At 39.4% G+C, this 72,089-nt stretch overlaps 2 pseudogenes; both read right to left on the bottom strand.

The window, feature by feature from the left end:
- Positions 1-18,659: 18,659 nt before the first annotated feature.
- On the bottom strand, positions 18,660-19,590 carry LOC142433506 (malate dehydrogenase, cytoplasmic pseudogene; annotated as a pseudogene).
- Positions 19,591-32,415: 12,825 nt separating this feature from the next.
- LOC142433505 (corepressor interacting with RBPJ 1-like) lies at positions 32,416-49,741 on the bottom strand (annotated as a pseudogene).
- Positions 49,742-72,089: the final 22,348 nt, after the last annotated feature.

The raw sequence follows: 72,089 nt of genomic DNA, 5'->3' as shown, positions 1-72,089 counted from the left end.
TCTCCAAGATCCATCTGTTTCTCCTCTTCTCTCTCTCTCTCTCTCTCTCTCTCTCTCTCTCTCTCTCTCTCTCTCTCTCTCTTTCTCCCCCTCCTCTTTCACACACACACACACACACACACACACAAACAAGTGAGTTAAATGAGGATGTGGTGAGAATCGCCACCCCTGCACCTTTCAAGTCTTTGCTGGCTACACTAATCTCCACAATTCCTCCAGAAATATCATATCATATCAATGTTGGTTAACTAGTTTTCTTAGCAAAGACAGTACTAATGGTTGCTACATAGACATACTTACCATACTAGCCCTTCATCCACATGTCAGGGAGCCAAGATGGGGCTTCTGTCACTTACTGAGTATGTCGACTCCGAATGTGCACTCTGGAACTGGGGAGATGACAAAGGGATATGCTCGGACTCTCAGCGTACTCCTCGTGAGACAGACCTGAGGTGAGATTTGATTAATAACGACTGACATATGCTCCCATTCTGTCTGGTGGGCCTTCAAAGCATTTTTGGTCCCCTGGGATTAATGTAACTTCAGAACCAGTGTCCAGAAATCCCTACAAAGTCTTATTATCCCCCTCCTCCCTAATGCACAGTCACTCTTTTGAAAAGGCACGGATCCCTTTAGGAAAGATAAGGAGAAAGCCTGATGGTTTAAACCTTTGGTAATGTAGTGGGGTCCTTCCTTAAAGGAAACCCACTTTCCCTGCATTTACCGGGTTGTAGGTCCGGAAATGGGCTCATCTAAGAATTTACTGATAGACAGTGACTATACTCTAGTGGTTTGAGTTAGATTGCTGTTCACCTGATTTATGAGAATTTTTCTGTTATGAGTCAGAATGGATTCAATGGTAGGAATTTTGGTTAGTGATTTTATAGGTCAAGTAAGCATTATTCCCATCTGTTTCATTCCTAGGCAAACCTTTCCCGCCAATAGGTCCATATGAGTTAGGCTATTCTGATTTCTACTTTGACTCGGTTGTCCAATATGGTAACCTCACCTATCTTATATCTGTAGCTGCAACTTGGCCATAATCCCACGGGGAGCAATCTGCCCCATTACAGGGAAATGCCTTAATTAACTTGGAGCCGTTTCCACTGTCAAGCTTGGCTGACATAAAGGAGCAACCACAGGAGACTTCAGATTTATAGGAGCTTCCTTCAGAATTTTTTTCTTACTGTTTTGGTAAAATGTGTGTCTTCAGGGCACTCCCTTTGTGCTTTCATTTGTCTATCCTGATAAACCCACTCTAACATGCCAATTTCCCTAAGCCTCTGGATGCCTCCTTTTATTGTATACCAAGGTAGGTCTGGCACTTCAACTTGACTTATTGTAGGTCTTCTCACAACCCATGCTTCAGCTCCTAACCACTCTGGCTGAATTATTGACTAAAGAATCTGCACTTAGTGGACCCATGCTGATAAACTCAGCGAGATCTAAGCTTATGTTCCTTGCATCATTATCCCACACCCTTAGGAGCCATTCCCAGGTTATTTCTCAGAGTTCTATCTGTAAAAAATTAGAAAATTATAGAAATATTTTAGGAGATCAGTGCACTTCTTCCTGGGTCACCATTTGATCATCACCTTTGAGGACTCACAGTGACGTAAATTTAGTTATAAGTCTAGAAGTAATAATGAAAGGGGAAGGCATTTCTTGGGAACATGAAGTACTATCTTGTAAGGCAGAGCCTCAGGGTATGCTCCAGATACACCCAGTTGTCATATCAGCTTGCATGTTGTTGCTAAGTGCCAGAGAGTTGGTTACAACCCATAGTGACACTAAGCACAACAGAGAGAAATGCTGTCTCATCCTGAGCCATCCTCACAATGGTTCTCATTCTTGAGCCCATTGTTGCAGCCACAGTGTCAATCCATCTCTTTGAGGGCCTTCCTCTTTTTTCTTGCCCCTCTCCTTTACCAAATATGATGTCCTTCCCCAATGACTGGTCTCTCCTAACAACATATCCAAGTATGTAAGATGACGTCTCACCATCGTTGCCTCTTAGGAGCACTTTGGCCATACTTCTTCCAAGACAGATTGGATTGTTCTTTTAACAGTCCATGGTACTTTCAATATTCTTCCCCAACACCTTAAAACTATTTTATTGTGGGATAATACAGTTGTCATATCATTGCATAGTTCAAACATATGAAGCAGTATTGTAAAATTGCTACCACAATCAGTTTCAAAACATTTTCTTCTTTATTGAACTCCTTGCTATCATCTCCCCTTTATCTCCCTCCCCCACTGTGCCTCTAGAAAACCTTATTCTACATGTTGTCTCTATAGGTTCATTTCTTCTGGGTTTCACATACGGTGTGGTAGTACATAATTTTGTGTCAACTTGAAGATATAGAAATGAAGGGGTGGAGTCTAGCCTGTCAATCAAGTCACAGCCCATGGTGCCTCTATGGGAGCTTGACCTCATAAGAAGGGTCCTGCCAGCCTCCCCCTCTGTCCCTCCTTCACTCCTTCACCTTCCTGCTGTTGAGTCATTCTGAGAGCTGCCAGAGACAATGCCATTGGATCCACACCACTCTGCACCCACTGGCCTGTGATTCTGCAGCACAACATGTGGCTGCATGAGTGGGAAGAGGGATTAATGGATAAATATTAGATTTATGGACTAGTATTGGATTTATGGGCTTGTTCTGAACTGGGCTGAGATTTTCCCTGATATGCAACTACTACTTGTTATAAATATCTTTCTTACACTAGATTTGTTTCTCCAGTCTACCCGGCCTAACACATACCAAAAGGAGGGGGGGAATATAACAAAAATTCAAGAGGTCTACCTACAATGACAAAATACATCAGAGATAAACCCCAATATGAAACACACACACACACACACACACACACACACACAGAACATGTTAAAAACCAGATCAGACCCAGCGTGTATCAGAGAAGGAATCAAGTGACAAGGTTGTAACCATTCAAGTCAGGTTTATCCTTTTGATCTTCTATAGTCATCTCTCTCTCTAATACTCCCTGTTGCTAACCAGTTTATCCCCATTCCTCCGTTATGGATACAGGGAAATCACCAGAGGCTTATTTTCTGTGTATATCTCACAATGTGTGTTGGGTTTCCACTGTCATCCGTAGCCTTCTGCAAAGGAGAATCTCACAATTTAGGCCCTGATACTATTCCCTTCTGCAGCTTTGGATTACATCATTTACAACCGTTGAGTCATAGATGTTCATGTACTTCTTTCAAGGTGGACTTAGTTGACATCTCACTTAGATTTTGGAAATAAGCCTTTACAATCCCAGACACTATTCTATCTGATAGCCGGACAGCGTCTAATTTCTTTACCACAATTTACTTTAACACCAATATATTCTGTGTTCCCTTCATGAGAGTGAGTATCAAACAGGACCATGATATAAGAACCAAGTGTCCTTAACTTGGAACTATGATTTAGGGCATGATAAAAATCCATTTTTGAATCTGTGTTTGTGTTTGTTGTTGTTTTTTTAAATCTACCTTTGACTACCCTTAGAGACCTTTTTGTTAATTTATGGTAGAGAGTCATATTGATCATCTCTCTGGGGCATAAAAATCTTCTGTTAATATTGTCATTGGTTAGGCCCTGGTATACTTTTTAAAACACTGTTAAGAGAGGGATATTGGATCATATCACTACATATCACAATAACTGAATTGTTCACTTGTACAGAATAAACCCTTGCGTGGCTGGACACTATTTACACAAACCATGGGAGTTGGTTGTCAGGCAAAAGTTACAACAATATTTACTGACAATGTCCATCACAGGTATGGAGGAATAATATATAGCTTAATACAACAAATAGGGCATTAGTATACTAAGTCAATGTTTGTCCACCTACCAACAGTTGAATACTCTGTATAGCTGTCTCCTGCTTTTCCAAACACCATGAGTTTTCAGTCTTAAATTCTCAGATTACAGGTGTGTTTGAGGAAGAGTCCAGTCTCCTAGAAGATTTTCCACATCGGATCCCTCTAGTGTGGCCTTTGGAGTGTGTTGTGCACCTTGTGGTTCCAGAATTCAACGCTATAGTGTTCTGTGGTATTTCACTACTGGTTCATGACCACTGATTGGGAATCTAAGCAAAACAAAATCTTTGATGAGTTCAATCTTTTCTCCATTCATCATGATGTCATCTATTGGTCCAGTTGTGAGGATTTTTATCTTTTTCATATTGAGTTGTAGTCCATAATGAAGTGCTTCAAGTCCTAGTTTTCAGAAAGCAGGGTTGTGCTATTTGCATATCCCAGGTTGTTAATAAGCCTTCTTCTTCCATTTCATTTTAGATGACTTCCATTTTTCCTAGATTCATACTTCACAAATCCAAGTTCAAATCATTATCAGATTTGTGCAGCTCTATCTCCTTATCTTGAGTCGTGTCCCATCAGCAAATGAACATACCCAAGGCTCCACTCTCAGAGGCTTTACATAATTCACATCACTGTGAGAAATCAGCTCCTCCTCAGGCACATTTTGAGTGTCCTGTGACTTGAGAGGCCCACCTTCTGTCACTATCGCATAATGTTCTGCTTCCATTCATTAGGCCTTCAGTATCGGACAATTTTTTGAAGGTGTGCAGAAGATTTTCAGCTGTTCCTCCAAAGTGGGGTGCAAAGTCCTCCTTCATTGTCTCTGCACAGCATTCCTAGCTGGGATAATCTCAAGTATGGGTTTTGGCACTATATTTTCACTGATAGTAGATTATTCTCTACAGATGGGAGGGTTGCTTGTAGTGGCTGAAATCTTTAATACCTGTAAACTTATTTTTAATGGTATCTATGTAGCTAGCATATATCACCTTGCTTTTTTCAAGTTCACTTTCAGAAGCCCCAGATACAAATACTAGGTCTTCTTTCTTAGATTCCCCTACCCCCATATGTAGCATTGTACAAAGCATATCAACAAATATTCACAAGCACCAACTGCACACAAGATGTGTAATGGTCCTCTAAAGTATCACTAATGCTACCTACCAACAAGTGCTTTGCTTCTTCTATAATTATATGTTCTTTGTCATCACTTAAACAGAAAAGGACCACTTTCATTTTCTTTTTTTAACCCTCCCCTTGTGTATATTTTCTTAATTTCATGTCATTAACTTGGGTGATTTCATCATTCACTGTAACTCCAGAAGCTATAGTGCTAGTGACTGTGGCTGCCTGAGTTACTCAGGGTCCATTTTTTGACTGACAAGAATGTAGAATTATGGTTGTAATTTAGGTGTGCATATTTTATCTTTTCCTTAATATGAATTATTTGAATTAAAACTTCATTCTTAACTTCAAAACATAGGAGGATTTTAAGGTTGGATTTATGGATTTTACTTTGGACATACTCTGTATAACACTACTCTGACATCTGTGGAGATTTTCTTTGGCTTCATAGATATAGTTTTTGTAGATAGTCAATGTGTGTTTTTAAGCTGCGTGCTCTGTAGCATGGATATAATGAACATGCATTAAGTTCCGCATGTTCAGGATAGCATTCAAATGTGCACACTTCCTGGTTTCCTTCTCTTCTTTTTCTGTCAATTACTAACAAGGTGTGTTAACATCTCCTCACAGCAAGTATGGATTTGTCTACTTATCCTATAGCTTTGCTATTGGGAGGAAGCTCAAGGTTTCAAACCTCTTCCCTCTCTGTTCTTATCCTGCTTGAAAAAAAGGGTTCAGATTATAGATATTGCTTAAAGAAGAGTGAGATAAAAATATTTTAATGAATCAAGTGAGTTTATTAAGGAGATACTTTGGTGAGAAATATCAAAGGGCCCACAGTTAAAATGAGGGACTCATATAATAAAGAGCTATGTGTTTATTCTGCCAATTGGCCGATTTTCTTTCAGATTTTCTCCTGTTGGCTGGCTTTCTGTAGTATATGGCCCCTTCCCAGGTTTGGGTACCCATATACTCCAGAGTTCATGCTGTCTCCTTTTCAACCCCCCTCCTCCCTCTCTTCATCCCCACCCCCCAGCCAAAAAAGCCAAGGGTCAATTTGGCCATTGTGGGGATAGTGTGAACATCCTGTCTCCCCCCGCACCCCCCCCCCGCCCCACAGACCCTTTCACTATTCGTCTCTTCCTTTGATAAGGAAATATATTTCATTGCCCTTTGGCTTCCTTTGTACTGGGAAGGTATGGCTAAAGTGTGTCTACCTTCTTTTTGTGTTAAAATTCCCTCCATTGTCAACCTTTCCCCTTTGCCTGCCCAGTTCTGTCTGGCTAATACTATGCTCACCCTCACACTGGCAAGGGACACCATCCAAATTCTTTTGGAAGGGCAGGGGCAAAAATCTCCTTCTGTGACTACTTCTTGTAGCACAGGGTTTAGAACTACTTTTTAAAATCGTTTCATTGATATATAATTTGCATATACAATATAATTGGTCAATCACATTAAGAAGGGTTGTGCAATCACCATAATCAAGTTCAGAACATTTCCCTCTTTCTTGTGCTCAGTGTTATTAGCTCCTCAATTTCCCCCCACCGCCAGTGCCATGCGCCTAGGCAATTATTAACCCACTTACTGTCTCTATAGATTTCCCTATCCTGGATTTCATATACAGAAAATCATAAAAAGGACAAAGAGCAAGGAAAGAAAAACAAAAATCAACCACAACGACCAACAAAACGGATAAAAACCTCAATAGAAAAGAAAGCAGAACATATTAAACTGAAACAACTTTAAAATGGGTCAAAAAGGAGATCAAATGACAAGGTGTTACGTTTTAGCCTAATTACATCTACCATAATAGACTTCACAATGCTCTATGTCTGATAGCAAGGATTTTCACATGCCTCAACTATGGTCATAGGGGATTCATGGGAGACTTAATCCATGTTAAGGTACCAGGGACCCTACATATCCAGATACCTTACAAATGGATTTGGGACTTCCACTTTCATCCATAACCTTATGCAAAGTGGGTGTTCGGAACTGAAATTTCGATATAGTTCCATTTGGATCGTTTTTTTGGTGTGTTTTTAATTTGCAATCCTTTGATCCCACATGCTTGTGTTCTTCCATGTAGATTTTGATGACGCTTAACTAGACCGCAGAAACTACTAGTTCTGATTGCTATGCGTCATCTTGTTCCTTCACCACTTTTCAATCGAACCCATCTCTTCACAGCACTTTTAGCTCTTACCTGGTAAGGGGTTGATGGGAGCAAATCTGCAGAGCAGAGTAGCAGAGTAGCAGCAGCCGTGATCTAAGGCTCTGAGCAGTAGGCTAGTGTATATTGTCTAGATGTGCACTTGTAGCAGCACAGCTTCCAGCCTAGAAGAGACAAATTGGACAAAGTGTGGTAGTTACATAATAATTTTTCAATTTGAGGATTAAGAGCATGGGATGGAGTCTAGCCTGCCAATCAGATCATAGCCAACGAGGCCTCTGTGTGGGTATGGCCTTCTCCTGAGGATTCTGGGAACTCCTGGATTTCCTCCTTGGGGGTGGGAGATACTCTATCTTAGGTCACTCTCTGAGAGATGCTCTACTGACAAGACACATGGCAATATGCTGATAGACCGCGTGACCTGGGAACTGGAGGCTTGGAACTGGAGGCGCCACGTGGAGATCCCTGCAAGTGCTGAGATGCTTCTACCGCCACTTGATTCATAAAACTTTACACCCGCTGACCTTATTGGTCAGATTGATATCTGACCTATGGGCTAATATTGGATTTATGAACTTGATCTCGACTGGGCTGGGCTAAATATTTTCAATATTCAATTGCTCTTGTATATAAAGCTCTTTTTATACACATATGAGTGTCTATGCATTTGTTTCTCTAGTCTACCCCGACTAACAAACAAGGGTATTAAAAACAGAATGTCCAAAAAGAAATAGAAGAATATTAGAGGCCAAGAGGCTCAGGAAGGATAATAATCAGGAGTCCTTTGATCAAAAATCAGACTAGAAACTCCAACCATTTGCTTCTTGAACCTGAAATGTTCTTGCTTGTCCCAGGAACTGATGGATATGTTCTTGAACTTGGCACATTTGGTTTACAACCATTCTTCCTTAAGTGTGGCACAAATTCCACCTTGGACTGCTGCCAACATTTCTAGGCCCTATCACTTCTGGAGAACAACTAGTACTAGGGAACTAATTTGAGCCTCCATTACAATTAATGAATAATGTTGAATTTTCCTAAATCAGAAGAAATGTTAACATGTATATTTTCTACAATGACAATTCCAATAATTCTTTCAGTGGTCCCCCAATTCCAAACACAGTACTGATCCCCAATAGAAAAGGGATCAGTGGCCCTTCTCTTTTGGACTTTCGATGTGTAATGCTTCAAAGAATGGACACGAGGCTTGTGGTATTAGCAATAGATATAATGCTGCAACACAGCACACAGTGCAGTCCTGTCCAGTTCTTTAGAGACCTCTGCTGACCAACACTGAGGTATGAAAATATTTGGGGAAGGGGTGAAGTACTTGATTCCTTAAGGAAGGCCTAAGAGAAGGGAGAGTTTCCTATTGGCCAAATGTATGTCTACTATAGTCTTACAAGATCAATATTGTAGGGTTCCCACTGGATACCTATCAGTGATGGCACGGGAATGGAGCCAAGGAGGAGCCTGGTCTTTAAGCACAGTGTTGTATAAGCCAGTCCTCCAACAGGATGGGTGGAGCACTTCTTTGACATGAACACGTAGAGATACTGATATCCACAGAGGCTTGAGTAATACATGATTCCTTTTGTCTAGACCCAAAGCAACAAGTGGGCCAGCCATACATTCACAGATCAGCCCGGAGCCTAACCATATCCAATATGAACTGTTATAGGAGGTTTTACCCAGAGGATTAATTGCTGATTGTAAAGGGGAAATAGAAGGAGATTTAGCTGATGTAGGCATGATACAAAATAGCAAGAAAAGAATCATTGTACAGGTTACATTCATATTGCCTTTTTAAGTACTCCACACAAATCCTCTCGTGGCTCACAAATGCAGTTATTTTCCTTTATCTCATTAGTTTCACATTGTGCCAGATGGTAAGCTGGTTATTCCCATGACTTTTGTGGCTGTGGGCGTGGAAAACAGTTACTGAATAAGGCCTTCTCCGCTATGGGAGAGTGGGGATGCTGGGCCTAATGGAATACAGAAAAGGGCATCTTTTAGGTTCCAGGAGAGAAACCTACTGAGTTGGAGAGGGCCTCCTTCCCAAAGTGGTATAGAGTTTTGGTACCACAGGGTAAATTGTCCTTATATCTTGAACCATCCTCTAGGCCCATTCTTTTCCTTAATTGGTTGGATAGGAATATTGTAAGGAGAGTTGTAAGTCGCTAGCAGTTCATAATGTAAAAATGTCTCCAGCTTTGTGGTGGGTGACATAAGGTGCCCTGTTGGTGAAATGGGTAGGATCTTTTAGTCTAATCATAAAGTTTTTAGCAAAAACATCCAACCTTGAATTTCAGTTGCTCATACCAGAATAATAAGCTGATTATCTTTACCTGTGTTAATTTCACCAAATTCTCTCTTGGTAAATAATGCCATAATGGGGATGGGCTCCTCAGTGTTCATAGAGTGAACTCAAGTTATGACTTTGTTCAGAATTTCTCACCCTAATAACAGAGTAGGACATTCAGGCATAACTAAAAAATGGGCTCATCAATGATTCATACGTCATAAAAAAACAGATACAGATAACACCTGTGGTGAAAGGCATCTTCCCCACACCCCCATAAATCTGGAACAGTGGTCCTCAACCTTCCCAATGCCATGACTCTTTAATACAGTTCCTCATGTTGTGGTGACCCCCAACCATAAAATTATTTTCATTGCTACTTCATAACTGTAATTTTGCTATGGTTATGAATCATAATGTAAATATCTGATATGGAGGATGTATTTTAATTGTGAAAAATTGAACATAATTAAAGCATAGTGATTAATCACAAAAACAATATATAATTGTATATTATGAAATATTCATTTCTAATGACAAATAAATGAAATTTTGTCTCAAAGCATGTTAACAGTCTTCATGCCGGGTACTTGTATATGGGCATATCTGTATGTGGGCAGACCCGTCTGAAGAAAGATAGAGGAGCAGTGTCTCTGTTCCTAAGACCATCGGAAATACGTTTTCCGATGGTCTTAGGAAACCCCTGTGAAAGTGTTGTTCGACCCCCAAAGGGGTCGTGATCCACAGGTTGAGAATGGCTGATCTAGAAGGACTATAAGGGGGTGGGGAAAGAAAAACAATGGCAATGGGGGTGTGTCGTCAGTGCACTAATCAACCCAAGGGGAGGGTATTGTTTATATCTCACAGAAAAGGGAGAGTGAGAGTAGATCTCATTCCAGTATACCAACCTTTGAGGGTGTTGTTCCAGCTCAGAGCAGCTTGTTCCCAGAGATGACTGCAGGACCAGCTGCAGCTCTAGAAGTGACATCCTCTCCCGAGATGACAGCACTGCAGAGGACAGGCCTGAAGTTACAGCTCACGGACAGTGGCCAGTCTAACCCACACACATGGAGGCAATCTACATGGGAGCGTCACAGACCAGTACAGTCTGACTGGGGGAGGGGTGAGGCAACACTTGACTCCCTATATGAACTGGTTTGAGATTACTCACAAGGGGGCTGCAATAAATGTCTAAAGGCATAACTGAGATTGGGGGGTGGTTCTACACCGCTTCATCCCTAACTGCAGGAATAGTAATGGGCACTCTCAGGATGCTCGTCTTTCAGGCACTAATGCTGAAGATTAAAGAGGTATATTGTTAGGTAAGCAGGACCAGGGATATGTAACCCTGAGAGAAATGGGGACAAGACTGATGGTTTATTTTTCTCTATGTCAGGATCCCTGTCAGGCTTCGATTATCTGTATGTTTTGGGGGGTTTGGTCATTTTTGTGCCTATCTATACAAGATAGGAAGGATAGGCAATCTTATGGAGACAGTGACTGGACCTACTGCTCCTGGTGGGCATGGGGTAGGGGTTGAGTGGTGAGCCAATAACTCCAGGTACAGGGGAATATTCAGGGTTCTAAACTTGATGGTAAGCAGTGTAGTTTTTCTGGTTGTGCTTGATTAATCAAGTTGCATCTGAAAGGAATTACTGAGAGGTTAACGATGGGTAAACATGATAGTGAACATGATGGGGCAGGAGAAAAAAATGAGGAAAGAAGGAAAAATATAAATGTATGTAAATATATAAATATATGTACATTTGGTTGTATATGTATAAATATATGCAAATACAATCTGGAAGTAGGTGGACTTTGGGCCTCTTCCTAAATCTTACCTCTGTACAAGACAGTTTGTTCTAATTATGTGCCACTCTATGATACTCACAGTCCTGACATGATCACTGAAGACAAAATGGATGCATATGCAAATTTTAAAAGCTGATGGCATCTGGCTATTAAAAGATATAGTGTCTGGGGTCTTAAAGGCTTGTAGTAAAATAAGCAGCCATTTAGCAGGGAAGCAAAAAACCCACAAGGAAGAAGCACACCAGTCTATGTGATGATGAAGTGTAAATGGGAAAAAATATCAGAAGTTCAAAAACAAGTGGACAAATCGGTTTAAAGGGCCATGGATGTACTAAGACCCACCTATAAGATAATTGGACAGTCCATCCCAGAAGGACCACATGGAAGGGATATTAAATCCATGGTGTGGTATAGCACTGATGAACCATATGATGACTGTATAAATCCACTCAATTGGATTGAACCACAGAATTATATGTGAATGGATATATTGGATGTGTAAGCTATGGTAAAATACTACTACTACTACTACTACCACCAGTACTACTGCTACTACTACTAAGGCTTCTGGGAGGGTATGCTTGGGGAGGTAGAGGATAAAGGAGAGAAGACTTTGTGCAGTTCAAGAAGAAATAAAATGTTTTGAAGATGACTGTGGTAACAATTGTACAACACTGTTTGATGTGATTGAACTATGAAATGTTATGATATCTGTAAGAGCTCACAATAAAATTATTAATAAAAATGAAATAAAAATGGCTAACAAACACATGAAAAATGATTTTGATCACTAGCCATCAGGGAGATGAAAATTAAAACCTCAATCAGATATCACTCTACACCCACAATGTTAGCTCCGTTTGAATTAAAAACATGCTAGTGAGAATGGAACTTAGCTACACTGTTGGTGGACTTGTCAATACATACAACCACTATGGAAAATGATATGTCTGTAGCTAAAGTAACTGGGAATTGTAATCCAATATGATCCAGCAATACCATTATTATGAATATTCCCTAAAGAAATAAGCCAGAAAACCAGTGGAAGTGTGCTCTCCCAGGTTCATAGCAGTACATTCACAATAGCGATAAACTGGAAGCAGTCCAGATGCCCAACAGTGGAAAAATGGATAAAGAAACTATGGTACATACACACAAGGGGATACTATCCATCCCTAAAAAAACATCAATGAAAGCATGATACACCGCATTTGATGGAAGTACCATTATTCTGAGTGAAGTTAGTCAATCATGAAAGGACGAATATTGAATGAGTCCCTTACTATAAGGAGAAACACCAAATAAGCAAATCTTAGAGATCAATTCCCCAAACAAAGGGTCAGAAAGCTAACTACCAGCCATGAACCATACATCACCCTACTTAGGCAAACTTTTTAATAATCTCCTTGGAAAAGGAGGCCTCACATTGACTGGGGTCACTCCTTCCAGAAAGGGAAAAAGGAAGAAGGTCATCCACATGATAGTCTACAACATTGAGAGAAGGCTGTGACAAATCAACAGGCCCTCCACAGAAATAAGAACCCCTTACTGGGAAATCAAGTTAAGACAAAAAGAGCATCTACATTTTCGAGGAGGCACTGAGATTTTTGTTGGTGAGTATGGTGGATAAATGGGTCTAGCGACTTCACATCTGTGAGGGATGCTGAACAATGGAGGTAGGGTACCTAAGGGAAGAATACACTTAATTTTATGTTGATGGGTGGGCACTATAAATATGTTATTACCCAACCCTCAGTGAATGATGCCATGAACTAAGTACCATGACCTTAGACACTGGCCTTACAGGCAACATAGCATTCCCCTAAGGGCTGCACTAGAAGGACTCAAGGTAGACACTCAACTAAATGAACTGAGCCTTACTTCAAAACTACCTGTGCCCTTGGACTAAGGGCTGAAAAATCTGATGGGAGAGGAAGTAGAGGGCGACCACCCCAAGACTGTGGTAATTGGATGGTCATTGGACGGGACCACAGGTTTAGTGGGGGGCGGGAGTCCAATGAAAAGGGACCCAGAACCACCATATATTTAATACCCCAATGCTCTCCTTGCACTTACACGACAGGTTTTAATCGGTTAGGCAAGGATCTGCACTTGTAGGAATTGATACAGGAAATTTTCTCCTAGTACCAATCCCTATGCTCAGTGTAAACAGAACTCAATCAATTAAGAAGGCAATCTGTTCAAAGCAACAATTCATGGATTACAGTTCACACTTGGAGTATAAAATCCTCATATCAACAGTTCCTTATATTCTATGACACTGGAAAAATGATTGATATTATCAGCGCAATTGTCTTCTACACCAGGGGAATGATTGACAATGATTTTCTTTTTTGTTTCTTTGTTTTTTTGTCTTTTGTTTGTTTGTTTTTGTTTTGTTATTATGGATCTTGTGAGTTTTTGTCATAAAATGGCACCAAAGAAAACCAGTCATTCATAACTCATGGATTCTGGGCTGCCACTTAACTCTAGCCCCAATCCATGAGCAAAAAGTTCTTATAATGTGGTCTTGCTTTATACTTACCTTCATGATATGATCACTGAAGATAAGGTTGCTACAGCAAAGTGTGGTGAAGAAAGAAGATGGTGTCTGGCTATCAATTGGAATCATGTCTGGGGTCTTAATGGCTTGTGTTCCTACAAGCAGCCATCTAACAGAGGTGTCAATTAAGTCCAAACGGAAAAAGCATACCAGCCTGTGTGATCCAAAGATGATGATAACAAAATCCAGATATGATGACGGGAAAGTATCAGACCTTAAATTGTGAGCACCTAATTTGTAAAAGACTAGGGAGAGCAGTGGGAGCCTAAAATCCATCTTCAGATTACCTAGTCAGCTTCAACCTCTGGTATATCCCCACTAACCATGGGAAAGGAACTCGAACAATTTTACTATCAGACAGAGATAATTATAAACTTGATTATGGTGGGTCGAACCATGATATATTACGATACATGGTCAGTTGACCACCCTTTTGACCCAACCTGAATTTGCAATAGTCTCAAGTATTTCTCTTTAGCTCCATAGCAGAAATTTACTTTCTGACCTTTTAAATATTGATGGCTGTCTTTTATTTCTTACTCTTTGTGTTTTTATCTTCATTTTTTTTCTTGCTGCTTTGGTTTTTTCCAGCTTTTTATTGTTTCTTTCAGGTTCCCCAGTTTGTGAAGCACAAAATTAGTCAATGCATAGACACAATAACTGATACAATGAATTATCAGGGATGTGGAGGGGGTGGGGGTGGGGAGGGGATTTGGGGAGCAAAAAATAAATATGGGAAGGGAGAGGGAGCATCAGAGCTGATTGTGATGATATATATACAACCCTTTTAAGAAGTTATTTAAGAGCAGCCAGTCCACAGAGAGGGCCACATGGCCAGCCCCACTATGATACATGACGTCCCTCACAGCACCGGAGACACAGTGTGGGAATTGCGCCCAACCTGATCCCACCACACCGAGGCAAAGCACTGGGGGAGTGCAGCAGAATAGCAAGGGAATGGAGCGGCAAGGTCCCCAGGGAATGCTGAAAGTGGACTTTGGGGCCAGGGCATGGTGCCCCCAACAGATTGGACTGGAAAACACTCCTAAAGGCCAACAGACAATCCTTGAATTAACTAAAAAAAAGAAAAAGAAGAAGTGATTTAATGTATGATATGTGAATACTCTGTCAAGAAGCCTACTTTAAAACAAAACAAAAAGAAACCAAACTTGACCAATGGTTACCATGAGTGAAGGAGAAAGAGCCGCTGCTTAGGAGACATTGAGTTTACGAGGGAGTATCCCATAAAAACCAGGAAAAAGCTCCACTAGGCAGAGCTTTCAGAGTACACATTTTTACCACTAGACAAGCATTGAGCAACTCACTCTGAGGTAGTGCACCCAGTGACATTTCCTGGGAAGGTTCTCTCTGGTCAGAGTGAATTTTTCATAAAAGCAGTTTTGCTTGAACCTCGGTTATTTTGTGTATGTGATGGCTGATTTAAGAGAACAGTGTGCGGCTGTGAAATTTTGTTTCCTGCTCAGGAAAAATGCCCCCCAAACTGTTGTGATGCTGAATACAGTTTACCAGGACAGCACTATGGGAAAAACTCAAGTGTACCAGTGGTTTTCTTGTTTCAAGAAAGGTAGAATGTCGATTGATGACAAGCCTTGCTCTGGACATCCATCAACTTCCCAAACAGACTACAATGTCGACAAAATTTGTGTACTTGCGCTCAAAGGCTGATGATGGAACATTAAAGAGATGGCGAAGTTATCTTGACTATGTTGGAGCTCACTTCCATGAATTTTAATGAAAGATTTGGGAATGAGAAGGGTTGCTGCTAAATTTGTGCTTCAGGTTCTGACTGACCAAGAAAAAGAGAGTTAGTTAGAAACATGCCATGCTTTGAAAGAACACCCCTAACGGACTCCGACTTTTTCCCAAGGCCATTACTGGTGATGAAACATGGGGCTATTATTATGACCCCGAAACCAAACATCATGAAACCAGTGAAAGACATCATCATCCCCTCACCCCAAAGTAGCTTGTCCAGTGAAATCAAAGATCAAGACAATGCTCATTTGTTTTAGTTTTTATTTATGTGAGGGGGAGTTTGTTCCACCAGGTCAGACTGTTAATCAAACTTTCTATTTAGAGGTTCTGAAAAGATGGCATAAGAGTGTATGACAAAAAAAAGGCCTGAGTTGTGGCAGATTGGGGAGTGGTTTTGCCACCATGACAATGCACCTGTTCCTGCACCCATCTCAATATGCCAGTTTTTGGAAAAACACAGCATCCCTCTCCTGCCCCATGAACCTTACTCACCTGACCTCACTCTGTGTGACTTCTTTTTGTTTCTGTGAATGAAGAGAGACACAAAGGACATAAATGTGGTGATTTAGATGAGGTGAAGAAAAAAATGAGGGAGGTGCTGTCAGCTATGCATACAGATGAGTGTGAAAAAATAATTCCAAAAATGGAATCACAGATTTGATAAATGTATTAAATGTAGTGGAAAATACTTTGAAGGTGGTAAGGTTGTTTTGTAAAAAATTTTAAATACATAGCCTTGAAAAATCCATTTTGTGGGGGTACTTCTCTTATGTTAAAATTGGTTGAATAATTTGGACAAGAGTATCAATAATGGTTGTACAACACAAAGAGTATCATAATTCAATGACACTGATTTATACATGTGGAAATTGTGGAATTCGAGAATATTTTGTTGTGTATATTTTTGTCACAATTAGAAAAGAAGATAATTACATGTATAACAATGTGTACAAGGAAGAAGAAAATTTTCTAAAATTGAATGTGGTGATAATTGTACCACTCTTCTGGATATGATTGGATTATTGAATTGTATGACATGTGGATAAATTTCTAATAGAACTGTTAAAAATTAATGGTTTTAGGCTCTCAATCATAGACCAAATCTAAGAACAAATAGTTCTTTATGACATGAACCTACTCGATATTTGCCCTTATGAATAGATCATTGAAGATACGAGTGCTATAGCTAAGTGTGGTGAAGAAATAAGACATTGCCTTGCTATCAGAAAAAGTAGCATCAAGATCACCGAGATGTGTGTTAAAACAAACTTTCATATTGGGTTTCCTTTTATCGTCCTTGGATCACACAGACGGGTTTGCTTCATCCACGTAGATTTAGCTGTCACCTTACTTAGATGGATGCTTGTTTTTTATTTTTCATAATTTTAGTCTTCTTTGTGTTAAATTATAATCTATACTGAAGGCTAATTAAATCTGCACGTTGAGAAAATCATCAGAGAAGCAGGACTATATGAAGAAGAATGAAGCATCAGGAGTAGAGGAAGGCTCATTAACAGCCTGTGAAATGCAGATAACACAGTCTGGCTTGCTCAAAGTGAGGAGGACTTAAAACACCTGCTGAGGAAGATCAAGGGCTTCAGCCTTTAGTACAGATTATAATTCAATTTTAAAAGACCAAACTCTTCACAACTGGACCAATAGAAACATCATGATAAATGGAGAATTTATTAACATTATCAAGGATTTTATCTTGTTTGGATACATAATCAATACTTAGGGAAGCAGCAATCCAGATACGAAATGATGAATTGAACTGGGGAAATCTGCTATGCAAGATCTCTTTAGAGTGTTAACAATCAGGGAAGTTACTTTGTGTTGCTTTATAGCTTTGTCTAAAATGTCCAGAAATATTGAATAGCAGTGGTGATAAAGGGCATTCCTCTCTTGTTTCCATTTGTACGAGGGATTCTTTCAGTTGTTCATTTAGGGTACTGTTACCCATTGGTTTTGTACATCTGCCATCAATTATGTTGAGAAAATTAGCCTTTATTCCATGTTGTTATTGAAATCAGGAATGGATGTTAGATTTTGTCGTTTTGCTTTTGGGGATCAATCAATATGATCATTTTCTTCCTTTCCTTTGTTTTATTGATGTGGTGGATTGCATTGATTGTTTTTTAAATGTTGAACCATTCTTGCATGCCTGGTATAAATCTCATTTATTCATGACATATTAGTTTGGTTTTTTTTGACATATTGTTGGATTCTATTGGAAAGCATTTTGCTGAGAATTTTTACATCTATTTTCATAAGGGACATTGACCTCTAATGTCCACATTGGTGATTTTTTTGGTCTGGTTTTAATGGAAGGGTTATCCTTGCTTCAGAAAACTAATTAAGGAGTTTTCTATCCTTTTCTATAATCTGTAGTTATTTGAGTAGAATTAGTATCAGTTCTCTGAATGTTTGGTAGATTTCATCAGTGAAGCTGTCTGATTCAGGACTTTCCCCCCTGCTTATTATTAATTGTATTTATTTGATTTATTATTTATTTATAGTAAATTATGTGAAAATTTACATAACAAATCATCAGTCTTATATTCAATGATCCATATACGTTTTGTCTCAACTCATATATTATAATTCCCTTAATGTACTATCACTTGTTCGACTTTCTCCTTGTGTTTCCAGTGTTTACTACTTTTTTTAAGCCTCTGTATTTGTCATTGAGTAATTGCTGGCCTTTTAATCATAAATGGTTCATTATTCTACCACAGGCATGAGTTCAATTCCAAACCTGAAGGGTGACAAAAGGCCATATTTTTGGTCGTTCCACCAATCTCTATCTGACTAGTAAGATTGGATTTTCCCCCATATTTATATATATTTTATTTAGAATGCAGCACTAAAACCATGATGATAAACTATTATAAATCTGTACCAAGAAGCATATAATTCCTAAAATGTGTTCACTTCCCCTACAAGTAATTTAAGTATAGCATTATTATTATTGGTCAAAAACAACATTTAGATTTTTCAAGTTTGGGATATTTAGTAATATGATGATAATTGTTTAATCAAATAGAGGCAAGAAATTAAAAAAAACACATTATTTTTCCTCGGGCAGTTCCTTTACAGTAACTTCTATTTTATCACATGAAGAATCATTAATAGGGAGATCCTCAACAATCTTACAGAACTTATTCTTTATTTACAACAGGAAATGAATACAGCAGATCATTGGGAACACCATAGGAGTTGCCATTGGAGATTATGCTGATGGACCCAAATTTTCCCTCTGGGTTTCCAGACCAGATATTTCCCTGATATGGTCACCAATGGCTTTCGCAGGTGGCATTTTACTGGACAGTTTTTGAGCCTTCTTGACAGTGGCGCCACACTACTGCACAGTTGAGACAGTCTCTTTCGAGCCAGCTGTAATTTTTCAGAGATTCATAAACACCACCTTCCTTTCCTTATAAGTTCACTTTGGCATGGTTGACATCTGGCTACTGAGCTGAGGAATTATTCCCTCCGACGACAGGGTTATTTATGTGTATATCAGTTACAGGACGTTCAAGAGCAATTTGAGCCATAGCTCAGTTATGAGTCAAGGTCAGATGAGTCAAGCAACTGAAGCTCTTCTTGAGGATGAATGGTGTTGACTTCATGGAAGCCAAGCAGTTGGCGTTGGCTAGGTTTCTTACAACAATTTATCAAAGGATGTTCTCTGGGATTTGAAGATTTTCACACTTGCTTTCTCAGCACGTCTTTTCTCTCCATGGCCTTCTTTCTTGGGAACCCACAAAAATAGCCACATCCAGGTCTTCGAAGGCACCCCTTTTCTTATCACTTACAATATCTCCCAGGATAAGTGCACTGTCTTGCAGCTCCATCAGGATGCCCTCCAGCACACCCATCATGAGGGTGATATCCAACAGCCTGTGAATCAGGGGTTGGTTTGTACCAAAATAATGCCATTTCCAGTGCTGTGGAGGCCTGGAATCTCCATATATCCATATTATCACTTGGCCCACCATCTACCTCTTTCAAGAGTTCAGATTCTATGGCAGAGATAGAATTTCCCAATGAACTTGACCAGCCTCACTCAGAATCTAGCATTTAGGAACTCATGTCCTGGTAAATCAGACACACAGCCTGAACTCTCGGTGATTCAAGAGTATTTTTTTCTTTCCTTTTGTTAAAAACACATTAAATTCTTTTTACCTATGAGAACTTAGAATTCAGTGTTACATTGAATCACCCTGTGGTTCCTCCTCCCCAAACTTGGGGATTTGCAGGTGCTGGAATGAAACTCCTCCTGACCGTCCCCTGGTTAGAATCCCCCTTTCACATCTGGTCTCCATTCTTACTGTCTATTTCCACTCTGGGAGCTCTGTGTGAAAGGTAGATAGAGTGATATGGTGAAGAATCCCCATACCACTTGACGACTTTCCAAAGGGCCCCCTCTCTCTTAGAACAGGTAAGTGATGTGCCACCAAATAAGGGATCTCTATTATAAACACATTAACTTTGATCTGGTGCACTCACCCCAATATTACATAAACAGAGCTGGTAACCATTCAGGAAGCAGAGAGAACACCAAATAGGTTACACATACACACACACACACACAATGAAGACTTATATTAGTCAAATTATCCAATATCAAGGAAAAGGAGAGACTCTTGGGAGCAGCTATTGGGAGAAAAACAAAAGTTGCCTACAGTGGTAAACTGATACAAATAAGCTCATATCTTTCCCAGAAACCATGCAGAAAAGAAAATGGAGCAATGTATACCAAACTTTGTAAGAAAAAAATTATTAACCATGAATCCTATATCCAGCAAAGTTACCCATCAAATATGGAGAAATGAAAGTATTCTCAAGCAAAGAAATGTTTAGGCAATTGTAAAAACAAAACCAACATTACAAAAATCATTAACTAGATCTCTATAACCAGAAAATCAACACTTGCAGCACCAAACATGAGACCACCACAGTGTGTACCACCATATAGCGATCAACACATTCAAAGCAGCACACAAAACAATACAGGCTTAGAGAGGAAACAAAGACATGAACAAATGGAATAAACTCCCCTCACAAAAAAGACAGAAAAAGGAAACACAAATTATACAATATGACACCAACTAATTAACATTTAGAATTAATAACACTGAATGTCAATGAACTAAATACATCAATAAAAAAAACACAAAGAGTAACAGACTGGACTCAGAAACAAGATCCATCAATTTGCTGCCTTCAAGAATGAACACATATGCACCTAAAAACAACAACAACAAAAAAACTCGACATACATCAACCAAATTCCCAAAGAGTTGAAAGGAGAAATCAATAGGTATGCAATAACAGTTGGAGACTTCAATAGACCAAGCTCAAGTAATGATAGGTCAACAAGAAAGAAACTCAATAAACAAATTAAAGAGTTGAACAACACAAATAGCTTGACTTATTAGATATTTACAGAGTTATCCAAGAAAAAAATCAAAAAATTTTTATCCAAAACATATGGCACATATTCTAAAATAGACCTCATACTAGATCATAAAGCAATCTTTAACAAATTCAAGCATACATAGATCATTCAAAACATCTTCTCAGACCACAGAGTCATAAAACTGGAAACCAGCAATAGCTTGCACAATGGATGCATGTGTGGATTGGGATAAGAATTGTACAAGCCCCCAGTAAAATGATTTAATTATTAAATAAATAAATAAAAATAAAGAATAAAAGCATAAGGAAAAACATATGGAGACGTAACAACATACTTCAAAAACACTGGGGCAGTAGCCCAAATAATAGATGAAATTAGGAGGTTCCTAGAAACAAACGAGAATGATAACCCAACATATCAAAACCTATGGGACACAGCAAAGGCAGTTATCAGAGGGCAGAAGATATAATTAATGCACACATAAAAAAGAGGAGAAAATAATTTTCAACACTTTAATTCAACATCTCCAACAATTAGAACAGAGTCAAGAGCATAATCCTTCCAACAACAGACCAAAAAAATCACAAAAATTACAGCAGAAATAAGTGAGGTGGAAAACAGAAAAAGGAATGGAAAAATCAGCAAAACAAGAAGCTGGTTCTTTGAAAGGATCAACAAAATTGACACACCCCTAGCAAACTTAACAAAGGAAGAGAAATAGTTAGTGAAAGGATCTAGAGAGATGAAACATCACAACAATCCAACTATCCAAATGAAATAAACAGAATAGTAACAGAATAATGAAAGACTGTATTCCAAAAATTTGATCATCTACAAAATATGGACAAACACCTAAAATAGATCCTCTACCCAAATTAGCACAGATGGATATTAAAAATTTGAACAGACACATAGCAAAAGAAAAAATAGACAATGACATAAAAAAATCCCAATTAACAAAAAGCCAAGACCAAATGGTATCACAAGAGAATTCTACCAAGCAGTCAGAGAAGAATTTTCGTCAATTCTACACAAACTATTCCAGAATATATAACGGGAGAGCAAACTAACAAACCCATTTTATGAATTCTCAACCCATGCACAAAAATGAACTCGAGGTGGATCAGAGACCTCAATGTAAAACTCAAAGCGATCGGGATCATCAGGAAATCTAAGAGTCCTTAGTGCAGGGCATAAACAGTGCTACCAGAGATAACAAAGAAGCACACACAGTGGGAGACAAAACAGATGACTGTGACCTATTACGCTGGACAGCGTAAGACATGGCAAAATAATAATAATTTATAAATTATCAAGGGTCCTTGAGGGAGAGGAGTGGGGATGGAGGGGAAAAATGAGAAGTGGATACCAAGGGTTCAAGTAGAAGGAAAATGTTTTGAGAGTGATGATAACAACAACTGTACAAATGTGCTTGACACAGTGGATGTATGTATGGTGATAAGAGTTGTACAAGCTCCCAATGAAATGATTTTTAAAAAAGAATAATATACAATCAACAGCTTTCATAAAACGAGTAAATAAGAGCCTACAGATTAGGAAAATACATTTATCAGTGACACAATGGCCAAAGACCTAATTCTGAAAATCTACAGAAGACTGCATGCCCACAACAAGAAAGTAATATATAACTCTCTTATATGATGGGCAAAGGATCTGAACAGACAATTTACAAAGGATGACACCGAATGGCAAAAATGCATATTAGGAAATGTTCTCATTCACTAGCTATTGTAAATACATACAACCACAGAGAGAAAGCCATACAGTGATTCCTAAAATGGCTTCCAATAGAAAGAAATACCATACAATTCAACAATGCCATTGCTGGATCTGGATATACACCCCAAAGAAATGAGAGTGATAACTAACAGGTGTATGCTTTCCCACATTCATTGCAGGACAGTTCTCAATAGCCAGAACTAGGAAACAACCCAAATCCCCATCAGTAGAAGAATGGATTTTAAAACTTTGGTATATATACACAATGGAACAGTATGCATCTTGTAAAAACAGTGATGAAACCATGAACTCTTCATGACTTGGAGGGATATGGAAATCACTATGCTGAGTGAAGTTAGTCAATCACAAAAGGACAAATATTGTATGAGTCTGCTCTTGTAGGGATGAGACCTGGATGGGAGCCGGCTCAGGCTTTCAGGCCATCGACTCTGCTAGCCTGGGCTGTCAGGCAGCTCAGTAGAGAATGTGACTGGTGCCCATGAGCCATTTATGTGTGTGTATCTTGAAGGTCACTTTGGTGTAGGGGTTTTCAGGTCTGCTAGGATCAAATTTTTCAGAGGGGGTGGGGGTGGAGAGGACTGCTTAGTCGCGTCTATAGAAATGTGTGACCGAATTCCCCGAGACAGATATTCCTCCTATAAGAATGATGAGATATAATGATGGGGAAATCTAGTCAGGAGAGGGGAAAGGGATCATGCACATTTGAGAGAAGATAAATGCATGTCTGTTGGTAGAAAGAGGGGGAAAACCAACTTGCTAGTGTGTGCAGGAGTAGGCCCCTAAGGTGGGAGTGTGCTGATACTATGCTCCCAATAAGCCACATTGGGTTGAGCTCCTGTATGTCTCCTCAGGACCCAGGCCATGTGCCATCGAACACTGGAACATTGAATTCGGAATCTTCAAGACACAAAACACTCGAAAGTCCATACCAGAGGGATATGATGTAAAAACCCTATTGGGTAAAGTAATTCTACCTCAAACACACCTGTAACCTGAGGACTATAGTAAATTAAAATGACAGATTGAACTTGAATGGTTGAAACCTTGTCACTTTTATCTCCCTTCTGATATACTTTGAATTTGATCTGGTTTTCGATATTTTCTGTTTCCCCCCAGCCCATGTTGGTCTTTATAGCTTGTTGGATTTTGTCTTTGTGGTTCGCCTTCTTGACTCTCTGTTATGTGATTTTCTATGTTTTTCAGTATATGAAACCCAGGTACGGGAAATCTATAGAGACAACTACAATAAGGGTTCCTGGGGGATACATGTGGGTGGTGTAGGGAGGGGGGCAGAGGTGGTAAGGGGACTGATATCAAGGAGTTCAAGAAGGACAAAAACGTTTTGAAACTGATTTTGTTAGGTTTCTGGGTGGTGTGTGTCAGTTCGTGCTTTTCAATACTGAAAGAATTCACGTGGCAGAGTTTTTTTGTAATCCAAGTAACATTTATAAAGATAAGGGAAGTTTCTGGTATTAGAGTCTCAGAAAATACACGCTATCTCTGGAAAGCAAGCAAGGCTGCGTGGCGGGGGCTGTGGGAAAGTTTGTGAAGCTCACGGAAGGGATATCAGAACAGGAGCATTGTAACCAGTGTGCAGAGCCAAGAGCAGGAAATCCCAAGAAAGCCAGAGAATGCGGGGCCTCAAAAAGTGCGCGCAGGCACGTATGCATCACACATCTGGGAGAGATTCCCACCCTCTGGTGGCAGAGTGCACCTGACGAAGCAGTGCTCCTGGCCTGCCCTTGGCCTGCTTTTATCCCTTCCTATCCCCACCAGCTGGGGAGGCCTAGTTGAGGGAATTGGCTGATCTTATTGGCGGAGTTTAGGTGCACCTGCGTGATGTCATATAGCTGATGTCTAGTCTGTGCCCCAGGTGGACCTCCCAACGGGGCCTAGGGGATTTGCGTCTGAGCATGCTCAGTTCTAGATTTTCCCATAGGTGTCTAATTAGTGTGCCTGATTTCTTTTCAAACTCTTCATTGTAGAATGGACAGCTAATTTTGTTTAGCATAGACATTAGGGGGAGACAATCCCCCTGTGTCCCTATCCAGCTACCTTTCAATTTGGTACCAATTGTAAAGCACTGCTTGATATGATTGAACTATGAAATGGTATGATGTGTTGATTTGCTCCTAATAAAATGGTTTGGCAAAAAATTAGGGTTTAAAATTATGGGGGGGATGGAACTGTCCTTTCTTAATTCAGCATTTGTACACATATCTTTAAGCATATATAATCTCCAAACAAAACAATAATGAAACTATACTTGAACCTAACGTGACACAACTAGAACATCTGCAAACCAAAACACAAAAATTCCATATCTTTTATTGAATAGTGAACAAAATGAAGTATGGGATGCTTAATAATTACAAGTTCTGTTAACAATCACCTACACTTGAATCTTATAATGTTATCAACATCTTCCCCAGCCTCTTAGTAAATTAGTCAACTAATCAGTAGGGATCCTCCATTGTTCGACATATTTGAGACTAAAGACACTCAGGAAAATTTAAAAGTTAACTATTTCATGTCTTTATCTCCCTTCATTTTGGATATTCAATTTCTAAATCGCCCATTCTTATTAACCCTGTGTACTGAGGAAACAAGCACGTTCTTTGATGTGAAGAATCTTTATTCCAGTTGGAACTTTGAATGTCTGCATCGACACGCGAGCAAAGTCAAGAGCAGTCGATCCATCAAGAATGCGACATTGCGTACCAGCTCACAGGATCAAACCTTTTACTGTTCATCCAGTTGGATTCCGTTCAACTCAGTACTAACCATTACAAGCTAGATCAATGGCTAAAATAACAAGCTTCTGAGTTCACACTCAAATCTCTCTATTTCAGCTTACCCCTTCATATATTTTCGCCAACTCAAGCCCCCTAGTGCTAGGTCACACTATGACCTCAGGTTTTACATAACTTTTCAATTTAATGCCATCCAGCCCTTCGTTGTTTCTCCTCTCTAATCCTTGTGGACCAGTTCGATGGTGTCAGTAGTCAGATTTATTTGCTTCACTTCCATTCAACAAGTGAATACATGTGTTCACCTAGTGAATAGACCAGGCTTCTCATAGGCTCCCTTGATCTTCCAGCACTAGACAGAGGCCTTCCTCACCCAATATGTAGGAGGCTAAGGAGGACAGTGGGAGCCTAAAATCCATCTGCAGAGCATCTAATCACATCAAGCCTCTGACAGATGCCCTCTTGCCACAGATGAGGGACTCAAACAGCTTTACCACCAGACAGAGATTATTGTAAACTTGGTTATGGTGGATCAGACTATGGTATAATATGATAGTCAATTGACCTCCCTGTTGACCCAACCTGAAGTTGCTTTAGGCTTCAATATTCCTGGCTTGTCCCATGACAGAAATTTCTTCTCTGGCTTTTTAATATTACTGGTCATCTTTTGCGTCTTACTCTTTATTTTTTATTATTATCATTATTATTTAATTTTTGTGTCCTGTGTTTTTATTGTTTCTGTTAAGTTTCCCAGTTTATGAAGCACAGAAGGAGTAGATGTGTAATATCATAATAGTTAATCGTTAATTGGCTGAATTTGGCTTCTGTAACTTTTTGCTTATGAATAACTTAGACCTCCCTGGTCGCAGTGATCAGTTTTGAAATCAACATTGGCTAAAAACACCTCAACCTGAACACAGCTAACTTTGGAAATTCTCCCGAAACTCCGCCTCCTTGAGTAAGTGATTGGGTCAGTGATTGATCATCCTCTCCCCACCCCACATGCTTATGGATATGTTAGGTTTCTGGGATGGTATACCTCGGTTTTTGCTTTATAACAGCTGGAAGAATTCATGTGGCAGAAGCACTTTTGTAATCCAAGTGACTTTTATAAGGAAATGGGAAGTTTCTGGTATTACAGTCTCAAAAATATACTATATCTCTGGAAAAGCACAAAAGGCTGCTTGGCAGGGGTGTGGGAAATTTCGCGACTGGAAATGGCCATTTCTGGGGACCGAGGAAAAACATGTGAAAGAAATGCTGGAACAGGGGCTTGGAACCAGCATATGGAGCCAAGAGCTGGGACCAAAGAGCAGGAAAATCCCCAGAGGCCAAGAGAGTGAGTGGGCCCCAAGGAGGCCCTGAGTGGACATGCTGGTTTGTGAGCTCCCCCTATGTGGGAGGTATCTCACCCTCTGCTTGCAGCGTGCACCTGAGCAAAAGAGAGAGGAAAAGGGATTGGACTTCCTGTGGCTGACTATAATTCCCATTGGCTAGGGAGGTGCGGTTGAGGGTATTGGCTGATCTTACTGTCTGATTTTAGGTGCACCTGTGTGATATCATATTGCGGGTGCATAATCTTGTTTGCAGCCCAGGCTAGATTTTCCCAAAGGTGTCTAATTAGTGTACCTGATTTCTTGAAACCTCTATTGTGGCATGGGCAGTTAATTTTCAGTTAGCATAGATATTCGGTGGAGACAACTCTTTTTATCCCTAATCTAGCAACCTGTCTTTTCCCACTGAAGGAGTATGGACCCAAATCTTTGAGGATAATGGGCAGAGACAGTCTCTGTCTACTTCCTGATGGACATGAAGTTGGGTTTTGTGTCTACACCCTTCCTGCTCTATTGTGAATGGTTGTTATCCACTTTGTGGCCCACGGTGAATGGGGTTTAGGTGGTCCAGGCCTTGGTGATGCTGAGTTTGGCAATCTTGGCTCAGTGTCATTGGTAATCTGATGTTCTTCTGGCAAAGACGAAGCAGGTGAACAGTTTAGGTAAGGCTATGGCAAGAGCTATGGGATGGCAATGCCCATGGAAGTGTGGGTTGGTTTCACACTGGAAGGTCCCAAAGGAAATCTCAGAAGTATTGACACTGGATTGACAGGCATAGGCTGCAAGCTTTCTTTATACACAGGAGTTGTGTAATAGCATTTACTAGCTTAGACTGTTGTGGATTTTAGGTGAGGTGTCTTGCTAAGCACGTATCCATCTCAGGGTGCTAAAGAAATACCAACAGCTGTCTAATGGCTCACATGTGTACTATCTTGCTTCATTTGATCTGCGTCTGAGGGGCCCAGTTGCAACAGCTTTCACAATTTTCCCCGTGAGTGGTGGATCCATGCACTCTGTCCTAGAACTTTAATGACAGTGAGGGTGGAAAGAATTACTGGGAAGGGACTTTTCCAAATTGACTGGAGCTAGGAATTGGGGGACCCATCTCTCCAGGTTTTATAAGAATTAGGTCTCCAGGAAGGCACAAAGTGTTGGTTAATTTTCTTTACTTGCCCTGAAGATTGTGGTCTCCAAGCACAGTCGGGACAATAAGTGTCAAACTGTTAGATCTCTCAGGAGATAGAGCTATACCTCAGTCCTTGGCCCCATGTGAGAAAGAATTCATGCCGAAGCCTGGTTCATGATCCAAGTGAATTTAATGAGAGTTAGAAGAAGTTTCAGGTTTACACGGCACCCATAGGACTCCTCCCGACCATGCAGCCTGGCGGAGGCTGCTCAGCATCACTCAAAGATTTCTCCTTCCCTGTGACTCTATGTTAGATCTCCAACGCGCTCCCCCCTCGACTCTAGACTCCTGCCTTTTCAAGGATTCCATGGGGAGGTGTGGTTGACGACCCCTGATCTACCCCATTGGCTGAATTGAATTCACCTGGCCCAGGTGGGCCAATCCAGGTTTAGCGCCCACCCATGCCCACCTGCGGGAAACCTGAGCCTCTGAGCATGTGCAGTGCCCCACTCTTTGTTCCCGTGCTTGGCTCACTGGGCATGCGTCAATTGACATCCCATCCCTGCGCTAATCTGCCTAACAAAACTACTTCTTGGAGTCTGAGGAAGGAGGTCAGGAGAGAGAAGACAGCACCAAGTAGGAGAAAATGTTTTTGGCCTACCTGCCAACATCCATACACAACCAGGGTCCAAGACCAGTGGCAGCAATCCTTTGTTGCGGGGGGCGGCTTCAGTCCAGATTGCAGTTGCAGACTTGCCAGCAGACCACTCGTCTCTTGGATGTTCCTCACGGTACAGAGTGCTGCCAGTGGCCCGTTTGTGTACAGTGATAGCATGGCCCCTGTGGAGGCCTGTTGCTGTTAGGGCTCTCCTTTGCCCGGTGGCCCCCATGCAAACCCACGCTGGACTTTGTGCCATGTGTAGGGGTCTTGGGAACCTGGGAGGGAGTAGATGGGTGATGATTACCTATGATAGCCAATACCTGTGCATAGCTAACATCTTTCCTTTTCTCCTTCTCCTGAGTACGAGCCTCTTGCTCCCTGTCCTTGCTGTAAAAGGTAGCACCTGCAACAGTTAAGCTCCTGCAGTCTGGCTTACATTTGAAACAAAGATCTTTACTGTTTCTCAAGAGGAAAAAATACCTGAACATAAGGGACTTCTGCCCACTTTCCTATCCCCTTTCAGGAAAGTTCTAGCTGTATTAGAGTTGGAAGAGGGTGCTATGCTTTGACCAGGTTTCTCATCACTTAGAACGTACTGGGGCCAGATGGATTTGCAGGAGAACATTAGTTTCTGCTTTATTAGCTAGCGTCTGCAGATCACATCTAGAACAAGAGACAGGACGTCTCACAAAAGCCAGGCTTTAGGGTACCACTGGCTAATGGTGACCCACCGGGACCTTGGAAGGGAATCACTCGCTAAAGGTGACCTACCAGGACCTTTGAAGGGGATCACCAGCTGAGGGTATAGACCAGCGGTTCTCAACCTGTGGGACGCGACCCCTTTGGGGAAGTCGAACAACCTTTTCACAGGGGTCGCTTAATTCATAACAGTGGCAAAATGACAGTGATGAAGTAGGAATGAAAACAATTTTATGGTTGGGGTGGGGGTGTCACCACAACATGAGGAACTGTATTAAAGGGTTACGACATTAGGAAGGTTGAGAACCACTGGTATAGACTGTCTCTGCCCAGTATCCCCCAATGATTTGAGCTCAGACTCTTTCAGTGGGAAATGACAGGTAGCAAGATTAGGGATAAAGGGGGCTGTCTTCCCGAATGCTTATGCTAAATAAAAATTAGCTGTCTATACCACAATAAAGGGGGTGGAGAGAAATCAGACACACTAATTAGACACCTGTGGGAAAATCCAGAACTGAGAGTGCTCAGACACAAGTCCCCCAGGCCCTGATGGAAGGTACACCTGGGCACACACACTAGACACCAGCAATGTAACATCACGCCGATGCGCCTAAACTCAGCCAATAAGATTGGCCAATACCCTCAACCACACCTCCCTAGCCAGTGGGAATAAAAGCAGGCACACATCTTTTTCACTCTTTTCTTTCCAGTGTGTTCTCCAAGCTGAGGATGGGAATCTCTCCGTGTATGTGCCGAGACCTGCATGCTCTTGGTCTTGGGAGACTTCCTGCTCTTGGTTCCACACATGTGTGGGCTTTTTGTGCTCTCCTGGAGTGGTCACCTTCAGTTGTGAGCTCCCGCACAGTCCCCCACACAGCCTATTCCAGAACTAGCGAGTATTTTTTGAGACTATCATATCTAAAACTTTCCCTTCCCTCGAAAAAGTCACTTGGATTTTAAAAAGTGCTTCTGCTGCATGAATTCCTTCTGCATTACCACCCCAGAACCCTAACAATTTTATACTTTATAAGCTGAATGGTATGCTGTGCTCGGGACTGGGAGACTTGAGCACTCTCCAACTCCTGGTCACCAGCTTTAAATAAAAGCTTCTCACTTGATGTATTCCATGTGGGCTTTGACTATCATAATGGTGCATAATACAAAGAGTATAATCAATGGCACTGAATGAATCATACATGTGGAGGTTGTTGAATTGGAGAATGTTTTGTTGTGTGTATTTTTACACTTTAAGAAAATAATTTTGCTAATAACTGAATACAAGGAAGAAAAAACATTCTAAAGTTTATTGTAGTAATGATTGCACAACTACTCTTGATACGATTAAGCTATTGAATTGTATGATATATGGATGAAGTGGCAATGAAATTGTTATCAAAAGGGGGAGGTGTTCTCTGATGGGCATAGACTTTTACAGTGTAGGTGTGTCCATGGAACATTTTTTGCTTTCATTTCAGTTCGAAAAGCCAAACCAGTCAATTGTTTTCTCTCTCTCCACTCAGCAAATCTTGGTGAGTTTACATGTCTTCTCAAATGCAATTATCCTGCTGCTCAAGGCTCTGGGTGGGTCTTAGATTTCTTTCTAAACCCCTTATTCTACAGTGGCTTAAAACAAAAACTTCACTCACTTTTCTAGTGTAAGACATGACAAAATAATAATAATTTATAAATTATCAAGGGTTCGTGAGGGAAGTGGGGCAGGGAAGGAGGGGAAAAATGAGGCGCTGATACCAAAGGCTCAAGTTGAAAGAAAATGTTTTGAGAATGAAAATGGCAACAAATGTACCAATGTTCTTGACACAATGGATGTATATATGGATTGTGATAAGAGCTGTATGAGCCCCCAATTAAATTGATGTTTTTAAAAATCAAACAGCTGAACATAAACAAATTATACAACTAAAAATAAATAGTAGGATTGTAGAATTAATGTCAGATAAAAATAAATCCATGGCAAAAAGGAAAGAAACAAAAAAACCAAATATTTATTTCTTTCTGGCAATTTCTAACTCCACTTTTAGTCAATCCAAAGGTAAAAACTGAAGGCAAACTAACTAACAAACTCTCTCTAATCACAATTCCTAATATTCATTTCTACCACACAATATACCTATAACACTAAAAAACTAAACCAAACTCACCACCATTCAGTTACTGCTTCCACATGGTGACCCTATAGGTCCTATAGTATAGGACAAGGTAACACTCTCCCTGTAAGTTTCCAAAACTGTAACTTTTCTTTTAATCACCATTCTTTTCTTGACATTTCAGAACAAGAAAAACATCATACAGTTCTCCAGTTTTTATCCGTTGTAGGGCACAAGAAACAATATCAACCGAGGGTTTGTCAACAGTCCTAAAATAGATTATTTACAAATACTTGCAAAATGCATTCATATGTTATTTGTGTCATTTTGTATGCAAAATGGCAGTTTACAGAGATGGAAAGTTTAAATAGAGTTGTTTAATTAGATAATAATATGGAATTTGGCCCTTACTGTAGGTATTCGATAAGATGGTGGAAATATTTTTATTCCTGAATAATATCACTTCTTCTCTTTATTTTCTGTCATATACTGCTTCGATCTCTTGTGACGTATTGTAGGGCATCTCCTACTCCTTTCACTCCCTGCTCTGGCTCCTGCTGCACCCATAATTTCTTTCAGACTGTCTCTTCTGTGGGCTACCATGGAGTCTTCTGGACTTGTCAGAGTTAAAATGGCTCCATTTGTTATTCTCCCCAGTGTTACAGCAAAAGCCTGACTTGGGAATGGCCAAGTGACACTCTTGGAGTATTTGAAAGAGGGAAATTTTATTAGTCTGTGATCCAGAGGAACTAGCATTTTGAAACATCTGGACTCTGAAGGTCAAGTGGATGTAGCTTTTTTATACTTTATCTTCAGGAGCAAGTTCACAGAAGAGGGAAAGGTCACAGAAGCAGGAGATGTGTGACTTCCAGGAATGAGAAAGTATATGGGGTCTGACGATGTGTTGGGTGTCTTTTCCTAAAGTTAAAATTCCCTATTAAGATTTTCATTATACGAGAATGGTCTTATTTTAAAAACCTGTGCTTTTTCCTGTCTTTTTCCTTATGATTACGGTGACTGCTGTAAAGTTCTTCATAGAGTTTTTTTTTCCTCCTTGGACTTGACTCTTTCTTCTCTGTTGTCACTCACACTCATGGGTGTTTTCTGAACTCGCTGTAGGAAACAAAAGGAGGAGGAGGAGGAGGAGGAAGAGGAGGGAGAAGAAGAGAAGAATGGTGCAAAGGAAGATGATGTGTTTTTATGCCTTTTGTGTTTGCTTTTGCTCTTCTGAAGCATTTTTCTTTTTCTATCTTTTTTCCTTCTCTTTCTTCTCAAGTTGATCCAATTTCCTGAGAATTTCTGGTTTTGTTTAACAGGAGCAGTTTTAAAGAGTTGTTAATGACTTTAAAAATTCCACTTCTGGATTTTCTTCACCCTTACAACATATTCCTGTGAAGGATCATTTGCTGTCAAGTTTCTCCACAGTACATTATGTTTTGTTGGTTTCTAGAGTGGGGTAAACCTCAGTTCTTGCTACACAACACTGGAAGAATTGACACCACAGAAGCACGTTTGTAATCCAAGTGAGTTTTTATGAAGGAATGGAAAAGTTTTAGGTTTTACAGTTTCAAAAGGATACACACTATATCTGGAAAGCATGCTAAGCTGCATATAAGCCATGCTGGAGTTCACAACTGGGCATGAAAACCACATGGAAAAGAATACCCGCATGTGCAGAACTAGGGAATCTCCGAAGTCCAAGGTTACATGTGGAACCTGAGTAGGCCCAGATAGGGTGTGGGCATTCCCACAATGGGGGAGAGCCCCAATCTCCACCTGCAGCTGAACAGGAGGAGTTTTAAACAGAGCTGACTTTCCTGCAGCCAGGGTATTTAGCATCTCATTCTGGGGAGGTTGAAGGTACTGATTGAAACCATTGGTTGAGTTAGGCCCACCTGTGTGATGTCATGGTCCTCAGTAGAGGCTAGGTTTTAGGTTTCATCTACGCTAGGGGGCTTAGTTTGAACATGCCCACTTCTGGGTTTCCCCATAGGTGTCCAAATTGTTGCCAGATTTCCAACCCCTCTATATGGGTCTTTGCAGGCATTGGGGAGCCAACCCCACTTGTCCCTAAATCTAGATATCTTTCAGTTTCAGTGCAAACCCACTGTTTCTTATCTCTGCTATTAGCTATGAGGGGTGCATCAATGGCCTTGAACCTTCAGTAGGAATGGAACTTGCATTGATTTCAGAAAGGCCAAACAAAGGGCATTCTTGATCTGTGTGGACATAGCCCCACTTGTGGCATTTAATACAGCTCACGTTCTGAACCCAAACCCCAAAAGCTGATCTCTAATGTTCAGTTCATCTATGGCATATTAATCAAGAGGAGCTCCTTTCTACCTTTCAAATTTACATTCCCTCTATTCTATTTCTTATATCTCATTGTTTTCCTTTTTAGTTCTTGGTGGAATCTCATTTGTGTAATTAAGGTGATTCTTCACACATTAATCTTCCTTTTAAGAAATCTATTATCATATGATTCTTGTTCCTTAAGATACTGTCGCATTAATTCTTTTTAAAAAATAATTTTATTGGGAATTTTTACAGCTATTATAACAATCCATAATTCAGTTAGACTAAGCATAATTGTACAACTTCTGCCATCATCATTTTCAAAATATTATCTTTCTTCTTGAACTTTGTCCCTGATCATATATTTTCTGTTCTGTCATCCACACATTTTTGACATTGGATTTAGAATTGGGATGAAAATCTTTCTTGCAAATGAAGTTGGTGAAGGATTTCCCAATCTTGGAGTCTGAATTTGGAGAGGCAGTCTTTCACATCCGTAAACAATGTAAACAAACTTCGCTGCCTAACCAGAACTGCCAGACTCTTTTACTGGAGTATAAAAAAAAAAAACCTCATGTTTTGCTTCCACAAGGAGGCTGGTGATTTCAAACAGCTGAATTGCAGTTAACAGCCCAATGTGTAACCACTATAGCACCAGCGCTCTTATTTATAACACTAGGTAGAAGAAATAAATATAGTCCTATTACAGTCATCTGATATCAAAGGCTCAAATGGAAAGAAAATGTTTTGGAAGAGATGATGACAACATATGTACAGATGTGTTGACACAATGGCTATATATATGAATTGTGATAAGAGCTGTAAGAGCCCCTAGTAAAATAAAAACAAAAAAAGTAATTCTAAACACAATCTTTTTAGTACATATAAATTCCATGTTCTCTTCTTAAACTATCCCATGAATATGCATATGGACCTGGGCTGTTGGCAAGGTTAGTCCAACCAGCTGGCTCTCTAGCAGACATCTGTTGAAATAGCCTACTTTTGCCACTGGGAACTCCCAAAGTTGTTCTCCATTCAGCTGCAGTTTATATCATCCAAAATTCATTTCACTTCCCATACTTGACTTCCTTCTCTTACAAAGCCTGTGCTTTCCTGAGACTGGACTCATAGCAAGACACTCTGCTGGAGACACCAATGGAGTAAATCTTGTGGCCTTATATCTGACCTCATCTGCTTACCAAAAGGAGAAGGAAAATGCAACTCCACCCGATTGCCTTAAGGCAGAGGTCAGACAATGCCTTTTTCTCCTCCTTATGATTTGTTTCTCCAGAATCCATTCTCTCAGTGCCAAATACATTCAGCAGGATTTTCTATAGAAGCAAAATCAGTGACACTTACGTGTCTAAGAAATAACTTTGTATTAAGAATGAAGTGATTCAACCCAGTACAACTGAGTTCCATTGCTCACATGATAGTGGGAGGACCTTCAGACTCGTGCAGCCATTGGCAGGTGAAGCAGGAAGGTGAACTGAGGAGCTGGAGATCACAGACCTCTCATGCACGTGCTGTTGTGTGGATCTAAGATTCCTCAAAACATGGCAGGATGGTGACGGCTCCAAAACCTTGCAGGCCACATAGGCTTCCAGCCCCAGATATGACACCCAGGACCCGGAAAAGCAGGAAGGAGAGGGGGAAGAGAGAGAGAGTACACTTCTTGATTCAGAATTTATATGGCTATATCAAGCATTCCATGCTCCCAAGGAGATGTCATAAGGCTGTGGTCTGATTGATGTTAGTGGGACTCCACCAACCCATAGGTGTAATAAGTTGGCACCCAATCTCACCTCTACAAATGGATACTTTCAAAAGTGCTAATTTTTGTAAGAAGTTCTAATGCAGGGAAAAGGCTTCAGTCGTTGCCTCTGCTCCTTCCTCTGCCTGTGAAAACTCTGGTTCAGGACAGATCAAAGTTTAAGTCTTTCATTGAGCTACTGGATTAATTTGGATCAGCATGCTGAAGTCTGCGAGAAAACAGTCCTGTTTATATCTGAGACAGAGATCTTGACATAGCTGTCATTCCACTATGCCTCTACTTCAGTCACCTGACCTCCAAGCTGGTAGAGAGAAATAATTGGTTTTCTTATTATTTAAAAGTTGTCTTTTTCTGGCTTCAGTTTGCTGCTTATTGTTGACATATTTTTTGAAGGATAATCTCTTTTTCTACTGTTTATGTCTACAACTTCTCTGTCAGTTTGTTGTACTGTGGTGGCTCCTGTATTGCTGGAAGCGGTGTCACTGGCACATCAAATGCCAGCAGGGTCACCCAAAGGGAACAAGCGACAGGGGAGTTTCCAGACTATTCATAAGGAATTGGTGGCCCACTTCAGAGGAAGCAGCCACTGAACACCTTATGAATAGCATGGGAATTTTGTCAGACATTGAAGCCCTAATGATTGGAAGCAGAGCTTCACTGGAGGTAGTGCTGAAGGATAGGCCCTTCAGGTTGGAAGTTATTCAAAATGTGGCTGAGGAGGAACTGCTACCACAAAATAGAACTGACCATGAGGACACGAATGGAGTAAAGCCTCCTTTACTGACTGAGGAGTGGAACATTTGGCATTTTCATTGACTGATGAGACACAACTCAAGGTGAAAAGAAACAGCTTCAAAAACAACTAACAATTGGTACTTGGAATGTATGAAGCATGAATCTAGTAAAACTGAAAGTGGTCAAAATTGAAATGGAACCCAGAAAGATAGATATCCTAGGTGTTAGTGAACTTAAATGGATAGGCAGTGGTCTTTTTCTTAAATCAGAAAAGTATAGGTTTATTATGCTAGGATGGTGGAATGGTGCTGAATTTATTGGCAAAAAGGACATTTCAAGATCAATCTTGTAGTACAACGCTTTCTGTGAGAGGATTATATCTGTTCACATGTAAAGAAATGCAAACAATACAAGTATTTATGCACCAACCACAGTGCTAGTGATGAAGAAATTGAAGAATTCTACTAATGTCTTCATTATGAAATTGATAAAAATGCAATCGTGATGCACTGTGAAATATTGGAAATTGGGAAGCTCAAGTTGGAAAAAAAGAAGGAACAGTAGTTAGAAAATACCATTTTGGTGACAGAAATGAAACTGGAGATTGCATGATATACTTCTGTATGTCTAACCATTTTTATAGCAAGTATGTTTCTTGAACAACACAAATGGTAATTATACACATGAACTTGTCCAGATTGGTTACAAAGAACTCAAACTTACTAAACATTTGTGAAGGGATAATGGAGAAATTCAATACTTGCAGCTAAACCAGGTCAAGAGCTGACTAAGGAACAGACTATGAGTTGTTCATATGTAAGTTCAAGTTGAAAAAAATTAAAACAAGTCCGCAAGAGGAAAAATATGACTTTGATTATATCTCACCTGAATTTTCAGAATATCTCAAGAACACATTTCCTTCTTTGAAAATTAATGACAAAAGACTAATTGCGCTATGGAGTGACATTAAGAATATCATACATGAAGAAAGAAAAAGTGGTCATTAAACAATAAGAAAGAAAGAAAAGATCAAAGCAAAGATTAGAGTCAGAAGAGACTCTAAAACTTGTTGTTAATCATAGCATAGCCAAGTTTAATTGAAGAAATGGTGACATCAAAGGGCTGAATAGAACATTTCAAAAATTAAGTGAAATATTATCATTAATGTGAAAAGACCTAGAGCTTGAAAACTAAAAAGAACGAAGAGGTCCAGCATATCTTAAACTGAAAGACCTCAAGAAAAAACTCAAGCCTGGGGTTACAATATTGAAAGATTATATTGAAAAAATACTGAATGATTCAGGAAGTATAAAAGCCAGATGGAAAGAATACACAGTCACTATATCCAAAATAATTAGCTGGCATTCCACCTTTTCAGGAGTTAACACATGAGCAGGAATCAACAATACTAAAGGAAGAAGTTAAAACTGCACTGAATGCAGTAGCCAAAAACAAAGCTTCAGGAATTTTTGGACTACCAGCTGAAATATTTCAACAAGTTGTTGAAGCACTGGGAGTACTTACTCATCTCTGCCAGGAAATCTGGAAGACAGCTACTAGGTCAACGGACTGTAAGAAAATCATATTTATATCCATTCCAAGGAAAAATGACTCAATAGAAAACTCAAGTTATAGGACAATACCACTAATATCGCCTGCAAGTAAAATTTTGCTGAAAGTCATCCAATAGTGGTTGTTGCAATACAGGAAACTGACAGACGTTCAAGTCAGATTCAAGAGTACATGGAACAAGGTATATCACTGCTGATGTCAGATGGACCGTGACTGAAAGCAGAGAATGTAAGAAATGTGATTACTTGTGTTTTATTGATTATGCAAATGAATTTGACTGTGTAGATCATAACAAATTATTGATAGCTTTAAGAAGAATGATGACTTCAGAGAACTTCATTGTTCTCATGGTCCAGTTATTATTATGTTGATGTGTAAGTAAAACTGAAGGCTTGCACTTTAATTACCTTCATTAGGTGATGCAAGTCCTCTTGGCTTTTAGATAACACATTGTGTCCTGTGCATTTCGGAGGTTGCTAATGAGTTTTCCTCTAACCTTGATACCTTGTTCATATAGTCCAGTTTCCTTTACTATTTGCTCATCAGAAAGATTTTTTAAAGTATGGTAGATTAATAAAACCCTATGGCTTTCCATTCCTGAACTTAAAACATGAAGTATCATCTTGTTCTGTTTGAATGACTGCCTCTCAGTCTACGTATAGTTTTCCATGAGTACTACTAAGTGTTCTGGAATTTTCATTCCTTACAATGTGATCAATAATTATTGAGGTCCATATAGCTAAACACCTTTGCATAGTAAATAAAGCATGAGTAAACATTTTTTCATATCCTCTGTTGTCAACCAAGGTCTTTTTGACAGCAGCAATGATAGCCCTTGTTCCATTATGTCTTCGATACCTAGCATTACTGTAACAGAAATAGCAAAAGTGAATAGCTTTATTGAACAGAAATTCATTCTCTTCAGTTTAGAACAGAAGCCTGTACCAGACCTAGGGAGAGGTTTTCTTTCTGTGTCAGCTTTGGGGAAGGATCCTTGTTTGTTTTAAAATCATTTTATTGGGGGCTCGTACAATTCTTATCACAATCCATACATACATCCATTGTGTCAAGCACATATGTACATTTGTTGCCATCATCATTCTCAAAGCATTTGCCTTCTACTTGAGCCCTTAGTATCGGCTGCTCATTTCCCTCCTCCCTCCCCACTCCCCCCTACCTCATGAACACTTCAATATTCATAAATTATTATTATTTTGTCATATGTTACACTGTCCAATGTCTCCCCCCGCCCTCCTCTCTGCTGTCCATCCCCCAAGGAGGGAGCTATACATAGATTCTTGAAATCAGTTCCCCCTTTCTACCCCATATTCTCTCCACACTCCAGGCATCGCCACTCTCACGACTGGTCCTGAAGGAGTCATCTGTCCTGGATTCCCTGCATTTCCAGTTGATATCTGTACCAATGTACATCCTCTGGTCTAGCCAGATTTGTAAGGTAGAATTGGGTTCATGATAGTGGGGGGGGGGTGTGGAGCATTTAAGAACTAGAGGAAAGTTATATGTTAAATTGTTGCTACCCTGTACCCTGACTGGTGCATCTCCTCCCTACAACCCTTCAGTAAGGGGGTTGTCTAGTTGGCTTTGAGTCTCCACTGTGTACTCACCCACATATAAAATGTTATGATTTTTTGTTCCTTGATGCTTAATACCTGAACCCTTCGACAGCTTGTGGTCACACAGGCTGGTGTGTTTCTTCCATGTGGGCTTTGTTGCTTCTGAACTAGATGACCACTTGTTTATCTTCAAGCCTTTTTGTTTGTTTGTTTTTTAAATCATTTTATTAGGGGCTCATACAACTCTTATCACCATCTATACATACATCAATTGTGTAAAGCACATTTGTACATTCATTGCCCTCATCAATCTCAAAACATTTGTTCTCCATTTAAGCCCCTGGCATCAGCTCCTTATTACCCCCTCCCTGTTCCCCCCCTCCCTCATGAACCCTTGATAATTTACAAATTATTATTTTGTTATATCTTACAATGTTTGATGTCTCCCTTCACCCACTTTTCTGTTGTCCATCCCCCAGGGAGGAGGTTATATGTAGATCCTTGTTATTGGTTCCCCCTTTCTACCCCATCCTCCCAGTATCGCCACTCTCACCACTTCAAGCCTTTAAGACACCACATGCTATATATTTTGATAGCCAGGCACTGTCAGCTTTCTTCACCACGTTTGCTTATGCACACGTTTGTCTTCAGTGATTATATCAGGAAGATAGTCATCCACTGATATGATTTTTAGTTCTTTGACGTCTGATAACTGGTCCCTTCTACACCTCATGGTCAGACAGGCTGGTGTGCTTCTTCCATGTGGGCTTTGATGCTTCTAAAGTACATGGCCGCTTGTTTATCTTCAAGCCTTTAGAACCCAGAGGCTATATCTTTTGATAGCCGGGCATCGTCAGTTTTTTTCACCACATTTGCTTATGCACACATTTTTCTTCAGCAATCCTGTTGGGAAAGTGTGCATCCTGGGATGCCAATTTAATAGAACAGAACAATGTGTTCTTGCACTGAGTAAGTGCTTGAGTGGAGGCCCAATGTCCATCTGCTGCCTTTGTACTAAACCTTTAAATATGTGCACATAGATCTGTTTCCCCACATTCTTATATAGATATATTTACATATGCACCTTGCAGTCTTTAGACCTCTATAAATACCCTTTGTCACCTAGCTTTTTCCTCTATTTCCTTTTACTTTCCTCTTGTCCCACTATCATGCTCAGCCTTCATTTGGGTTTCACTAATTTCTCTCGGTTAACTTGCCCTTGCTGAATCCCTACCAGGACTCTCACCCTCCTTGGCACTGATTTTGGATCACTTGTTTCTTCCCTGTCACTGGGTTGGTCAGCACCACCTGCTTACCCCCTCCTCCCCGTCTGTCTCCTGTGTCCCACTGGAACCATTGGTCCTGTTGTTTTCTCCTCCAGACTATTCATCTAGTCTATCTTATCTAGATAGCTCTGTAGAGATAAGAATATGCACCAAAAATCAAGCCATAGCAAGATAGGCAATGAGTGAGAACATAGCAATGACAACAAAAAGGAAACCAATTACCCATAGAAGAATAAATTAATTAAAAGAAAACAATTTAAAAAAAGAAATACCTGTAAATAGATCAAGGTCTGATTTTTTATCACTAGGTGTGTACTTCAATCAGGTCCCATGAGGTACCATGCTTTTGCCCCATAGTCAGTCCTTTGTACTCCTTCTGGGGTTCCCTGCTCTACTCCCATGGTTGCTCTGCCGCACACTTTTAGTGGTTTGCCTTGGTGTCACAGGCTCAGTCTGGGCCAATCCCAACACTGATTCTTCAGTGTTGTCCCCCTTATGGCCCTGGGCCTTCAAGGACGGCATGTCTCGTAGTGGGATCAGCCATATTGTCCACTCTGTCCATTGGCTGTTCCGAGCGGGGATATCATCCTCCAGGCCTGATAGGCCAGGAGGTGCTCCACTCTCTCTTCCTCCCCCTTCATTTGCTTCCATTTGCTCTGATCAGACATGCCCCTCTCCCCTAGCTGCAGCTTCAGTGATGTCCTCTCAAGTAAATTCTTCTTGGGGGAGGGGCTGTTGTCCTCAAAGCTGATATGGGGTCGAGCTCTCAGGCCCCTCCACTGGCTCTCCACACCTTGCTGGCACAATGCATTCGTCTGACACTGGCTTTATATCTGGTCCCTCTTTCCCTGTGGAGACCCAAACAATATCCTCCCCTTGGGTGGGTGAGTGCCCTAGTGCCCCATCAAATGTCTTTTCCCCCCCTTCTCCGCCCCCTGTTTTTGTTGGCTACCATATGTACCCCTGGATTTGGTCTGGCCTCTGCCATACTACCTGGACCTCACCCTGAAGTTTTTGTATACAGTAGCTTTTTCCCTGTGCCTCTTTTGCACTTAACTTCCTGTTCTCTCTCTCTCTCTCTCTCTCTCTCTCTCTCTCTCTCTATATATATATATATATATATATATATATATATATATATATATATAATATATTATATACACACACATATACATATATATAAATTTACCTGTGTAGACTCATGTTATACTTGTCCTTTTTTGCTTGGCTTACTTGATTTAGCATACTTTCCTCCAGTTCTTCCCATGTGGCGATATGATTCATGTATTCATCACTGCTTTTTAGCGATTCATAGTACTCCACTGTATGTATATATCACAATTTTTTAACCAGTTCGTCTGTTGATGGAAATTTGTGTTGTTTCCTACTCCTTGTGATTGTGTACTGTGCCACAATGAACATTGGAGCATAGATGTCTGGCCATGGTTTGTTTCTTGCCTCTTCTGGGTATATGCCCAGAACGGGGATTGCTGGATCCTATGGTAACTCTATTTCCATCTGTTTGAGAACTCGTCAAATAGATTTCCATAGTGGCTGTACATACCTACAGGTCCACCAGCAGTGAATGAGAGTTCCTATCTCACCACAGCCCCTCCAACACTTGTTGCTTTCTGACTTTTTGAATTGAGCTATCTTTGAGGGTGTTAGGTGGTATCTCATAGTTGTTTTGATTTGTATTTGTCCTATGGCTAATGATCAGGAACATTTTCTCATATGTTTATTGGCCATTCAGATTTCAGACTATGTGAAACTTCTCTTCAGGTCCTTTGCCCACCTCCTCAGTGGGCAATTAGTTTTCCTCTTATTGTAAGCTTGCAAAGTATTGTAGATTTTAGTAATAAGGCCTTTGTCTGATGTGTCATTGCTAAAGATGTTTTCCCAGTCAGTGGACTCTCCTATTACTTTCTTGGTGAATTCTTTGGATACACACATATGTCTTATCTTCAGTACATCCCACTTGTCTATTTGTGACTCCTCTGTATTTGTATCCTTCCCTATTTCTGATAGCCTATGTATTCACTGTGCCAAGGTTCTCAGGTTTGTCCCAATTTCCCCATTAATGGCCCTTATTGTTTGGGGTTTTGGATCTGTGATCCACCTTGAATTTATTCTTGTGCATGGAGCGAGGTAAGGGACTTGCTTCATTTTTCTGCAGGTAGATATCCATTTAATATTGAAGATGGCATTTCCTTCCCATTTAATATTTTTGGACCCTTATCAAAGATCAGTTGTCTGTATGCTGATGTTTTTATTTCTAGGTCTTCAGCTCTTTTCCATTGATCTGAATATCTGTCATTATGCCTGTACCACACTGTTTTGACTACTGTGGCCGTATAGTATGTGCTAAAATTAGGTAGAGCAAGCCCTCCCACTTTGTCCTTCTTCTTGAGGAGTTCTCTGCTAATTCTGGGCCTCTTCCCCCTCCATCTGAAGTTGGTAATCTGCTTTTCCAATTCTTTGAAGAAAGATAGTGGTATTCGTATCAGGATAGCATTGCACTTATATAGTGCCTTGGGCAGAACTCACATCTTTACTATATTCAGTCTACCAATCCATGAGCATGGGATATTCTTCAATTTGTTGAGGTCACTCTTGATATCTTGAAATAGTGTTTTATAATTTTCCTCATACAAATCTTTCACTTTTTTAGTCAGGTGTATCCCTAGGTATTTCAATTTGGGCTTGCCTATTATAAACGGTACTACCTTTTTAATCATCTCTTCTGTGATCTTGTCTTATGTATAGAGCAGTCCAATAGACTTCTGTTTGTTAATTTTGTATCCTGCCACTCTGCCATATTCCTATATTGCTTGCAACACACCACTTGTGGAGTTTAAGGGATCTTCAATATATAGAATCATATCGTCTGTGAATAATGACAATTTTGCCTCTTCCTTCCCCAGCTGAATACCTTTAATAACTTTCCTTTGTCTTATGTCGTTACTTAGGACCTCAAGTACGGTGTTAAATAGGAGCGGGGACAAAGGGCATCCTTGTCTGAGCCCCATTTTCAATGGAATTGTTTTAGTCTTTTCTCCATTAACTACCACATTAGCTGTTGGTTTTTCATATATGGCTTGTATAATATTGAGGAACTTTCCTTCTATTCATATCTTATTAAATGTCTTAAACAGGAATGCGTGTTGGATGTTGTCGAATGCTTTTTCCACGTCTATCAATATTGTCATGTGGTTCTTATAATTTTTCCTGCCAATTTGGTGAATAATGCTGATGGTCTATTATATGTTGAACTATCCCTCCATCCCTGGTAAGAATCCCAGTTGGTCATGTTGAATTATATTTTTAATATGCTTTTTTTATTCTATTAACCAGTATTTTGTTAAGGATTTTTGCATTGATGTTCATTAGGGATATTGGTCTATAGTTCTCAATTCTTGTGGCATCTTTGCCCGCTTTAGCTATCAAAGTTATACTAGCTTCATAGAAAGAGTTTTGGAGTTTCCCGTCTTTTTCTATGTTCTGGAAGAGTTTATATAGGATTGGTGTCAGCACTTCCCTGAAATGTTTGGTAGAATTCTCCTGTGAAGCCATCTGGCTCAGGGTATTTTTTTGTTGGTAATACCTTGATTAAGTTCTCTATTTCTTCCATTACTATGGGTCGGTTGAGGTTGTTGACATCCATCTGGGATAGTCTAGGGAGGGATTGTGGTTCTAAATATTTGTCCATGTCTTCCAAATTGTTGAATTCATTCGAATATACACCTTCATAGTACTGTGTGATTATCCTTTTGATTTTATTTGAGTCCATTATAATGTCCCCTCTTTCATCCCTCATCTTTGCAAATGTCATTTGTTCTTTCCTTTCTTTGGTTAGGTTTGCGAGAGGTCTATCAATTCTGTTAATTCTCTCCAAGAACCAACTTTTAGAGGCATTAATTTTTTCCATAATTTTCTTGTTTTCCATCTCCTGTATCTTGACTCTGATTTTTATTATATCTATCCTCTTGCTTTTAGTAGGGTTGTTCTGTTGACTCTGCTCTAATTGGTGTAAGTTTTGTGTCAGCATATCATCCATGAGTCTCTCTTTTTTAATGTGTGCAATTATTGCTATCAGCCTTCCTCTGATAAATGCCTTTGCTGTATCCCACGGGTTTTGGTACGTTGTATTTTCATTTTCCTTGGTTTTTAGAAATTTCCTGATTTCATCATTGATCTCCTTTTGCAATAAGAAATTTTACATCATCCAATTGTTTGCCTTTGTTTTCTTTACTATCCTTCTGTTAATTTCCAGCTTTATGGCTCAATGATTAGATAGAGATGTATAAGCTCTATGTGCTTGAATTTACTCAAGTTTGACTTGTGGTCTGTTTTCAAATATGCGCCAAGTCGTGTTGAAAATAATGTGAATTATTTTGAATGTGGGTGCAAAGCTTTGAAAATATCTATCAAGTCAATTTGTCCAATTGTGCTATTTAGATATGTAGCCTCCTTGTTGATTTTCTTTCCCAATGATCTGTCTTTTTCAGAGTGGTGTATTAAAGTCACCAACTATAATTGTTGAGCCTGTGATCTCTTGTTTCATCTTTTCGAGTGCTTGATTTACAAATTTCTCAGGTCTCTCGTTAGGTGCATATATGTTTATTATGCTCAGTGGTTCTTAGTCTATTGTTTCCTTGAACATTATATAGTACCCCTCCTCGTCTCTTGTTATGGCCTGTATCTTGAGGACAATTTGGTAAGATCACTATCCCTCCTTTTTTGCAGGAACATTTGCTTGGTATAATTTTCTCCAGCCTTTAATTCTCAACCTGTTTTTATCTGTAAGCTTAAGATGAGTCTCCTGGGGGCAGCAGATCGATGGGTTATGTTTCCTGAGTCAGTCTGTTAGCCTCTGCCTTTTAATGCCTGAGTTCAGGCCATTGATATTCAGTGTTGTATCCATCTGTGGATTCTGTGATGTCATCTTGTACCTTTTGTGATGGGTATTTTCCTATCTACCTATCTTATCTGCTAGTTTTATGTGTGTGGTTTATGTTTGCCTTCTTTCCATTATTGAGCTGATGCTACCCTGGGGGCTGTTTCCTCTTTGTCACCCTATGGGTGGAGTTGTTCTATGTGATGTTCTCTTATTTGCCCTCAGTGAGTGTTGATCTTCTGTCCATACTGATCGGCAAGGACCTGTTGTATGGCTGGGCTTCTTTTTATGTATTCTTTGAGGTTGTCCCTGTCTGGGAAGACTCTTACTTATCCATCAGTCTTAATAGATAATTTGGCTGGGTAAAGTATTCTTGGGTTTGCGTTGCTTTCCTTCAGTTTTCAGAATATGTTACTCAATGCCCTCCTCTTCTTCATTGTTTCCACTGATAGATCTGAATATACTCTTATTGGGGTACCTTTATATGTGACTGTTTTTTTTCCCTAGCTGCTTTTATGATCTTCTCCTTTTCCTCATAGTTGGATAATGTGACAATTATGTGTCTTGGTGACTTCTTCTTGGGATTCAGTCTGCCTGGTGTATTTTCCAGCCTCTTGACTGGTTGCCTCATTTTCATTTAGTAAGCTGGGGAAGTATTCCTCTAAGAATTCCCTTGTTATTTTCACTGTTAACTTCTTTGTTGTGTCTTGTTCTGGTAGTCCAATTACTCTAATATTGTTTCTTTTCATAGAATCAGACAAGGCTCTCAAGTTTTCTTCAGTTTCTTTTACTGTCTTATATGACTGATTTTCCCATTTGCTAAGGCCTGCTTGGTTGTCTTCTAGGTCACTGGTGCTATTGATGCCTCCTCAAGCCTATTCGAATGGTCTGTCAATTTGTCACTGGATTTTGTTATTTTATCCCTTAAATCTTGTATTTCCCTTTGGTGCATTGCCTTTATCTCCTCTATCATTGCATCTTTTTTCTGCATTGCTTCTCTCATATCCTTTATGAACCCAAGCAGCAATTTGAAAATTTCTTTTTGTAGCAGGTCAATATCTGCTTCTTCTATGCCCATCATTAGGTTCATGATTCATCTGGCATTGTCCTCTGTTTCTCCTGCTTTTTCGTTGAAGCTGTTAGAACTGGTTGCTGTTTACGTGTTGTTTTAGAGGACCCTGGAGTCATCTTCCTGAGTCTAAGGGCCCTGTGCTCTCTCTTGGCGGGTTCGTATGAATACTTCTATGAACTACCTGCCTATAGCTGTTCTGAGGGTCCAGGCTATCGCTATATCTTCCTGTGGTTTCACTATTATCCTAGCCATCCAGAATTCCGTTACTTGGAATGTGTGTTGGATATTCCTCTCATGTGACACTGATTGGGTTGTTGTGGGCCCACGAGGGCATCACTTCCCTGGCCTATCTCTAAGTAGGCTTCACAGTTCTTGGAGGCCCTCAGCTGGACTATGGTGTTTTTCTCTGCAACTGTAGGGCTGAGGAGGGCGTGCGGGTATACACTCCTTGGTGTAGAGTTCTGTAGCTGGAAGGGGAATTACCGTAGACAGAGAGATCGCCTTGTAAATTGGGTGGATATTCCCGCAGTATCATGGAGCCCCACAAATGGTGGTCAGGCCTTTCCCCCAGTCGCTTGTAGGGTCTCAGGATTTAGGCTGCAGATGCTACACTCCTTGTAGGGGAGAACCCCCTGCTGCTTGGTGTGTGGAAGAAGACCAGCGTGAATTCCCCAGGTGCTTCCCAAGCCAATAAATGCAGGTGGGAGCTCCCCAGTTGGGCCTTAAGAGTTTCTCTAGGCAGAGGGGAGTGGCCTGGAGGCTACTAGTGTCTTGTGACAGGAAAGAGAGTGAAAGAAGAGGAAAAATAGGAAGACACTGACTGGGGCAATAATGCCAAGCAAACTGACACCCAGTCACCCACGTACAACTAAAGTGCACAGAATAAACAAAGATGATACAGTTTAAAAAATGAAAGAAAGACAAGAAAACAACCAGAAAGGAGAACTAAATCTGCTGAGGCTGTGGTAGGAAATAGAGAAGAGCTAGAAGCAGAGGAGTAAAGAAGAAAACGTGAATGAAGAACGCAATGAAAGAAAAAAAAGAGAAGAGAAAAGGAAGGAGAAGGAGAGAGAATTTTAAAAATCATTAAAGAAATAGCTGACCCTGTGCTGTGCTGTGTATAGCACTGACTTCTCCTGTGTGCAGCACTGTCTTAGCGGTCAGGCTACCTACTGGGAGGACAGGGTTGCCCTAGGCCAAGTATAGGGGTCTGGGAACCAGCAGTGGCATGTGAAAGGAATGAGGGGCAGCAGAGACAATCATACAAGCAGAGAGAGAAGTGAAGAGAACAGAAGAGAAAGTGGAAAGAAAGAAAAAGAGAATAAAGATAAAGAAGGGGAAAAAACCAATGAATTCACTAAGATTTGCTGTGATGATAAAGAGGGAGGAGAGAGAAAAGGAGGAAATAAAGAATAAAGAGATAGCTGATCCCTGATTGCTTGAATGTGGGGCCAGTGGGGTTTAGACCCTGCCCCAAAATGACAGGATGGTGTGCCCTTTTAATGCCACGACCCAGTGGTGCTGGGCAGAATTGCCCCTAGTTGACAAGATTGCTTTAGAGGTCTGACGGAGGTTTCCTCAGCAGCACAGCATGGTGTAGATGTTTGTCCCAGCTGCCTTGTGTGGTGTACAGCACTCCCACGGAGGGCAGGCTGGAGTTCCTCCTCCTATTTAGGTTGATTTGCCCTAAATGGAGGGTAGTGACCTGGAAACCAGTAGTGGCATATGATAGGAGAGAGTGGGAGAGAAGAGGAGAACGAGGGGAAAAACAAAAAAGGAGGGGAAAAGAAGAAAGAGAAAATAAAACCCCAACACAAACCTGAGCTTGTAGAGACTGAGAGCGGTGGGAAAGATAGAAGCGCTAGTGAACAGATAGAGAAGAAACAGAGTAGTAGGTAAGGAAATAACTGAGACTTGATCACCTGTCTGTGAGGCTGGAGGAGTTCCAACTCTTCCTCAAGGTAGCGGGGTGGTGTACCCATTTGATGTAGGGTTCCACAGATGCTGTGTGGTTTTACTTCAAAGACAAGCTCACGCCTGTGGCCAGGCATCAGTTGAGTGCTGTAGATCGCTGGTGTACCTGCCTTGTGCTGTATGTAGCACTGCACCAGGGACTGGGTGGTGGGGTCTGGTGTGTTCCCACAGCCCTGTCTAGGGCCCCAGGACAGGCAGGGTCTCCCAGCTATGTGTAGAATCACTAAGAGGGAAGGTGGGCTTATTGTCCTATCTAGTCTGCTGGTCCTTACCAGATCAGAGGATTTTATTTTATTTTATTATCCCTCTGGCCACAGAGAATACAATCAAATAAAAATTGTCTCCCACAGTCTCTGGGCTGTAGCTCCATTTTTTTAAAAATGCAAAAAGCCACCAGGCCCTGTAGCTGAGTTCTTGCATTTCTTAGCTAGGTTTCTTCTTATGCTGATTTATGTTAAGGGCCTCCCACCTACATGCTCCTTGGAGCCAAGCAACCAGACTTGAGTTTGAGTTTTAAACCAATAATATATATTTCATGCTTTATTATTATTATTATTGTGATGTGCTCTGATTTGGGGGCTGTCAGGCTGACCCCAGAGGGGGAGATCTAGCTTTTCAGGGGGGTTGTTTCCTTCTCAGCTAATTGGAACTAAACTCGCTCCCTGGACTCCCAACTTTCCGCCTGTTTTCTCCCATACCACGATCTACCTGAGGTAAAAAGCTACTTTTTCTGTGAGCTCAAGGCAGCCAACCTCAGGGAGAGCTCCAGGTTGGGGTTCCCCTTGTGTCTGGGATTCTGGCCCCTCTTGGGCTGGAGAAAACACTGCTCCCGGATAGGGCGCAGCTGGCACTCATGGGCTCACCAAAGCTAGAGTGCTTTTGAGTGTTCTTGGTTTGCTTTGTGAGTGGATATCCCACACAAAGAGGGGTTCAGGAGAGACCCTGATACCCTAGTTCTAATTTCAGGACTCCACCTCCCCGTTTCCTTCACCTTACCTCCAAATTTTCTGATCTGACAGCAAGAACTCTGGATGGGTGAGTTCTATTGGGTCGCCATTTCCCCTCCCCCAAGATCCTTGTTTACTTTCAACATCCGTGGGTCCAACAGTCATTGTCGATATGATGTATCCTGTCATCAATATTGCCATGGGTCTAGGAGGTTTTCAGAGCCATGGTGGTATAGTGGTTATGCATTGGGCTGAGAATCACAAGGTTGGCAATTGCAAACCACCAGCCACTGGTGGGGGGGAGGGGGGGCAGATGAGGCTTTCTATTCCCACAAAGACTTGGTCTCAGAAATGCACAGGGGCATTTCTACTTTATCATATAGGATCGCTCTGAGTCACAATAGACTCAATGCCAGGGACTTTTTCGAGAGGAGACACTGTGCCCAAAGAAGAATGTACTCTGCTGCTGGTTCTCCTTTCTGTCTCTCTCATAGTTTTATTGGCGCCTATTTTACACATCATACAATTCAATTGTTCAATCATATCAAGGAAAATTGTACAATTTTTGCATATCAATTTTAGAATATTACCCCCATTGGTTAAATCACTTTTAAAAGGAGTTGTGCAACCATAGTCAGTTAGTTCTAGTGCTCCTTTCCCGCTCCTGAATTAATTTTTCATTCCTGAAATCCCCTTCCCTCACTATCACTCCCCACCCCTGCACCCCCTATCAACCCTGTATCAGTTATGATCACTATACATCGACTCCTCCCGTACTTCACAGACTGGGAAACCCAACAGACCAATTTTTAAAAATCTAAATAAAGTGTTAAGGTTAAAATAATAATAATGTATCAACCAAATAAAATAATAAGAAAGAAAGAAAAGATCTTCATCAATATTCCTAAAGCCAAGGAAGAAATTTCTGTCATGGAACAAGTAAGAGATACTTGCACCCAGAACCAGTTCAGGGCGGGTCTATAGGGAGGTCATCTGGCCATGCATCAAGTTCAATTCAGCATATTCAAGATTAAAATGGTGTCTTCCTGATCGTAATCCTGTTTGAGACTCTTGCCTATGGCTAGAGCAGATCTGGCAGTGGCTCAGCCTGACTACCTACACTCTATCTGCTTGTCCATGGGATTTGTATATTTCAAGTTCACTTTGGTGGCCCTAATATGGTAAAATCAAAACCCTGTAACATTAATTGCATCAATAACAGCCAGCTAGCAGTCAAAGAGAACATACACATTCAAAAAGGAAAGAAAAACCACGAAAATCAAACTAAAAAGCCCATATAAACAAAGAAATACAGCATTGTCAATCACCACCCCCTCCTGGGGTGTAAGTTGATTGCACTATTAGCATCTTCAATTTTCCCAGTGACGCAACACTCCAGTTGGTATGAGGAGTCTATACGACTACAACTTCACCTTGAGCCACGACACATGATTTTGTTTTACACAGTTTGATTACTTACTCAACTGGGCTCTGTTCGTCCTAATTATGGATACTACATGTGTTGCAGGTTAAATTAACGAGAGTCACTATAATGTCCTGACATTTAGAAGAGTATTTGGTTAACTGGACTGCATGAATCTAAAAGTGATTCTTTAGGTTTCAATCCTAAATGATCATAATAACCAGCTTATATAGCCAAAAACCGATTTATCAGGGACTTTCCTATAAAGCCAGTAGGTATAACAAAAGCAGAAAGCAAAATTAATGTTGACGTCCTAGGAACAAAGCAGGGTACATCTATTACAGAAACCATGGTATGATTAATTATAACATCCTGGTTACAGCATCAAAAGGCACAATATTAAAATAAAATAACAAAGTTAATTTCAATGTACTAATTCCGGGGACACATGCGTGCATTTTGAAATCAATTCTTAGCAGGGCTTTCTGAGATGGGAGGGAGAAGTGTACAGGTCATTCAAGAGTTAAGAAAATGGAGTCTCTCTGGCCAGCCTGCTTTGCATGTATGGTAATCTTGGGTCCCTTGCCACTGGACACTCACCGAACTGGAGGTTCCCTTCAAGGTCCAACAGCTGCCACTCGCACAATTCTGAGGTGGCCCCTCTGCTTCCTCTCCCATAAAAGTACCCCAGGAGTGTCTAGCCAGGTAGCTAAATTCTGGCCCATTGTCCCCCTAGGTTCCTTACATTCGTTGTTTAGCATCCCTTCTCACTGAGGAGTTAGTTCTCCCCAGTTACCCGCCATACTCACCAACAGAACTATCAGTGTGTTTCCTCTCCAGTGTGGTTGGTTCCCTCTCATGGTCTTGGCTTGAATTTCTGGAAAGCTTCTCCTTCCATTCCTGTGGGAGACCAATTGATCTTCCCCAGCCTTATGTCGATGTTGTATAGCGTCAAGTGAATGGTCATCTCCCAATTCCCCCTTCTTGAAGGAGTGACCCCAGCCACACATCTGTTTCGAGGCAATTCTTATGAAGTTGTTGAAGTGGGGTGATGTATGGTTCATGACTGGTAGGTAGCTTTCTACCCCTTTGTTTTGGAATGAATCTCTGTTTGTTTAATTGGGTTTCTCCTTATAGTAATGGACTCATACAATATTCGTCCTTTTGAGATTGACTAACTTCACTTAGCATGTTTCCAGGTACTTCCATCAAATGTGGTGTTTCATGCTTTCTTCACTTTTTTTTTAGGGATGGATAGTATTCCATTGTGTATATGCACCATAGTTTTCTTTATCCATTCTTCTACTGTTGGGCATCTGGGCTGCTTCCATTTTCCCGCTACTGTGAACAGTACTGCTAAGAACATGGGAGAGCACACCTCCACTGGCATTGTCTCTTTAGGGTATGTACCTAATAGTGGTATTGCTAGATCATATGGGATTTCAATTTCCAGTTAAGGATCACCATATGAGTTTCCACAGTGGCCGTATGTATTTACTAGCCCACCAGCAGTGTATGCGAGCTCTAATCTCTCCACATCCTCTCCAGCATTTGCTGTTTTCTGGGTTTTTCTTGTTGTTGTTTTCCTATTTGGCCTAGCATTTTCAGTGTAAAGTGGTATCACATTATGGTTTTAATTTGCATCTCCCTGATGATTAGTGAACGTGAGCATTTTTTTCATATGCTTGCTAGCCATATGTACTTCTTTTATGGTGAACTGTCTGTTCGTGTCTTTTTCCAATTTCCTTTTTCCCAGTGTATTACAACATAGGTTTCTTTCTTTTACAACAGTTTTATTAGCACATGACTCACATATCATACAATAGAACAGTTCAATTGTTCAATCACATCAAGGGGAGTTGTACAATCACCACCACATATATCTTAGAGCTCCCACCCACCACCTACCCCCCCCCCACACACACACCATGGTTATATCACATTTAAACTGAGTTGTGCAATCATGACCAATTCTAATGCTCCCTTGGACTTCCTGCCTTCATTGTTTACTCCCGAAATCCTCTTTCCCTCCCATCGGTTCATGTCTCATTCCTATTTCTTAATTGGGTCTCTTGTTATTTTCTTGCTGATTTATTATAGAGTTCTGCATATTTTGGTAATCATCACTTTGTCCGGTGTGTCCTTGGTAAAAATATATCATCTGTCTGGTCCTCTGCTGAGTGTGCCTCCTCTATTATACTTGGTAGCCTCTGTACGCCCTGAAGTAGGGCCTTTACGTTCGTATCAGCCTTCTCATTGATGATCCCGAGAGCCTTGGGGTTTACATTTATGTCTTCAAGCCATCTTGATCATTTTTGTGCATGGGGAAAGGTTTGGGTCTTGTTTCCTTCTCTGGATTTGGAAAGCCCATTTGTCCAACACCATTTGCTGAAAAGATTGTCATTCCCCCATTGGATATTTCTGGTTTCTTAGTCAAATATTAGATATCTGTAGGCTGATGCATTGAAGTTTATGTTCTCTGTTCTGATTCGTTGGTCCATGTAGCTCTCATTGTACCAGAACCAGGCTCTTTTGACTACTGTGACTATGTAGTAGGTTTTTAGATCAGGCAGTCCTAGGCCACCTGCTTGGTTCTTCTTTTTAAGAAGCTCTTTGGTTATCCTTGGTCTTTTGCTGCCCATATGAAATTGGTAATTAGCCTTTCCATTTCTTTAAATAATTTATTTGGGATATGATTTGGAATTCCATGGTATCAATATATTGTTTTAGTGGTATTGTCATTTGCATGATATCAAGTCTGCCTATCCACGAACATGGGATATTCTTTCATTTATATGTCATTCATAGTTTCTTTAGTAATTTTCTACAGTTTTGTCTGCATAACACATTTGTTTCTTTAGTTAAGTTTATTCCTAAACATTTGTTTTGTGTTGTTATTGTTAAGGGTATTAATTTCTTTATATCTTTTTTTGTAGTTCTCTTAGCTGGCATACAGGAATCCAATTGACTTTGGCTTTTAACATTATATCCTGTTTCCTTGCTGAATTCCTAGATCATTTCCAGCAGGGTTTTCATGGAGAATTTTGGGTTTTCTATATATAGGATCATATCATCTGCAAACAGGGAGAGTTTCACGTCTTTACCTATTTGAATTCCATTGATTTCTTTTCATTGTCTGATGACTCTAGCTAAAACCTCCAGTATGATGTTTAATAAGAGTGGCGATGCCTCTCCTGGCCCCTGTTTCCAGTGGAAATATTTCTAGTCTTTCCCCATTTAGCATGATGTTGGCTGTTGGTTTCTCATACATGACTTTTATTATGTTGAGGAATTTATCTATTCCTATTCTGTTGAGTGGTTGGAACAGAAATTGGTGTTGAATATTGTCAAATGCCTTTTCTGGGTCTATTGATATGATCACATGGTGTTTATTTCTTACCTTGTTTATGATGTGAATTACATTGATTGTCTATTGAATATTGAACCATCCTTGCAAACCTGGATTGAATCTTACTTGGTCATAGTGAATTTTTTTTTGACATGGTGCTGTATTCTAAAGGCCAAGATTTTGTTGAGGATTTTAGCATCTATGTCATGAAGGATATTGGTCTATAATTTCAATCTTGTGGAGTCTTTGCCTGGTTTGTGAATCAGTGATATTCTGGCTTTATAGAATGAGTTTGGAAGTTTGTTGTTTTTTCTATCTTCTGGAAGAATTTGTGTAGTATTGGTGTCTGAGCTTCTTTGAATATTTGGTAGAATTCTCCTGTGAAACCGTCTGGTCATAGGCATTAATTTGAGTCTGTGATGTGTTTCTAGGTATCTGTCCATTTCTTCTATATTGTCAAATTTGTTTGAGTACAGCTTTGGTAGCAGTGTGTTATTATTCTTTTTATTTAACTTGGCTCTGTCGTAACTTTGCTGTTTTCATTTCTTATTCTGGGTTTTTGCATCTTTTCTTTTTATCTCCCTTTGTTAAGTTTGCCAGTGATCTATTTGCTAGTCTTTTCAAAGAATCAGCATCTTGTCTCGCTGGCTTTTCCTTTTTTTGGTTTTTGTTTTGTTTTCCATATCATTTATTTCTGCTTTGATCCTTATGATTTTTTTCCTTCCTTTATTGGAGTGATTGTGTTTTTTTCCTTGTTTCAATTCTGGGAGGTGTTGTGTAAGGGTTCTTAATTTAGTTTTTTCCTCTTTCTCTATGTGTGTGTTCATAAAACCATTGTGACGACTGTGCAGGGTTGATGGGCAATATTTCCTTCTCAGTATGTTGGAGACCACTATATGGCACCTAATAAAAATAACAACAATACCAGAAAGCCATTTAATGCATTTCTAAAGCTGAAGATATCCCTGGCATAAACACAGCTTTCATTTCCTGCTCTGTACTACTTCTAGCCAAATAAATCCTTCTTATGGCATATTTAGGTATGGTATGAGATTGTGTGTGATGTACATAAACCTCAAATTTTATCCTCAACTGGAGTGTAGTTTGCAAGGAAGTAAATGTCATATAGTGGTGTTGGAGAAGTTGAGAGAATACTTAATTTGTTCTAAGTCATACATTAAATAATTGGAATAGTGTTCATTTAAAACCTACATCTGTCTGGCTTCAAAAACTATATTCTTTCCCAATATAATTGTGTTTTTCATTCCTTTTAATTATTTCTCAGTAAAAGAAAATCTTTTTAAAAAGTCTGATCTAGAATATATAAAACATATGTACATGTATATGTTTATATGTATAAAACATATAAACTGAATCATGTGGCTTGAAGACAGAGGTGTTGTTGGCATCCTTTTAGGTAGTGAAATGCATGGTTTTACCTACCCGCCTTTCCCTTTAATTTCTCATTTTCTGCCTCTCACAGCATGAGCAAAATTTTATGAGTGTGCAGAGGAAAGGATTAGTAATTCATTTGTGAAACATAACAGAAACATTAGCAAGGGTAGGATAATTATATTTGCGCCTTGTATGAAAAATTTTCACCAAAGAAGACAGTAGTTGGACTGCAGAAGAGATCCCGACCCAAATCAAACTCACGCCTACCCACAGTGACCCTCAAGGGTGGGGTAGAAATGCTCTGTGAGTTTCCCAGACTGAAACTCTCTACCAGAGCAGAAAGTCCCATCTTTCTCCCACAGTGCAACTGGTAGTTTCTAACACCTGACCTCCTTGTGGTTCGTAGTCCAACATGCAACCATTATGCCACCAGTGCTCCTGCACAAGGGATAGGGTGAAATAAATGGCAACCCCAGAAGGATAATTTTGCATCAGTCTGTGAGAAGTAGAGAGTCGATGAAAGATTTCCAGCAAGAGAGTGTTATGCCCTTGTGGTACTGAGGGCTAAGCATTGGGCTGTTAACTTCAAAGTCCACAGTTCAAACTCACTGGCCACCACGAGGGAGAAACATAAGGCTGCCTGCTCCAGAAAAGATTTACAGTCTGAGATATCCTGTAGCAGATCACGATGAGTGAGAATTGATTCAATGTCAGTGGGTTTGGTTTAGTGTTAGGTTAGGGTAAGAAAAAGCTCTAAGACTTTGCAATGATTTAAAAGGTGCATGTGCAGCAAGTGAAGGTGACTGTTGTGAAGAATTTTTTGAGAGTAGGAATTGATTCCCTCATACATAATCTCCTGTCAACTTGTGAAGGTCACAGCTTGATGACTTCATTTGGAGGTAGAAAGGGGATAAATAGCTCACTGGATGTCAAATGCACTCTCTGCTTCATCTTCCTGCTGACCAGACACATGAAACCAAGCTGATGTAACCAGAGCCCTGGAGCTGGAGACCCACACCAGCATGGAGTTGCCTCCACTGTCACTGGATCCACAAGACTTTCCACCCACTGGTCCATGATATTCCTGCATTCGGTATTATTGCATGGCTGTGTGACTCTGAAGAGGAGTTCATAGAATGCTGTCAGAAATATGAACTTGATCTGGACTGGCCTGGATGCTTTCTCAATATACAGTAACTCTATGTTATAAAATTCTTTCTTACACATTTATTACTGTCTTCCTGGATTTGTTTCTCTAGTCAACCCAGACTAACACACAATTTATATAACAAGTAGAAGTTTTCTATAACCCTGGCCCTGGTTATTCATATATGGTCATTCTAATTTTCAACACAATAAAATCACTTGATTCCCAAAAGGCAAAATTAAACCTTGATTTGTGATTTTGTCTGTTAACTTGCTTGTTGCCTTTTCAAGTAAAGTTCATAAACTTTACATGCTTCCAGTTACTTTGAAATATTTTCTTTTGTATTAGATTAGGCTACCTAGAAACAAGCCAATAAAGTCATGCTGATGGTACATTACCTATGTTCTTTTTGTATTTCATGGGACATAGCATGACTAGAAGCAATATGCATGGCTTCCAGTTCCCTGAATTACTATTTAGATTTGTTAGCATTCCATAAACAGGTAATGTATATAAAGGACAGAGGGAAAATCTATTTTAATATAGTTTTTCATTTATATTTTAATGAAATAATTTTTATATTACACTTAGTATATTTAAAAATTCCTGTTAGTAGTTATTCTGTTAGTATATTATATACCCCATATTGTGAGAAATGTAGACATGGCAAAAATATATGGTAATAATTTCTGGAATTAACATTCTAAAAATAATCTCTAAGACATGTTGCAGAGAAAATTCATCAACTGTTTATCCAAATTTCTTTGCTTTACTGGCCAATGTTTTTAAAAAGTTCCCGCCACAGAGACATTTATATCAGACACAATCTGTAGGCTAAGCAAAAAATCAGAGAAGCTGGATTACATGAAGATAAATGTGGCATCAGACTTAGTAATGAGCTACAGTGTGCAGATGACACAACTTTGTTGCTTAAAGTGAGATGGACTTGATGCAATCACTGATGAAGATCAAGGATCGAAACCTTATGCATTATGACTCAATGTAATCCATACCAAAATCATTACAACTGGACCAATATGTAAAATCATGATAAACGCAGAAAAGGCTGAAGTTGTCAAGGATTCTGTCTTGCTTTAATTTAAGATCAATGTTTATTGAAACAGCAGTCAAGGGATCAAAAGATGCTTTTCAGTAGGTAAATCTGCTGCACAAGACCTGTCTAGAGCACTGAAAAGCAAATATGTTATTTTGAGGAGTAAGATGCGCCTCACTCAAGTCATGTTTTTTCCATTGTCTCATGTGCATGTGAAAGTTGGGCATTGAATTAGAAAAATCCAACAAGTACTGTTGGATTTGAATTGTGATTCTGGAGAAGAATATTGAACATACTATGGACTACCAAAAGGAAAAAAGACAACCTACTTTGGAAGAAGTAAGGCTAGAGTGCTCCTTAGAAGCAAAGATGACCAGGTTTCATCTCACATATTTTTGACATATTGTCAGGAGAGACCAGTCCCTGGAGAAGAACATCATATTTGGTAAAGTGGAGAGGCAGTGGAAAAGAGGAATGCCCTCAATGAGATGGCTTGGCACAGAGGCTGTAACAATGGACTAAGGCATAGGAACAGTTATGAAGATGGTGCAAGATAGGACAGTATTCCTTTTTGTTGTGCATAGAGTCGCTATGGATCAGAACTGACTCGTTGACCTCTAATAACAACAGCAGCTGAATTACAATGTCAGCTTAATTCTCAACCTAGAAATGTGTCTGATATTAATGTGAGAGTACTGACTGGAAAGGGGCATGACCATGAAACTTAGAATGTGGACAATAATCCTGAAGTTTGAGACATTAAGACCCTAGATTTCACTACGTCACTCGAGCCATCAGTGCTACCACTCCCATCTGAAGAGATTACTCCACTCCCAGTATAAAATTTATCCCTCACCGCTCATACTTGAGTGGTTAATCCTATTATTCATGCTGATATGGCACCTTGGGCGGTATCTGGAGCATTGTGTCTGGAGCATTGCTTGACACAGATGCCTCACAAGATAGCACTTCATATTCCCAAGAAATACCCTCCCTACCCATTTACTGCCTCTAGCCCTGTGACTAGACTTAAATCACAGAGTCCCCAAAGGTGAAATCCAGATGGCAACCCAGGAAGAAGTGCAGTAAACTCCTAAAGAACTGCTTCAGTTTTCTAATGTTTACAGACAGAAACCAGGAGAATATGTGTGGGAGTGGTTCTTAAGGATGTGGAATGATGGTGCAAGGAATATAAGCTTCGATCAGTCTGGGTTTATTGAGATAGTCCCACTAAGTACAGATACTTAAATATTCAATACAACATTCAATACATATTCAATACAAAATTCAATACAACATTCAATATTTCAGCTAGAGAGGTTAGGAAAGGAACTAATAATTTATGTCGTGGTTTGCTGAAGCATGGGTTTTGAGATGCCCTACATTATGTAAAATTCAAATATCAGATCTACCTTGCTATAGACAGCAGAAGGCATCTAAAGGCTTCGGGAAATTGGCATGTTAGAGAGGATTTATCAGGATCAATCCATAGAGGCATAAACAGAGTGCCCCAATGACACACCTTTTACTAAAACAGAAGGAAATTTGTGAAGGAAGTCTAGGCATCTCTGAAGACTTTGTGATTGCTACTTTATATCAGGCAAGATTGACAGTCAGAACTGCTCAATGTGAATTAAGGTATTTGCCTGCAGTGGGGCTGATTGGGTGTTCTGGGAGTAAGGAGCGAATGGCATCACTCAATTGACAGATACAGAGTGGGTTTGGTTGCCATAATGGGCATCAGAACCATATTAGTATTCAGAAAAGCCTGATATTTATGGACCTATGGCATTGGTTACTTAGGCAGAGTGCCCTTAGGAGTGAAACAGATGGGAAACCTATTAAATATGTATTTGAACAACACAAGAATCAAAACCCTAAGTCAGGCGAACAACAGTCTAACTGCAATAGCCAGAAAAAAGTCATGTTCCCTCAATAAATTCCCAGATGAACCAGTGTACAGAACCACAAACCCCTCGAATCAAAAGGAATCCTGGTCCCATTGATGAAAGAGCGAACTACACCATCACAGGTTAATACTGTTTGTCCGTCTTCCCCAAAGGGATCTGTGGCCTGTCACAAGGATGACTGTTCAAAAATCAGACCTCACAGATTACTGGACACTGGCTCTGAATTGGCATTCATCCTAGGAGACCCAAAACATTGTGAAGATCCATCAGTTAGAGTGGGAGTGTTTGGCGGTCAAGTTATTTATGGAATCTTAACAGAGTTCTAACATTCAGTGGGTCTAAAAACTCATCCTGTAGCAATTTCCCCAGTTACAGAATTCATCCTTTGAATAGACATACTCAGCAACTAGCTGAACTCCCACATGGGATTTCTGAAATGTGGAATAAGGGATATTACGGCATAAAAAACCAAACGGAAGTCATTAGACCTGCCATTGCCTAGGAATGTAGTGAACCCAAAGCAACAGCACATTTCTAGAGGGATTGCAGCGTTTAGTGCCACCATCAAGGACTTAAAGTACGCAGGGGTGGTGTTCCCTACCACACTCCCATTTACCTTGCCTACTTAGCCTTTTTAAAAATCAGGTGGATGATAGTGAATGACAGTAAATTATCATAAACTTAACCAAATGGCAACTCCAAGTGCAATTGCTGTTCCAAATTTGGTTTTGTTGCTTGAGAAAATGAATATCTTTCCTGATATCTGGTATGCAGTTTTTGTTGTGGCCAATGACTTTTTCTCCATTCTGCTTTCAAAGTACAACCAGAAGCAGTTTGCCTTCAGCTGGTGAGGACAACAGTACACAAGAAAAGGCTTGCTGCCTATATATCTGTAAAAACTTCTTGATCCCAGTCTACCTGTCAAAACTATTTTCCAAAACTTTACACTTGTTAAGGTTTGTTCATACTGATTTGTTAATGTTTTATATTATATAATTTATCATATACAATAGATTTAAATTTTAAATAAAATATTTATGGATAAATAATAACTTTTGTTTTCATATATTTTCAATAGCCCATTATAAATACTGTATGGAAATCATTGATTTACTTTTAATTTGAATATTTAAGAGCAACTCTGTGATACTATGTAGTGATTGAAAATTCATAACAATCCATTTGTCCTTACCTAAATTTTAAGATAAAAATTGATATATGCAAACTGGTCCATTAAATCACTTGGTAATAGGTAGTATGGAGCAATATTTTTTATGTTAATAATACAGAGTTCTCCATTTAAGTTTTGAATTTCCTTCAAAGTCACGCTCCCTTTTTAAAATCATTTTATTGGGAGCTCGTACAACTCTTATCACAATCCATAGATACATCCATTGTGTCAAGCACATTTGTTGCCATCATCATTCTCATAATATTTGCTTTCTACTTGAACCCTTTGTATCAGCTCCTCATTTTTTCTCCTCCATCCCCACCCTCCCTCCCTCCCTCACAAACCCTTGATAATTTATAAAGTATTATTATTTTCTCATGTCCTACACTATCCGATGTCTCCCTTCACCCACTTTTCTGTTGTCCGTCACTCTGGGAGGGGTCATATGTAGATCATTGTGATCAGCTCCCCCTTTCTACCCCACCTTCCCCTTACCCTCCTGGTATGGCTACTCTCATTATTGTTCCTGAGGGGTTTATCTGTCCTGGATTCCCTGTGTTTCCAGTTCTTAGCTGTACCCGTGTACATCCTCTGGTATAGCTGGATTTGTAAGGTAGAATTGAGATGAAGATAGAGGTTGGGGGTGGGAAAAAGCATTAAAGAACTTGAGGAAAGTTGTATGCTTCATCGGTGCTATACTGCACCCTGACTGGCTCTTTTACTCCCTTCAATACTTCTGTAAGGGAATGACCAGTTGTCTACAGGTGGGTTTTGGGTCTCCACTCTGAACTCTCCCCCATACACAATGACATGATTTTTTGTTCTTTGGTGCCTGATACCTCATCCTATAGACACTTCATGATCACACAGGCTGATGTGCTTCTTCAATGTGGCCTTTGTTGCTTCAAATTCCCCTTTTAATTAACAATTTATTGTATAAGATGAGGAGAAACAACTGCAAATATGCACTGATAATCAGAATGTGGAATGTAAAAAGTGTAACTCTGGGAAAATTGGACACCATCAAAAATAAAAAGGAATGCATAAAAATGGATATCCTAGGCATTGGGGAACTGAAATGAACTGGTATTGGCCAGTTTGAAACAGTCACATTGTTTATTTTACATGGAGTAACACACTCAAATGGAATAGTGTCACATTCATCATGAAAAAAGAACTTTTCAAAATCTATTTTGAAATACAATGCAGCCTGTGATAGGATAATATCTGTACACCTACAAGGAACCCCAGTGGATACAATTATCTTTCAATTAATGCATCAAACTCCAAAGCTAGTGATGAAGAAATTGAAGAATTCTACCAACTTCTTCAGTCTGAAAATGATCAAACACGTAAATAAGATGCATTGATAATGATTGGCAATTGGATTGTGAATGTTGGAAACAACAAAGAAGGAACAATAATTGTAAAATATGGACTTGAGAGAAACAAAGATAAAGATCTCTTGGTAGAATTTTTAAATGCTAATAATGTTTTCATTGGGAAAAAAACTATTTTTCAACAACATAAAAGGCTTGGACTTCACTGGACAGGATTCACAGGAATCAAATCGACTATGGAGAAGCTCAAGGTCAGCAGGCAAAATGAGGCCAGTTGCTGACTGTAGAGCAGGTTATCCATTGCTCACATGTAAGTTCAGGTTAGAGTTAAAGAAAATTAAAACAAACCCACGAGAGCCAAAATATAACTTTTTGCATAACCCATCTCAAGAATAAATTTGTCTCATTGAACTACTTGATAGAAGACCTGATGAGCTAGCTGTAGGATGACATCAATAACAGCATACATGAAGAAAGCACAAAGAGTCATTAAACAAAAGTAGTGCATGTCAGAAGAAGTCACTTTTGAACTTAAATAGCTGCTATAACAAATGGAAGAAATGCTGAAGTAAAAGAACTGAACAGAAAAATTCAGAGGTAGGTTCAAAAAGTCCAACTAAAATATTATAATGAAATGTGCAAAGACTTGGAGTTAGAAATCTCCAAAGAAAGAGCACACACAGCAAATATCAAGCTGAAAGAACTGAAGAAAAAAATTCAAGTTTCGTGTTACAATATTGAAAGACTCGATGGGCAATATAGTGAAATATGCAGGTCGCTCAGAAGAAGATGGAGGGAATAAATAGTCACTGCACTACAAAGAACTGGCTGACATTCAACCATTTTAAGATGTAATAGATGATGAAGAGCCAACATAAAAAATCCAAAAGAATGATTTGAAACTGATTGTAGTAGCAATTGTAGAATACTGCTTGATGTGATTGAACTATGGAATGATATGATATCTGTATTAACTCCCAATAAAAAATTGTTTTGAAAAAAATTCAAGTTTCCCTGAAGGCATTAGCAAAAACAGAACCTCAGTAATTGACAGACTACTAATTCAAATATTTCAACAAACTGATGAACTACTGGAAACACTCATCTATTACAAGAAATTTGAAGGTCAACTGACTGAAAGAGTTCCATATTTGTACTCATCCCAAGAAAGATGATCCAACAGAGCTTGTATATTATTATTTGACAATATCATTGCTATCACATGCAAGTAAAGCTTTGCTGGAGATAATGAAAAAACAGTGGCAGCAGGGCATGGACAAGAAGCTGCCAGAAATGAATCTAAATTTGGAAAAGGATGTGGCAGAAGGAATGTCATTGATGACGTTAAATGTACCTTGGCAGAAAGCCAAGAACACTAGAAACGTGTTTACTTGTGTTTTATTAGCTAGGCAAAGGCATTAGATTCATTAGTCATAAGCCAAGAATGGTAATTCCAGAACATTTCATTGTGCTCATGTGGAACCTATCCATGGACCAAAAGGCAGTTGTTCAAATAGAACGACATATATGAAATGTGTATGTCATTATTATAGCCTTTCACCAAAATTATTCAATCTGTTTGCTATGCACATAATACCAGAAGCTGGACTATATGAAGAAGAATGTGGCACCAGGATTGAAGGGAGGTTTATTAACAAGGTACAATATTCAGACCACACAACCTTGCAAGTTCAAGGAGGACTTGAATCAATTCTGAATGAAGATCAAGTGTTGCAGTCTTCAGTATGTATTACAACTCAATGTAAAGAAAATAAAAATCCTCACAACCAGTCCAATAGATAACACTATGATAAACTGAGAAAAGGTTGAAAGTATCAAATATTTCATCTTATGATGATCACTATCAATACTCATGGAAGCAGCAGTCAAGAAATCAAACGGTGCATTGCATTGGGCAAATCTACGGAACACCTCTTGAAAGCATTGAAGAGCAAGAATGTCATGGTATTTTCAACCACCACATATGCATGTAAAAGTTGGACATTGAATTAAGAAGACTGAAGAAGAATTCATTTGAATTATTGCAAGTGAATATTGAATGTTACAAGTATTGTGGATTTACAGATCAAGCAAATATTTCATGGATGTTGTATAGTCACAATGATCCTTAGATGTGAGAATGGCAAGACGTAGTCTCATGTCCTTTGGATATACTATCAGGTGGGACTAGACCCTGAAAAAGGACATCATGTTTGATAAAGTAGAAAGGTAACTGGGATAAAAAAGAGGGGAGCCCTTGAGACAGGGATTGACAGAGTAGTTACAACAGTGGTTTTAAATATAACAACAATTAGGGTAATTGCTCAGGACAGGGCTGTATTTTGTTCTGTTGTTCATAGGATTGTGGAACACGAAGCCATGTAGCAATAGATAAGGGTAAAAACAATTTAAGTGGCAATGTAATTGTAGTTTTGTTTGTTTTTTAAGGTTTGTATACTCCTTTTTTTGAATACTGATTGTCTCATCTTAAACTATCAAATGAGTACTTTTTGTAAGGTTGATATATGCTGTATAAACAGTCTATGTATTTTATACTGTTTGAACTATTCTTTTCTTTGTCTCTGTTCTTTTGATGACTAACACTTCCTGTGATAGAAAAGGAAAGAACATAGGCAAAATTTAAATTCAAAAACTTAGAAACTTATAACTTGCCAATACATGTATGAAAATGCCATTCTTTACTAGTGATTTCTAAGATTCCTTTCTAAACTCATGATTCCTTGTATTTGTGATTGAGTCTACTAAGAACTTTGTTCTTCTATAGTTTGAATATATATAATGGAGTTTGTGATGAACTTTGAAAGATGTAGATGATAGTACTTAAAACACCAGAAGGTAATTTGAAACAAAAGCTCCGTACCTCTAACAATTTCAATATCCAGGGATATGTTCTGAGTCAACCTTTCAATACACATAAAAGGGTATATGAATGTATTATTAGAAGCAAAGTAGGACAAAGTAGAGTATTTGACAAGCATAATGATGTACTTAATTGCAGAGTATATATGATTATGTCTACCATCTCAGATTTTTATTTAGAATGAATTTTGCTTTTGTTCAACACAATTAATTTATTCCCCTAAAGAAATAATTACCCTTCCTCACAAAAAACTTTGAAAGGAAATATGCATGCACTAGTAGTAGGAAGAAATATTAAAAGTTATAAATCTACAGTGCTTAAAGAAAAGAGAGACCAAAAAATTGAGCCAATGCTACAACACACAATGCCAACACGAGGGAAGTTAATGCTGCATGAATTGTTCTAGCACTATATATGGGTGTGGCAGTTTACCAACAAGTCCATAGGGAAGGGCTTGTGAAGACTGTCTAACATATGAAAATCATGGTATTTATTTTAAATAGCAATTTTCACCTACATTTTACCAATGTGAATATTTTCCTTATTTCAATTAGCTATCAAATTTCAAAATTAATGCACTGTAAGAAAAAATAATGCTATAAATGAATGTTTGTCAATGAATTGCGCAGAAAATTCAATATCTCCATTGATTTAACTTTAATAAACCTATTGAACTGATGCCGTTTATACTCATACCTTGTATACTTTGTTGTATCAGGAAAAATGAAAACAATTAGTTTCTGTGATTTCCAATTAATTCTATCTTTTATGACAAACTGAATAGGACTGTCATTCCTTCTGGCACATAATTATGTAACTGACCCAAAATATTAACATAAATTCTATTATATACAATTAATTCATATTTTTAGGATGAAAGATGCTAAATGTTTTTAGCTTAGTTTAGAAGAGTCAGTAGATTATATTTCAGTTGTGTTACTTTTCTAAGCCTGCTTATGTGTTTGAATTAACTATCAATAAAGAGGCTGATGGTCTTAACAAGACAACAAATGAATTTTGAATGTGTTTCTTTTCCATTTGAATAAAGGCCTATATATGCATAACCCTAAGGCTGATTTCCCTTGGGAATCAGTGTCCTAAGGCTGATTTCCCTTGGGAATCATTATTATGCAGCTCACGTTGTCACTCACCTACACTGTTGATCTTGCTTTGAAACAACCTGTAAAACAATAAAAGTTATTCTGTGTCATAGGGAATATTTATGATAAGCTAAGTTTGAAATAAAATAATGAATTATTAGCATGTATCCTCTCTATAATAACATGACTGATAATTTTCTCAGATTTCAAATTAATTCAGAAGGTACATTTCTTCTCCTTATTTCAGATATAAATCCTTCATATTTCCTGGTATAATATTCTCTATGACTTTATGTACTTCCCTATAAAGAATAAAAATAAAGTACTTTTATCTAATCCATTAAACTAGCTACCAGAGGTCATCATTACCCTCCTTTGTGATTAAACTTTGAAAGATCTTTTTAGTTTTTGTAAATTAAATATTGTACATACTCGTGCATAAGCCAAGTTTTTCAACACATTTTTAATGCAGTTTTTGTGGTAAAATTAGGTGCCTTGGCTGATATTTGGGTCATCTTATACTTGAGTAATTAGCCATTTTCTACCACCCCTCAGAGACAGTAATTTTCTGAAAAAGATAAAAGATGTTTTAAAATATTACATGATGCAATTGTTGTATATTATAAAACAATACTGTGTAATAGCAAAAATAATAAATTGTAGACAAAGGTAGTGGTTTCTAGAATTATTTTTGTTACTGAGGCCATTCTGCTCATTATGGGAATAAATGCATTTATGTGGTATGGATGAAGGTATACAGGGAAGATAGTAGCAGATAGGTTTGGATTTTGAACAACATCTCTCACAAAATAGGCAGTCTTCTGGTTTAGTCATTGGGTCCCTTCAGATTGTTGTCATAATGGTGTACCAGTATTTGAGGCCACAAATAGGCAATAAATTTATGAAGAAAATGGGGCAGGGAACCCATTCTTAGAGTCACTTTCAATCCAAAATGGTTGATTATAAGTGGTTAAGTACAAGTACTTAAAGTCATTAGGATTGGAGGAACTCATTAACAACCTGTGATATGCAACTGACAAACTTTCCATGATAAAAATGAAGAGGATTGAAATATTTATTGATGAAGATAAAAATTACATCCCTCAGCACGACTTTACTCAATATAGTAGACAAATAAACATTATGCTAAATGAAGGAAATATTAAAGTTGTCAAGGAATTAACTATACTTGGCTCCATAGTCAACATCCATGCAAACAGCAATGAAGAAATCAAAATGGCATAATGCACTAGACAAATTTGGTGCAAAAGACCCTGTTAAAGTGTTACAAAGCAAAGATTTCACTTTGAGAATTAAGATGTGTCTGACCCAAGTGATGGTACTTTAAATCACCTAATATGCATGAGAAAGCTGAACGATGGAAGACAAAGGAATAATTGATACTTTTGAATATGATATTGTTAACGATATTGTATATAGCATGACCTGTCAGAAGAAACAACAAATCTGTCTTTGGAAAAAGTAAACCAGAGAAGACCCCTTAAAAGCAAGGATGATGAGAATTTATCTTATGGATTCTAGATATTTCATCAGGTGGGGCCAGAAAGATATCATGCTTGGTAAAGTAAAAGATCAGAGAAAAAGGGAAGATCCTTCATGAGACAGGATGACATAGTGGTTTAATAATGGGATAAGCAGAAATTTTTGTAAGTACGACAGAGATTCAGGCAGTGTTTCATTCAGAAACCTAATCCAAGACACCTAGAAGCAACATGTTAGAAATAAAAAGAATGAAAGAGAAAAATTGTAATAGCCCTAAGAATATATAACACAAATGTGCTTGACACTCATTTTCAAAAATAGACCACATACTGGGGCATAAGTTGAGCCTGTGTAAATTCAAACATACAGAGATTACTCAGATGTCCCTCCTGGATCACCACACCATAAAGCTGGAGATCAATAAAAGGATAATCAGAAAAACAAGAGCAAAAAATTGGAGGATGGAAAACGATCTTCTGTGACATGAATGGGTACTGGCCCAGATTAAAGAGGAATTTAGGAGGCTACTAGAAACTAATGAGTATGAGAATACAAAATATCAAATCCTACGGGATACAGCAGAAGCAGATTGCAGAGGTAGATTGATAGCAATAAACGCAAACATGAAAAAGGAAGAGAGACTTATGACATACACTAACACAAAACCTCTGGCAACTAGATCAGAATCAACAGAACAACCCCTCCAAGAGCAAAAGATAAAGAAATAATTATGCTCGAGTATAGGCCGACCTCAATATCAGCAGAGGCAGCAAATATTACCACAAAACTGCATAAAATATGTATTGAAAAACTCAGCTTATACATGACTATATACGTCAATAAAAATCAGGGTAGAGTTAAATGAGTGGGAAACAAGAGAACAATGCAAAAAATCAATGCATGCATCAAAGAGCTGGTTCTTTGAACAGATCAACAGAATTGACATATTATAGGCAAGCCTAAATAAGGAAAGGAAGGAGCAAACATCAATAGCCAGGATGAAGGATGAAACAGGGAAAAGCACAAGGGACCCAAGTGAGATTGAAAGGATAATCACAAAGTATTATGTAAATCTGTACTCTGTTCAATTAAATAATGTGGAAAATATGGACAAATCCTTAGAAAAACAATCCCTCTCTAGATTAACCCAGATAGGGTTCAAGAACCTCAACAGACCCATAGCAAAAGAAGAAATAGATTCAGCTATCAAGTAACTACCAATGAAAAAGCTCCTGCACCATTTGGCTTCACAGGAGTTTTCTACCAAGCATTCAAGGAAGAGTTGACACCAATCTTCCACAAATTATTCCAGATCATAGGAAAAGATGGCAAATCCTCAAACTCATTTTACAAAGCCAGTGTAACTTTGATACTGCAAAAGGCAAGTATTCCACAGGAATAGAGAACTACAGACCGATATCTCTAATGAATATAGATGTAAAAGTCCTTAACAAAATATTGGCCAATAGAATACAAAAGTATGTAAAACATATCATCCACCAGGATCAGGGATGCCATCATTTCAGGGATGCAGCGATGGTTTACCATCCAAAAATCTATCAATATTATACACACATTGAGAAGAAAAAGCATAAGAATAGCATGGTAATATCGATAGATGCAGAAAAAGCATTTGATAACATCTAACACCTATTCCTAATTGAGACACTCAAGAAGAAAGGAATGGAAAGAACATCCCCAAAGTTAATACAAGTTATCTATGAACAGCCAACATCATAGAAAATGGACAAAAGACGAAAACATTCCTATTGAAAATGGGGACCAGACAAGTATGCCCCATGTCCCCACTTCTATTCAATATAGTGGAGGTCCTAGGTAACAACATAAGACAGTGAAAGGACATTGAAAGTATCCAACTGGGAGAGGAGGAGGTGAAAATATTGCTATTTGCAGATGACATGATGCTATACATTGAAAATCCCAAAAGTTCCACAACAGAGGTACTGACAATGATAGAGGAATGTGGAAGAGTCGCAGGACACAAGATCTACAATCAGAAATCTATTGATCTGTTATATACATTAGACGAGACCATGGAAGAAGAGATCAAGAAGGCAGTACCCTTCACAATAGTCAAGAACAAATAGAAATATCTGGGGATATATTTATACAAAAGTAGCAAAATAATTATACAAGGAAACCTACAGGAAACCCAAAACGATTTCCACAAATGGAAGACTATCCCATGGTCATGGATCAGAAGTCTTAATATAATAAAATGTTAATCTTACTCAAGGCACTATAAAGTTTAATGCTATCCAGATTCAAATACTAACAGCATTTTTCAAATAATTGGAAAAACTGACCACCAATTACACAAGAAGAAGGAAGAAAGACAGAATTAACAGAAAACTCCTCAAGGAGAAGGACAAAATCAGAAGGCTTGCCTTACTTGAATTTAACATCTACTGTACAGTCATATTGGTCAAAACAGCTTGGTACTGCTATAAGGACAGATACTCAGACCAATGGGAAAGAACAGAAAACCCAGAAATAGAACCATCAGCATATAGACAACTGATCTTTGACAATGGCCCAAAAAGCATCAAGTGGGACACGGAAGCCCTCTTTAACAAGTGGTGCTGGAAACAATGGATATCCATATGTAGAAAAATGAAACAAGATGCTTACCTCACCCCATGTACAAGCACAAACTCAAGGTAGAAGTAAAACCTCAACCTTTCAGGACCATCAACAAAGGAATATGGACAAACATAAGAACCTTGGCTTAGGGAATACATAGGTTAACTGCAATAGTGAAGGGTACAAACACAGGAGAACCTGAAATCAAGTGGGACATATTAAAGATAAAGCATCTGTGTATGTTCAGAGACTTCACCAAGATAGTAATGAGAAAACCCACAGACTGGGAGAGGATTTTTAGCAATGACACAACAGACAACGGGGTTATTACTAAAATCTAGAAGATCCTCCTACCTTGCAAAATAGGGAGTTAACCCTCCTCAAGAAGTGGGCAAAAGGTCTGAAAAGAAGTTTCAATATGGAGGAGATTTGAATGGCCAATAAACATATGAGAAAATGATCCTGGTGATTAGCCACCAGAGAAATCCAAAATAAACAACTATGAGATATCACCTAATGCCCTTGAGGACAGCTCAAATCAGAAAATCTAAGAACAACAAATGTTGGAGGGAATGTGGTGAGATAGAAACTCTCCTCCATTGCTGGTGTTAATGGAGATAAGTACAGCCTCTGTGGAATGTGATCTAGTGATATTTAAAGCAAATGGAAATTGAGTTACCTTATGATAGAGCTATCCCTCTACTGGGCATAGACCCAGAAGAGGTAAGAAATAAATCATGACCAGTCGTTGGCGCTCCAACATTTATTGTGGCACAACTCACAGTCGCAAAGGATTGGGAACAACCTAAACTTCCATCGATAGATAGAAAACAAATGGAGTACTATGTAATACTACAAAGCACTGTTAATCATAAGAAGTACATTGTTTCATGGGAAGAGTTGTAGGAAATTATGCTAAGCGAAGTTAGCCAATCACAAAAGGAGAAGAACAATATGAATCCCCTGAAGTAAGAATAATCAACACAATATGTATAGAAGAAAAGTCCCTTATCTTGCATTGTATAGGGGTCAGACCAAACCCAAGGAGGTACATTGTTATTCCAGCACAAAAAAAGGTTTAAGGGGGGGAGGGGGAGGAGGGAGAAAAGGGTGGAGGAGACAAAGCATGGGGGGAGGAGTACATTAACCCACCCAAGGGGAGAGTATTCATTATGTATCCATAGAATTGGGAGTATCCATGCAGACCCCCACCACAGCACACCAAACTTTGAGGACAACATAACCACATGGAACAATTCATGAAAAGAGTGGGCTACAGGAAAAGTCCCAAACAGAGCCATACTGACCCCTGTCTAGAAGTATGTGTTATGGAGGACAACACTAAGTCTACAGGTTGGGGAGAAGGACTGGCATGCCACGCCCACATGGAAGAAAACAAAGAAGGAAGAAAGAGAGGGGTGGGGTGTCTAGACCCTATATCAGCACACCAAATCTTGAGGATGCCTACCTGCATGCAGCTGCTAAGCACAGAGAGGACTGTAAGGCCAACAACAACTCAAGACATGATGTCCCCTCACACACTGTGGGGAGTTAGTCTGCTTTGAATACTCCACAGCAGAGCAAACCAAGACAGGAACATAACAGATCAGTAACAGGATCAAAGCAAAGCCACAAC

This window comes from Tenrec ecaudatus, chromosome X (genome assembly GCF_050624435.1).
Source record: "Tenrec ecaudatus isolate mTenEca1 chromosome X, mTenEca1.hap1, whole genome shotgun sequence".
In the NCBI taxonomy this organism is placed as follows: Eukaryota; Metazoa; Chordata; class Mammalia; order Afrosoricida; family Tenrecidae; genus Tenrec; species Tenrec ecaudatus.
The sequence above is the reverse complement of the archived record's forward strand: the minus strand, read 5'-3'. Positions and strand labels throughout refer to the sequence as shown.